At 35.4% G+C, this 72,089-nt stretch overlaps 2 protein-coding genes and 1 long non-coding RNA gene across 3 annotated transcripts; 1 reads left to right on the top strand and 2 right to left on the bottom strand.

Moving 5' to 3' along the window:
* Positions 1-20,040: 20,040 nt before the first annotated feature.
* Positions 20,041-21,304, bottom strand: LOC132642670 (protein SMALL AUXIN UP-REGULATED RNA 51-like). The gene has a single exon (XM_060359746.1). The coding sequence runs from the start codon at positions 20,956-20,958 to the stop codon at positions 20,476-20,478; it is 483 nt and encodes a 160-aa protein (XP_060215729.1). The 5' UTR covers positions 20,959-21,304; the 3' UTR covers positions 20,041-20,475.
* Positions 21,305-38,773: 17,469 nt separating this feature from the next.
* LOC132641316 (uncharacterized) lies at positions 38,774-40,947 on the bottom strand. Its single transcript, XM_060358261.1, has 2 exons — positions 40,673-40,947; positions 38,774-39,574 (listed from the first exon to the last, which is right to left on the bottom strand). Exons 1-2 carry the CDS (start codon positions 40,842-40,844, stop codon positions 39,117-39,119), a joined length of 630 nt encoding a protein of 209 aa, XP_060214244.1. The 5' UTR covers positions 40,845-40,947; the 3' UTR covers positions 38,774-39,116.
* Positions 40,948-43,030: 2,083 nt separating this feature from the next.
* LOC132642671 (uncharacterized) lies at positions 43,031-46,529 on the top strand. Its single transcript, XR_009583296.1, has 3 exons — positions 43,031-43,905; positions 44,610-45,459; positions 45,989-46,529. It is a non-coding gene; the product is annotated as an uncharacterized LOC132642671 (long non-coding RNA).
* Positions 46,530-72,089: the final 25,560 nt, after the last annotated feature.

The raw sequence follows: 72,089 nt of genomic DNA on the forward strand, positions 1-72,089 counted from the left end.
TTTCCTATCATTTATAGCTACCTTTTAAAAATTACCATTTGTAGCTATGTTTTCCCAAATTAAGGTATTTTTCGGATGTATTTGATGCTTATAAATACATAGTAACACAGTAAAAAATAAAACATATCCCTTGATTTAAGGCCATAGCGGTGGGATCAATTAATTAGCTATTAATTGGTATTTTTTTTACCATACCCTTCCACAAAATCAGATTTTAGATTACCTTTCCATAACCATTTTCTATTCCTCCATCCAATCTTCAACATTCAAACATAAAAAATCAAAAATTCCAAATTTGAAAACATTCAACAGCCAATATATTTGAAGTTTTCAATATTGATTTCGTTCTTGATTTACCCATGTATTATAGCATAACCAATGTATTTGAAGTTTCCAATCAAACCCCATGTATTTTATATTAAATCTCATGTATTTGTGTGAGTAACAATTTGTATCACCCGTGTATTTTAGCGATAATGTATTTGAAGTTTTCAATATTGATTTCGTTTTGATTTACACATGTATTTGATAGCATAACCAATGTATTTGAAGTTATCAATTAAACCCCATGTATTTTTATACTAAATCTCATGTATTTGTGCGAGTAACAATTTGCATCACACATGTATTAGATGGATTAATTTGAACAAAATACACAAATATATAGAAAACTTACAATGTATTTTCGTCACTCATGTATTTGAAACTAGATGAACTGATGGAATTAATTTGAACAAAATACACAAAAATATAGAAAAACTTACATAAACACACCACCGACCACAACAATTGGTAGATATATCATAGAACATACACAAAACATATATTTTTCATCTTCTCAAAATCCTAAAAAATCCTAGACCACCAAAAAACCCTAGCCACGGATCAAATGCAACTCGGTCCAATTTTATGGGCACTGGTCCACAACCCAAAAGTCTTGACATTTACAGCTACAACTTGCCCACAATGGGATATAAGCCCACAACCATAATAATTGATCATTCTAGTTGGAACATCATTCACATAAAAAAGAAAATGGAAAGGTTCATTGCCTTCTTATGTTTAATTTGTCCACAAAGCTTGAAATCATGGAAACCAAAAAAAAAATAAGAGAGGGGCGGCCGCCACCCGTGGTGGTGGTGGTGGTTGATAGAAGGAGAGAGAGAATTTTTTAGGGATTTGAGAAATGAAAAATCTGAAATGGGTAGTGAGTGAGAATGGAGAAAGTCAAAAATTTATGAAACAAGAGAGAGAATGGTAATGTATATTAAGTGATTAATATTGTTACCATTAAAAGGGGATATGAGATTGGAGGTGCTAAATTTTAGGTGTATTTGTGCACCAGTAACTGAAAGTTACTGTATAGCTATATTAGTTAAATTCAAAAAGTATTTAGTTATTATTAGTAATTAAAATAAAAGGATGTTAATATCACTAATTATGTACTTGTAACACCCCATATCTTGGAATTAAGTTTAGACTCATATCATTACAGTTTTAGTGGAAAAACGAAAGATTTGAACGTTTTGCGAAAATGGTTGATAGGCCTACTTCGGGCAGTGATAACTCCTTGATTAGTTGGGAACTTGGGAAAGTACCCTTAATGAAAGTTGTAGTATGTAGAAATACCTTTCTAACGATATAAGGACCAAGCCAATAAGAGATCGGAGCAAGGAGATATGATCGTCTCAATATGGCTAATAGTAAGACACTTAAAATTCGATAGAATCGGCTAAATTTTCGATACGTCTGTCTTCCAGTCAAATTTCGTGGACATCCGTTGGAAATTTGAGGAAACTTAAAACATGAAAGTTGTAGCCCGTTGAAATAGCTTTCCAACGATATGTTGTGAAGCCCAAACAGAGCTCTGTACAAGAAGTTATGTCCATTTTACCGAACACTGTGCAGAACCGACACCCGTCACTCTTTCAGGCGGGTGGGGGCGCGTGCGATGTCCCCGCATCGCGGGCCGATCGCGCAAGTCTGAGTATTGAGCTGCAGAACATTGCGCGATGGTCCTGCATCGCGGACCCATCTCGAATCGGGTCAGATTCGGGTCAAAAAGTCGGGTTGCGCGTTTTTAGTTATATCTAAGGTTTGGGGTTTATTTCCCCAGCACCCCATTCACGAAAAATTACCCTAAAGTCAATAAGAACAAGTCCCAAGCCTCAAGAACCATACAAGGTAAGTGTTATCATGATTCTAGGTTGAATTCAAGTCCCTAATCTCTTTCTAACTTGAGTAAACCCTTCTAATCAATAGATTTGTGAGTGGAACATTATTGTTGGGCGTGGAAACCCTAGAACTTGAATTCAAGAGGATTGAACGTCAAAAAGGTAATGTTTCTACACTCTAATCATTCATAATAGTGAATTGATGAGTTCTTGGGAGAATAGTAAATGGGTTTAGTAAAGAGAATTACACGAACTATAGTAGGGTTTTGAATTGTTGACTTGAGATTGTTATAATGATATGGGTGATGGAGAATGTTGTTAATTACATCTAATTAAGATTGTAGAATCACCTAGAAGTAATAGACTGGGAATTGGGTGAAGAAACACCATTAATGGAGATTGTGGAGCTTTATGCCCACTAAGTGTTTGATAAAATGCTTAGATGACCAAAGCATGAATATTATTGCTAATATAGAATCCCTTTGGCTTGTATTGATATAGATCAAAGTTGAAAGGGGTGACGAACATTGTATTACGCTCAAAGGCTGGAATTAAGGTATGTGAGGCTAACTATCTACGTTAGGGAATGTTCATGATTCTCCCTACGCCTCATTCTTCATACTTGTCAGTAATTTGACTCAGAATACAGTTTAGCCCTAGTTTTATGATATGTTGTAGAACTGTTATCTTCTAGGGTTGCAGTTACAGAATTCGTTCATGGTTATCAATTTGAATATCATGAACTGAGCACGTAATCTTTATAGACTTATGTATTGTTACCACATGAGTCTCAGTCTAGAAATTCAGTATGCTCAGAAACAATCAGTGTTTTCAATTCAGTCCAGCATGTCTATTTCAGTTCAGCATTATTCATTGTTGTTATGGTCTCAGTCCTTATTAATTAACCATAATTATACATATGTGATTTTGCCCGAGGGCACAGCACAGTCTTGTGTATACGTATACATGGCCGAGGCCATTGACTGACGCACTACTAGGCCGAGGCCATAGCATGCATTTATTATTGGGCCGAGGCCCCACATATACAAACACAGATGATTCAGATACAGAGCAGGGAGTATTCATATCTCTACTTCCTTGCTATTACAGTTACAGTTATCAGTTTCAGTTTCAGTATTTTATTGCTTCAGTTGCTTTACATACCAGTACAATTCAAATGTGCTGATGTCCCTTTTTATTGCTTGGGGGCCTGCATCTCGCGATGCAGGCAACGATATACAGGTTGACGACTCAGCTATTTAGGAGTGCACGTATCAGCTACTGGTGAGCCCAAATTCCTTCGGGGCGTTGTCAGCTATCCAGTTATTTCAGTTTATAGACAGCTTTATTATTCAGTACTCTTAGAGGCTTCATAGACACAGTTCAGACAGTCAGATATTTGTTATGTTAGCTTTGTAGACAGTTATACTCAGTCGTCCAGTTGTTTTGATGTAGCCATGTTGGCTTCTTTCAGATATGTTCAGATTGTCTAAGTATTTCCGCATTATGATATTTTAGTGAGACTTTTAGTTAATCAGCATGTGTTAGTTTTATTTTATAAATTAGTTATGTTTTGGTATCACATGTTGATTCAGTCAGCCAGTTGGTTCGCTCGGTCACATGCAGTCAGGCACCGGGTGCCGTGTTACGTCCAGGCCCAGGTTCGGGGCGTGACAGTACTAAAAGTAGCTATAACACGTAATTTTTCCTTTGTTATTTGCCCAAAATTAAAGTACATTGGTTAACTACACTTAGGAACTTGGGCTCCTCTTTTGTACTTGGGCCTGTTTTTGGCCCCGATGCCAAATAGTCTTACTTAAGTCCAACAATGGGAAAAAACAAGGTATAACTACATGACATGACAAACATATAATGGGTATTAACATTTAGTAGCTATAGTTTAACTTAATTACTTCTCATAGCAAACATTTGTGTATTAATAACATTTAGTAACTATATATATACACACACAAAATAGAATACTCATCACACTATTCACTCCCAACCCATTCCTCCCATCTCTCTCCCCCCTCTTCTCCCCACTGCTCCGCCGCCGGCCACCACCGACCGCCAGAGCTCCGGCGAAATGCCGTGCCCTTCACCACCGTCACTACTAGCCCCTTCCCCTTTTCCCTTTCTTTCTTCGGCGAAATTTTTTTCGGTCAGATCTGGATTCGCCGTAATTTTTTTCGAAATTTTTTCCGGTCAGATCTGGATTCGTCGGAATACCGACGGATCTGAGCATTGTTGGAAGCAAAAAAGAAAAAAAGACTAAGATCTATGCCGGAGAAGAAGAAAAAAACTCAGATCTACGTCGGAAAAAAAATGTCCAGATTTTCGCTGTATTCGCGGGAATTTTTTCCAGTCAGATCTGTGTTGGCCGGAATTTTTTCTGGTCAGATCTAGATTCGCCGGAATTTTTTCCGGTCAGATCTGGAAAAAGTCTAGATTTTCGCTTTATTTTGTTGTATATTTACCGTGTATACAATGTTTTTCGCTTGTATTTGTTTTATACATACCGGAAAATATGGCATATTTGTTAATTTTTTGGTGTATGAATGTTTTATACTGTATTTTTTGCCTGTATCTGTTGTATACATATCGGAAAATATGATGTTTTTGTGTAATTATTGGTGTATATGTATTCAGTTTTTACTCGTTGTATTCATGAATACAACAAGCCAATTTATGAATATAGATAGTTATTCATGAATACAGTGGAAAAAAATTGTTGTATTCATGAATACAGCTAAAAAAAAAATTGAATATACATGTGGGAGCTAGACTGATTTGCTCCAGAACGTAAATATTGAAACATTAGCTATACAGTTTGATTAAACCCCAAATGTTTGCTATTTTTGTAAAATGCCCAAAAAAACAATCTCAAGAGCTTCATTTTGGAAGTAAATGGACTGATCTTTAATTTTTGGCCTTCAAATGGGCTGGTTTTTAGTTTTTGCGCTTCAAAATCGAACTTATACCTATAGAGGCATAAGTTCTTTAAAGTCGTCGGCATAACTTGTGGATATTATGATGCGTTCGACTTTGAGGGACAAATATTAGAGACCAGTCCATTTGAAGAGGGACAAAAGTGCAAATGACCCCCCATTTTGGCAGCACGGTTAGGAACTTCTATATGAAAAAATGAGCTAAAAAATTTAGTTTTAGCCAATAAGACTGCTTTTATGATATACTTAATATTTTACTCCATTATATAGATATATTATTCTAAGGAAAAAAAAGGTATAGATAAGAAAATCGTTACTTAGAATCAGAGAGCACACACTATCAGTTTGGATGAAAATCTTGAAAATGGAAATGCAAAATTGATTGAGAATTTGGACCGTGATTTTCAAAGAATGTGTAGGATACGTTGTTTGGATACATTTGAAGGTGTTAAAAAAAATAATGTATTACCATTCATCAGATTAAGGCTAAGAAATTAGGCCCGGTCGATTCTCATTTAATTGAGTTTGTATTTATTAAATTACAAATAATAAGAAAAGTTAAATTGTAGAGAAAAAGTAGTACTCATTGGAAGGTTGGGTTTTCTGACAATTATGACTTGTGTGTTAGTAGGTGAAAATTTTATATTTTTTTCTATTAGAAAACAAAGTTACTTTAATGAAAATAATCATAATTATTTGATAAATTTAAATTTACCCCAATTTTAATCATCACATTCGACTTCGTGTTACTATTTTCTCCACTTGAGATTTAGTCTCTGAACTTTCTTATTCTTCTTTTTTTTTTTTATTTAAAAAAAAATCTTTTGGGTTAATTATCGTAACTTCTATTTTCAAGGTTTAATGCTCATTCTCGTAACTTCTATTTTCAAGATTTAGTGCTCAATGTTGATTTCTCAGAACAAAAAAGTAAACACAAGCAGAGGCGGATGATTTATATTATGGGAATTCAATTTTAAGATTTTAAGTATTAAACTCATTATATTTTTAAGGGAAAAGGGTCAAATTTACCCTCAAAGTATGGCTTATAGTTTAAATTTGCCCTCCGTCAAAGTTTGGGATCAAATTTGCCCTCTCCGTCAAAGTTTGGGATCAAATTTGCCCTCCAAATATGACTTATAGTTTAAATTTGCCTTCCGTCAAAGTTTGGGATCAAATTTGCCCTCTCTGTCGAAGTTTGGGATCAAATTTGCCCTTTCCGTTAGGATACTTGATAAATTTGACCTTATATAGATGGAAGTCTGACTTGAACTCCATAACACAAAAAAATTAACCACGACGGATCCAGAATTTTTAAGAGAAAGGTCCGAAGAGGCATTGAGCTTACTGGCTATCGCATGACCATCACATAAGCTACCTAGGAATCTGAAAAAGAGGCTATGCGCCACATCTCCACCACATAAGGACGTCTTGAAGCCAATCCCTCTATTCGATGGAATAAGGAACTTCTAAGCATCCAAACTCAGTTTCTTGAAGGAAGATCTTCTGTTCATTAAAGGCGGTCACATGTTTGTCCAGAGCATCAGCGATTGCATTACCTTGCCTATAACAATGCCTCACCAAGTTGTCGTGAAGCTGAACTTTCTGTTGCATAACTTCCACCTTAACTTGCAGTTCCCATGGGGCTTTATAGGTGCCTTGGATCAAGTGAACCAGAAACATGGACTTCATCTCCAAAATAAAATTGTTCTAATGATTGTAACAATACCAAATAATTATAAAATAAGCTGCCTGAGCTTTACTATAGTTTTAGTCAATCACTCATCACTAAAACTTGGTTCGCCCCTTGTTCTCTAGTAAACTAGAAAATTGCCAGCCTTCTCAAAATTAAAAAAGAAAAGTCATCCATCAGCTAGGGTCACATTTGTGGATGAATTATTGAATTTGTTGGATTTATTTAACGATGTCCAGAGGTACGTAATTGAGAACAACTGAAGAAAAGATATAGAAGTAGATGACCTTAGTCTTCTTTAGAAACTAGATGGCCTATGCCCGTGTTGCACACGGGCCCAACAGTTCGAATTATAGTGTATCTATGTATATGTAGTTGTGTTTAGATAGTGATAATATATATATATATATATATAACAGTCAAAATACGATTAATATAACATTGTAGTTTGTGCTCCGTATTTAAAACTTTATTATATTCATGTTTGCTACGAAAATTTATTAATACTTTTTAAAAGAGAAGAATCGTTTAAAAGAAAACTATTTTCCTTTCTTTGATATAAAATAATAACAATATTTAAGCATCAGTTGATACTTTCAATTTTAATTCGATTAATTTAAAGGTGTAAAATATTTATTATTTTTTATCAAATTTTGATTTGGATAATTTTAATTCAAATTATTAAATTAATTTTACATGTTTAAAACAAAACAAAGTAGAAATTGATTTTCTATTTAAACGAAGAAATGCTATTTTTTTAATTTTTGGTAAATATTCTCGGTTTAGCTCATTTTACTTGTCATGTTGTCTTTTGCATGGTTTTTTAAGGAAACGTGAATTAGAATTATAATTTGACTAATTTACCTTATTCATTATTTGATCATCATTTGATATTAATCTCTTTTCACATTTATTAGAGTAAGAATAAAAATAAAAAAGTAATTAAATTGTATCTTATTTTTTAAATATATAAATTTTAAGTATATTTATTTTAGTAAACATAACAAATAAATGACATGGCGGAATAGCAAATACAACAATTAAATATTTTGAAGAAAAGTAATAATATGGGGTCCATGTTTTTTGCTTGCAATAATTTCATTTGCTCCCACTAATGAGTTAATATGCATGTGGCAATGAATCCACTATTATTGACTTGATGGGGATACTTTGCGAATTACATGAATATTGTTTTATTTTTTAATATATGGGGTGCACGTTTTTTTTTTTGACGTTGCCTTTTTTTTTTTTTTTTTAATATGTGATCCACTTTTTTTTCATGAGTTTGGAGAGGGTGGGTCTACCTATTTTTTCATGAGTTTGGAGAGGGTGGGGTCCACCTATTTTTCATGAGTTTGGAGAGGGTGGAGTCCACCTTTTTTTTTTTTTAAGAGTGACTGACGACCAAGCATGGGTAAACCGATACTTCTATATAGTAGAAAAATAGAAATATAATAAAGTAATAAATATAATTTTTTTTATCAAATTTTGATTTGGATAATTCTAATTCAAATTAGTATATTAATTTTACATGTTTAAAATGAAACAAAGTAGAAATTTGATTTTCCATTTAAATGAAGAACTTTTATTTTTTAATTTTTAGTAAATATTTTTTGTTTAACTCATTTTACTTGTCATATTATTTTTTACACAGTTTTTAAGGAAACGTTAATTAGAATTAGAATTTCATTGATTTACGTTATTAATTATTTGATCTCCATTTAATATTATTTTTTCTTTTATGACATTAATCTCTTTTCACATTTATTAGAGTAAGGGAAAAATGAAAAAGTAACTAAATTCTATGTTATTTTAATATATAAGTATTTTAAGTATGTTGCTGTACAATAATTTCATTTGCTCCCACTAATGGCACTACTGCGTTGATACACATGTGGCAATGAATCCATCATTATTGATTTAATTGTTTGATTTTCTAAGCACTTTTTTTTTTAACATTGTTTGTTTTTTTAATATGGGATTCACTTTTTTTTTTAATGTTGCTTGATTTGTTAATATGGGGTCCACTTTTTTTTCCCCGTGAGTTTGGATGTGGTGGGTTCTAATTGTTTTTTTTTTTTTAATACTGGTTGGTGTTTAATATGGGTCCATGAAGAACTTCTATTTTTTAATTTTTAATAAATATTTTTTGTTTAACTCATTTTACTTGTCATATTGTTTTTTACACGATTTTTTAAGGAAACGTCAATTAGAGTTATAATTTCACTAATTTACCTTATTAATTATTTGATCTCCATTTAATAGTATTTTTTCTTTTATGACATTAATCTCTTTTCACATTTATTAGAGTAAGGAAAAAATAAAAAAGTAATTAAATTCTATCTTATTTTAATATATAAATATTTTAAGTATGTTGCTGTACAATAATTTCATTTGCTCCCACTAATGGGTTGATACGCATGTGGCAATGAATCCATCATTATTGATTTGATTGTTTGATTTTCTAAGCACTTTTTTTTTTTAACATTGTTTGTTTTTTTAATATGGGTCACTTTTTTTTTTTTTTAATATTGCTTGATTTTATTAATATGAGGTCCACTTTTTTTTCCAGTGTAATACATCATTATTGATTTAATTGTTTGATTTTCTAAGCACTTTTTTTTTTAACATTGTTTGTTTTTTTTAATATGGGGTTCACTTTTTTTTTTTAATATTGTTTGATTTTGTTAATATGGGGTCCACTTTTTTTTTCTAGTGAGTTTGGATGTGGTGGGTTCCACTTTTTTTTTTTTTAATACTGGTTGGTGTTTAATATGGAGCCCAATTTTTATTTTATTTTTAATATTATTTGTTGTTTTTTAATATATATGGGGCCCATAATTTTTAACTTGGAACGGACGACGAAAAAGAAGCCGGTTGGACGACGAAAAAGGAGCCCAGCCCATTTTTTTTAATATTAGTTGTTGTTTTTTAATATATATGGGGCTCATAATTTTTAACTTGGAACGGACGACGAAAAAGGAGCCGGTTGGACGACGAAAAAGGAGCCCAACCGGCTCTTCTAATATATACTAGATGCCCTATGCCCGTGCTGCACACGGGCCCAACATTTTAAATTATAATGAATCTATGTATATGTAGTTGTATTTGGATAGTAATATATAAACTATATAGAAGCATGGGTTTGCACCCATGCTTCGTCGCCCGTTTTCCACCACTAAAAAAAAACAAAAAGTAGTGTGGGCCCCAACTAAACATCAACCAATATTTAAAAAAAAGTGTGGGCCCCAACTAAACATCAACCAATATTAAAAAAAAAAAAAAGTGGAACCCACCATCTCCAAACTCACGGAAAAAAAAGTGGACCCCATATTAACAAAATCAAGCAATATAAAAAAATCCCATATTAAAAAAACAAACAATGTAAAAAAAAAAAGTGCATCCCATATTAAAAAATCAAACAATATTTATGTAATTTTCAAAGTATCTCATTAAATCAATAATGATGGATTCATTGCCACATGCGTATCAATCCATTAGTGGGAGCAAATGAAATTATTGTACAGCAACATATTTAAAATACTTATATATACACGAAGCATGGGTTTTGTGCTCTGTATCTAAAACTTTATTATATTCGTGTTTGCTACGAAAATTTATTAATACTTTTTAAAAGAGAAGACTTGTTTAAAAGAAAACTATTTTCTTCTCTTTGAGATAAAACAATAGCAAAATTTAAGCATCAGTTGATACTTTCAATTTTAATTCGATTAATTTAAAGGTGTAAAATACTTATTATTTTTTATCAAATTTTGATTTGGATAATTCTAATTCAAATTATTAAATTAATTTTACATGTTTAAAACGAAACAAAGTAGAAATTAATTTTCTATTTAAACGAAGAAATGCTATTTTTTAATTTTTGGTAAATATTCTCGGTTTAGTTCATTTTACTTGTCATGTTGTCTTTTGCATGTTTTTTTAAGGAAACGTGAATTAGAATTATAATTTGACTAATTTACTTTATTCATTATTTGACCTCTATTTGATATTAATCTCTTTTCACATTTATTAGAGTAAGAATAAAAATGAAAAAGTAATTAAATTCTATCTTATTTTAAAATATAAATATTTTAAGTATATTTATTTTAGTAATCATAACAAATAAATGACATGGCGGAATAGCAAATACAACAATTAAATATCTAGATTAGATGTCAGGCTAATATAAGAAAAGAAAGGAAATTGTATGTATTTGCCTACTAAACCTTTTGAAGAAAAACAATAACATGGGGTTCATATTTTTTGTTGTGCAATAATTTTATTTGCTCCCACTAATGGATTAATACGCATGTAGCAATGAATCCACTATTATTGACTTGATGAGGATACTTTGGGAATTACATGAATATTGTTTGATTTTTAATATATGGGGTGCATGTTTTTTTTTTATCTATATAGAAGCCTTTTTTTTTAAGAGTGACTGACGACGAAGCATGGGTAAACCGATGGTTGTATATAGTAGAAAAATAGAAATATAATAAAGTATTTCTATCTACTTTTTAAAATAGTTGGTAATATAAAGTATAAAATGTCATTTTTTTGCCTTTAAATAAAAAAGTGGGTGGGACCACAAATGATTTTTTTGCCCTTAAATAAAAAAGTGGGACCAAAGGACGAACGACGATCTTGCTTATAAACCGGCTCTTCTATATAGTAGTAAATTAATATATATATTGTTCAAAACACGATTAATATAACATTGTAGTTTGTGCTCCGTATCCAAAACTTTATTATATTAGTGTTTGCTACGAATACAAAGTTGGCAAAAATTTATTAATAGACTTATTTAAAAGGAAACCATTTTCCTCTCTTTGAGATAAAACAATAGCAATATTTAAGCATCAGTTGATACTTTGAATTTTAATTCGATTAATTTAAAAGTGTAAAATATTCTATTGTTAATGTATGTAGATTGGGCCTAAACAATACTATTTTTTTATCAAATTTTGATTTGAATAATTCTAATTCAAATTATTATATTAATTTTACATGTTTAAAATGAAACAAAGTAGAGATTTGATTTTCTATTTAAATGAAGAACTACTATTTTTTAATTTTTGATAAATATTTTTTGTTTAACTCATTTTACTTGTCATGTTTTCTTTTGTACGGTTTTTTAAGGAAACATTAATTAGAATTATAATTTCACTAATTTACCTTATTAATTATTTGATCTCCATTTAATATTATTTTTTCTTTTATGACATTAATCTCTTTTCACATTTATTAGAGTAAGGAAAAAATGAAAAAGTAATTAAATTCTATCTTATTTTAATATATAAGTATTTTAAGCATGTTGCTGTACAATAATTTCATTTGCTCCCACTAATGGATTGATACGCATGTGACAATGAATCCATCATTATTGATTTAATGAGATACTTTGGAAATTACATAAATATTGTTTGATTTTTTAATATGGGATGCACTTTTGTTTTGACATTGTTTGTTTTTTTAATATGAGATTCATTTTTTTTATATTGCTTGATTTTGTTAATATGGGGTCCATTTATTTTCGTGAGTTTGGAGATGGTGGGTTCCACTTTTTTTTTTTTAAATATTGGTTGGTATTTAGTTGGGGCCCACACTTTTTAAAAATATTTATTGATGTTTAGTTGGGGCCCACACTATTTTTTTTATTTTTTTTTAGTGGTGGAAAACGGACGACGAAACATGGGTGCAAACCCATGCTTCTATATAGTTTAAATACTAGACGGCCTATGCCCGTGCTGTGCACGATTAATATAACATTGTAGTTTGTGCTCCGTATCTAAAATTTTATTCTAATTCCAATTATTAAATTAATTTTACATATTTAAAACGAAACAAAGTAGAAATTGATTTTCTATTTAAACGAAGAAATACTATTTTTTAATTTTTGGTAAATATTCTCGGTTTAACTCCTTTTACTTGTCATGTTGTCCTTTGGATGATTTTTTTAAGAAAACGTTGATTAGAATTATAATTTAACTAATTTACTTTATTCATTATTTGATCTCCATTTTATATTTTTTTTACGACATTAATCTCTTTTCACACTTATTAGAGTAAGAATAAAAATAAAAAATTAATTAAGTTCTATCTTATTTTAAAATATAAATATTTTAAGTATATTTATTTTAGTGAACATAACAAATAAATGACATGGCGGAATAAAAAATACAACAGTTTAATATCTAGATTAGATCTCAGGCTAATATAAAAAAAAAACTGTATGGTTTGACTACTTAACTTTTTGAAGGAAAGTAATTTCATTTGCTCCCACTAATGGATTGATACGCACGTGGCAATGAATCCATCATTATTGACTTAATGAGATACTTTGGAAATTACATGAATATTGTTTGATTTTTTAATATGAAGTGCACTTTTTTTTTACATTATTAATTTGCACTATTTTTATGAATATATATATATATACTATGTTCAAAACACGATTAATATAACATTGTAGTTTGTACTCCGTATTTAAAACTTTAGTATATTAGTGTTTACAACGAATACAAAGTCTGTACTTTTTTTTTGATATTATTTCTTTTTTAATATGAGGTTCACTTTTTTTTTTTGATATTGCTTGATTTTGTTAATATGGGGTCCACTTTTTTTTTTTACAGTGAGTTTGGAGATGGTGGATTCCATTTTTTTTTTTTAATATTGCTGGATGTTGTTTAGTATGAGGTCCACCCTTTATGGGGTGCACTTTTTTTTTTGGACATTATTAGTTTGTACTATTTTTATGCATATAATATATATACATCTACTATGTTCAAAACACGATTAATATAACATTGTAGTTTGTGCTCTGTATATATATATATATATATATATATATATATATATATATATTTAATATGGGGTGCACTTTTATTTTTGACATTATTAATTTGCACTATTTTTATGCATATATATATATATATATATATATATATATATATATATATATATATATATATATATATATATTAGAATTATGGGGCCCACAATTTTTTTTGCACTTTTTTTTTTACATTGTTTGTTTTTTTAATATGGGATTCACTTTTTTTTTATATATATATATATTGCTTGATGTTGTCAATATGGGATACTATGTTCAAAACACGATTAATATAACATTGTAGTTTGTGCTCCGTATTTAAAACTTTATTATATTTCTACTATTAAGAATGTTGACACCTAATTTTGGCTCGACGTGCTTAAAATTAACGTTTTGGGGGGCCCTGATTCGTTAAAGAGCACGAAATACATTTTTACACATTTTTTTACATTTTTTCAACAATTTATTGATGATTATCCTTATTTTAGGAATTTTCTCAATTTATTGTCATTTTTCAAGAATCATTATTTTACACATGTACAGCGTAATACTACCATTTTTGTGCAATTAATAATTGTTTCTTAATTTTATAGCAATACATTTTCATATCATAGATATTAATGTTTATATTTTATACTTGCGTTATTATTTATACATGCATTAGTTAACTATATTTTAATACAGTCTGACAGTGCAGAGAAAATCGGATCAAGTCAAGATTTCGTCATTTTTTTTAAAAAGGGATTAAAATAAGCATTGAGGAGACAAAATGGTGCAATCTTCTATTCTTTGGACAAAACAGGAACCATTTTGCATTATAAGAAAAGGGTGAGGTTAATTTAATTATTGGACACACACACAACACTTGAACACTCAGATTTTTTTTCCCTCTCTTTTGAAAACCCTAAACATTTTTTTTCCCTCCCCACACTTCCAACAGCCGCAGCCGCCACATCACGCCGGAGCTCCGGCGACGCACCCAACTACACCACCATCTTCCTCCCATCGCACAACCTCCTTTCGTCACCCTCACCGCCCCTCGACGCCGGAGCTCCAAGCTCCGGCGAACGTCTCCACCACCAGCCACGCTCCACCAGCCCACTACGCCCTCCGTTCTCCTAACCACAACCCCACTGCACAACTTCATCTTCCTCCATCCACCACCACCGTCGTCACTCCGCCCCTCACCATTTAGCCAGCGCCTCCACCCATTTCACCACCCTAAACCTCAACTGAAAACACTCCTATTTTTACAACTAAAACCAATCAGCAAACAAACCCCAAAACAAAACAACAAAAATCATCTTCTTTCTTCATTTTTGTTTACCAAACACCACCGCCACCCTTCAATTCTCCTAAGTTTCATTTGCACTAGAATTTAGGAGAAGAAAATCAATCAACATAGAGGAGATAAGACTTCCACAAAAAGCAAAAAGGGCAAACCAAGAAAGAGATACAAATGCTGTCCTTACCGTCCCCTCACCGAAAATTAAGCAGAAAATTGTAAGTTAATAGTAAGCAAGACTTCATCTTTGGTTTATATTTTGATATATGGTTCTACAAATATAAGCAATTGGGTTCTCAATATTATTAATTCCCTTCAGTCTCAAACTAAATTGATTTCATATGAAGCAGTAATAGCACCCAAAATTTGAACTTTATACCATTGAACCCACTAACCGTTTAAGTATTTGGGTTCAAGATTGGGTTTTTGGTGGATATTTTCATATGTCTAAGTGGTGATTTGGAAATGGCAACTCGGGTTTATGTGAAAAAACAAGGAAATGGGTACGCGAGTTTGTTTAATTTTCATATTGGGAGAAGTTTTTCTCTATGGCCGATGAAGAAATTTCCGTCGATTTCCAAGACCTTTCATGTACAAAGACGGTTTTTTTTTTATTTTAAGTTTATTCATTACTTTTTTTAATTCATCCGATAATTATTTATTCTCTTACTAACATTTTTATTAAGTCTCATGCAGGCATCCGAAGTTACTTTTGAAGATGACACTCAAAAGAAGTTCAAATAGCTTTTTAAACTCTTTATTTATATATTTTTTACATTCTTAAATTATGCAAGTATAAAATATAGTGAAACTTTACTTTTTAGGGTGCAGGTTGGTGGTATTTATTTATGATATGCTTGTGTGATTTAAATTTTATGTGTTTTAGACAAATTAACATTAGACAGTTATTATTTTTCGTAGCTAATATTCTTATAGTTATCACGTTTCGCTAGAGTTTTAATTTAGTAGCTTAGCACACTTAAGTAAATAAATAGGGTGATTTGCCTCAATATTTAGGTTTTAAAATATACTCTCATAATTAATTGATTAGGTGTACATACTTGACTAGTTAAATTAGTTAACTCACCTTGCGTGTAGAATAATTTCATGTCCGTTCCTTATACCTTTTCACATACGCAAGCTCTTAAGTTGCTGATAACCTTTTTAAATAATTTTTTATATCACATATGTTTAAATCTTTTTTTTCATTCAGAAGCAAATCGTTCATTGTTAAGTAAATACCTTTATAATATATTCATTTAAAGCTAAAATTTTTAGTCACTGTAATTGCGCACTTTATTTACTTGTAAATTATCACGTAATGCGTATTTTTATACATATGTAAATACTTACACCTTTTACTACATAAACATTCATGTTAGTTATTCTTAGTCTAAATTCTATTAATTTTTGTAAATAATAATCAAACCTTTTACACATCCCTCGTATAGTTAAATTGGTCCAGCCGGGAACCATATTTGTGGATTCTGAAGGATGCCTAACACCTTCCCTTCGGAATAATTTGAACCCTTACCTAAAATCTCTCTTATTTTCGTAGACCATGTTAAGCTGCATATATTAATAATTTATAGGTACTCTAGTATACCTTAAATGCTAGGTGGCAACTCTGTACATAATTAATTCTTTCAGAGTTCCATAAGTTGTGCTTTGTTTAGCCTTTGGTAAAAATAGGGTGCAACAAAGAAGAGCCGGTTGGGCTAAATTTTTATTTTATATATATATCGCTTGATTTTGTCAATATGGGATATTATGTTCAAAACACGATTAATATAACATTATAGTTTGTGCTCCGTATTTAAAACTTTATTATGTTAGTGTTTGCTACGAATACGCAAGTGGCAATGAATCCATCATTATTGACTTAATGAGATACTTTGGAAATTACATGAATATTGTTTGATTTTTTAATATGGGGTGCATTTTTTTTTTTTTGGACATTATTAATTTGCACTATTTTTATGCATATATATATATATATATATATTAGAATTATGGGGCCCACAATTTTTTTTGCACTTTTTTTTTGACATGGTTTATTTTTTTAATATGGGATTCACTTTTTTTTTTTTTTTTTATATATATTGTTTGATTTGTCAATATGGAATACTATGTTCAAAACACGATTAATATAACATTGTAGTTTGTACTCCGTATTTAAAACTTTATTATATTTCTACTATTAAGAAGAGCCGGTTGGGCTCACTTTTTTTTTTTTTTTTATATATCGCTTGATTTTGTCAATATGGGATACTATGTTCAAAACACGATTAATATAACATTGTAGTTTGTGCTCCGTATATATATATATATATATATATATATATATATATATATATATATATATAATATGGGGTGCACTTTTGTTTTTGACATTATTAATTTGCACTATTTTTATGCATATATATATATATACTATGTTCAAATCACGATTAATATAACATTATAGTTTATATTAGTGTTTGCTATGAATACAAAGTCTGCACTTTTTTTTTGACATTGTTTGTTGGAATGGATATATATATATATATATATATATATATATATATATATATATTATAGAATTATGGGGCCCACAATTTCCACAATTTTTTTATTATAAATTGGAAACGGACGACGAAAAGTGAGTTGCAACTCACTCTTCTATATAGTACTAATATATATATATATAATAAGTTAGAATATACTTTTTCATCAACTTATTCTTTTTTATCCTTTTATGATGTTGTTTAATTTGGTTGCCGTGTTACTAGCAAATGCCAAGTCTAATAGTAATCCTCTACCTTAATATTTATTGAAGACATAATTAAGAAATTAAAAGTTTACTTTCTAACCATTTAAATTTTTAGATGAGATGATCACACACTTTAACATGATATAATCAAAATAACCAGATGTCCTGGGTTCAAGTCTCACCACCACTCATTATTGAAGAGAATTTTCATGTGTTTGACTCATGAAAAAGAATCAGATCCGCATGCGAGGGGCGTGTTGAAAACAAAATTTAAAAAATAAAAGTGACGGTCTAAGAACGAAGTCTCAGTGCCCAGTGGAAAGACAGAAATTTCAATAACTAAATATCAACTTGACAATAAAAAGCATTTTTTTTGCGCGGATTGCCCTTCTTTTGGGTGGTCTTTAATTTTTTCTCCTCAAATTGGTGGTCTTTAATTTTTGCCCTTCACCTAATACCCCGAGGTTCTGGGTTCGAACACCAGCTCAATTAAAAAAAGAAGGAATTTCGCAAGGCAGAAGTTTGAATTCGCAAGATAGAATTTTGCCTTCAAAACTTTGCCTTAAGACAAAATTTTAAGGCCTGAAACATGCGAAACTCTGCCTTACAATATTATTTTTTTAATTTGTGACTGAACGGGAGTTCGAATTCAAAACCAAGAAATTTTAACGAAGGGCAAAAATTAAAAACCACCAATTTAATAGGCAAAAATTAAAGACCATCCGAAACAAGGCATTCCTGCAAATCGCCCAATAAAAAGCACCCCGATACACAAATGTCAAAGCTAGCTAGCTCCAACATGCATAATATTTTCACAAGATATTTTGAAAAGTTTCAATTAGCCAATGGCAATGTCCAAACCCAAAAGGAATTTATAAGTGGAAACTTCGGGGCGTGGCCGCAAGTTTAACTGCCAAAAATTTCTTCCCTAACTGTATGCTCATCTTTTAAAAATTTGTTTATTTTCTAGAAAAAAATGCAGTTTTCTTGGTCCAAACTCCAAAGTGAGCAAGATTTGTCATTCGAGCTCTTTTCTTGAAAACGAGTATTTAACTAGTTACCTATGTTTATAATCAAATTCAGGAACATATTTTTTCACGTAAGGTTATCATGTTATGTTTCTGCGCTTAACAATTACTGTATTACTTAATTCATTTGCTGAAATGTTTGGCTTTGACAGCCATTTCTTTTGTTCATCCCACACATCTCAATCTAGTTTCAGTTCCCGGTTTTTCATCTCAATTTAATGACTTGGAAGAGAGGGATCAGTTGATTAAGGGTGTTAGTAACTGGTTTCTAAATTGTTTTTTAAAACTTGTTGAATTTTTTTAATATAATACAGGACTTGAACTAAAGCTACTAGATTCGATCGAATCCGTACATCTACTTTTAGTCCGCTCTCCTGCTTAAACATTATTACTAATTTCTAGTACTCAATAGTTTCATCAAAACAATCTTCAATTTACTAATATTATTACTAATGTATCTTTAATATATATTATTGTTAAAAAATATTTTTCGCTTACCAAACACAGAAACCATTTTGCACGAATTTCTTTTGTCGTGGAAAATGACTTCCATCAAATCCAGCGCATCCGACGTCTTGATTACGTATTTTGTCACAAGATATGTATCAACCCCATTGCAATAGAATAACTAACAAAATCCCCCATACTTGCCAATTTTATATGGGAAATAGGAAATGATTATCATTATATGAACAATACACAAAAATAAATAAACAAATAACTAAGATGCCTGATTAGTTAGGGTGACGTGGTGTCTATCTACTCTGCTTGCAAATTGCAACCATACAAGAACGAAAATATACTAACAAATCACAATTACTCTGTAATTAGACATTGCTAATCACCAGGTCATTCCCTTAACCTCAGTTTTGTTGTATTGGAGATAATTATGTCCTAAATGGTGTAACAGAGCTCTTATTTTTGGATGAATAATTTTTAGAACGGAATGCAAGAAAGTAGGACTTCATTACGCTGTTTAAAATACACAAATGTTCTCTGCCATGCTTTCGCAAAAGCGTATGTTTAACGACCAAAATCCAAACATTTTTAATTGCAAAAGATTAGTACTAGCTAGTAAGAGATGACAAATATGTAGAGGAAATCAACATTTTATTTGATTGACTGTTAAGAAGGAAAAAGTTTCATAGACTGTATTGAAAGAATAACAAAGATTTCGAGTCTTGAGTATGAAAAAAATCATTTTAGGGAGCATTTTTCTCTTATATGGGCCTTATGTGGCATCAAACAGAATTAGTTGAGGCCCCCCCAAATACGGGTAATGAAGAAGGAAAAAAAAAAAAAAGAACCAACAAATCGAAGGAAAGTACTAAAACTGGCAACATTATATTATGATTCAAACACCGCAGACTTAAAATACACCAATCAAAATACAAAAACCACACAACTACTGTTTCTGCATGGCAGCATATACAGTCCAGCATGCCCATCTGCCTAGAACAACTGCAAATTTTACAGAAGACGACGGTAATAAAAGAAGTTCTAGCAGGAACCAAAAGCTCTTTGCAAAAACTTAAAAACAAAGGAACTAAATAGTCGTCATAAAACCCACTACTCATCATATCTTTTTCACCTTGCTGGTTGATTAATTGAATTAATTTCTCATACGATTACTCAAGTAATAGTTATTATCTCAGAAAGTCACCTTTTTTGTCGAAGAAAATTGAAATCAAGAAGAACTGTGACTTTGTGATATAGTAATTGCTAATTGAGTGACCATTGAGAAATCAACCCTCAATTAATTAGAAGGAAAACTTATTGAAAGCAGATGTTGTAGGACTAAGAAGGCGATAATAGGAGTCATGAGTCTTCGCAGCAAAGCTGCAACCGCTACGATGATCAAGCTCATCAGAGTCGTCCATCTCCATCAAAAGCTTTTCAAATATGTCAACATCACAAGGGAGAAACAAAGGACCTTCACTACTGTAACCAAACTCTGACTCAGCTTCTTCAAGCAACATCCTAAACAGTGGATGATTCAAATATTTTGTTCTGATTACAAATCTCTGTCTCTGATGTCCTACATAGACAGAAAAACAACCTTCGGGAACAACTCGATTTTTTTTCCCTGTCCCTGTACTAAGGCCTTCTGTCCATGACTTACTTTTGATGCTTGGTGAATGTTGATTATTTTTCCGACCAAAACTTCCAAAAGATGTGCATCGCTTCCATGTTTTGGTGATTAATCCTTTCTTTGATTTCCCACATAACTTGTCAAACTCCATCTTTTTTCTTAATACTGTACTACAGAAATTATTATATACTAATAGGAGAGAAAATTAAGCATGTAGAAGCTAGCTCTAGGGTTTAGTAATCTAACCTCTGTCATAAACCAAGTAAAACATGACTTTCATTCTTGGCCTCATGGTATTGCTCATGTTTACACAAATGAGATATGTTCATACAAGAAGGTTATATAATAATTTACTGCAAATTTGGAACATCCGAGAAAAGAAAGGAAAAGGTACTACTACTACTCATGACTGTTTAAGAAACACTCATTAAGGTATTAGGAGTGGAGAACGAGAATTTCTAGCAAAGATATGATATAAGCCTCTTGGCTCACAAGCTTTATATATACGAATTAAGGCCAACCAACTTTGAAATATAAAAAGTGAGATTACGTGGTGTGCTATTTAATTTCCTTCCTTTTTGTAGTTTCTTAAATTACCAATTGAAGCACCTAAAATTATGATCTAGTGATTAGTGAAGTGGGATGAAAATCAAAAGAGATTATTGTTTTAATAAAAAAAGATGGCTAAGTAATTTTTTTTCTATTTGTTTAATCCTTAAAATACAAAATTCGTGTTCAGTGCTAATAAAAAGTAGCACGTATTTGGTGAAATAGTTAAAAGTGAGCACAAATTAATCATAACACCAACACGATGGAAAAAATAAAGCAAATTAAAACTCATTGTCAACGCTTGGATGTGTTACCTACGTCCTATCTTGGTTTTTTTTTTTTTTTTTGTAAGGTGGGTATACGATGACACAAAGAGACTAGTTTCGTAGAACGTTAAATCATGAGCAAGTTGACAAAGAGACACATTTGACTATTTGAGTGAGACTTTGGATCGTGTCTTGCTATATATGGCTGGGTTTAAAAAAAATCCTAACGAGAGTTCACGGCACTTTCTTATCATTTTTCGTCAGTTATCGTCACCACCAATAAACACTAGTGAGCCAGGTGTAAAATCGATAACAATTCGGGATAGAATTTGCGGAAATGATTAAAAAAATATATACACATAAATTCTTAAACAGTTAGAAATAGAATAAAAATGCTATCAGTTTGATTTTTGATCCAAAATTTCCCCCGAACTATTAGAAATACAATAACTCGGGCGTTAGCAAACTGGTCTAATTATGCCTCTATTCAGCTGACAGACCTTTAGGTCTCTCATGTATCTCCTTTAAAACTTATTTCATGGGAGAAGGTCCAAACTCCAAATATACCTTTGTACTATATGATTTAGAGCAAACTTTTAAAAAGTGACCTATTTATACCATGTTATTACACAAATTGCTCAGATATCCCTTTTAAACTAATCAAATAGTTGAGTTGCACGCAAATTGGCTATTAGAGTTGTGAATTAAGTCATATATCAAATAACTTATGCGAATATGTGAATTAATTTGGTTGCTACTTCATCAATTTTCATTTGTACTAATCGAAAATGTCGATTTGCTACGACTCGACTATTTCATGAGTACCTGCTATCTTCCACCAGTACAAGTATCAAATAACTCTGTCCTCCCAAAACTAGACAGATAGATGGAAAGAAAATTACCTCTTTTTTTTTTCTTTGTTGAGATTTGAATCTGGCTTTCTTTGTATTTTTGTTCCATTTTATTAGGAGTAACAAGTAGGTCATATGCTCTAATTGTCTATGGAGAAGAAAAGTCAAATATAGAAAAAGGTACATCTTTCCTACGAAGGAGAAAACACAATAAATAAGAAATAAGTGGGAAAAACTTTTTTTACAGGCGAAGTCCGTTTTAGCAAAGAAATAAATTTTAAAAGGGTATACATGACACCTGCAGGTCCATTAACAGCCTAGGAGCATAATTGGACCAGTTTGCTAATGCCCCAAGGCTTTTTTTCTTGTTTCTAATAGTTTTGGGTATTTTGGACCAAAACCAATTGGAGAAATTTTTAATTCTATTTCCAATAGTACAGAAATATTTTCGCCCTATTCCGTAGAATTTGGGATTATCCAATCAAATGTTTGGTTGGAATTTTTGTTCCTGGTATAAATAATTTCGAAATAATTTATACGATAATTATGGTGCTAGTTATATCAATTCAATGTGGGATTATAATCTTGATATAAAACAATCCAAGTGACTTTTTCCAAAGCTCTCCTCTCAAAATTCTTTAAGAAGATCAATGCTAATATTGAAAATAAATGTCTATCCAAGTTTCAAATTTCTTTATTGTAAACTAAGCACATCTTTTATATTATACTCCTTATATTTCATTTTTAATCCAATAAATAAAAAAAATTCAAAAATAAATATATCAATAGATTTTTTTTTTTTGACAAGAGATCTCGCAGTCGCTACCCTTCGGGTGCGCACAAGATAAACCTTGCTCCTGTATAATAGCCACAAATCTTGTTACAAACCAAAAGGCCCATAAAAGGATGCTTAAGAGGGTTTCCTTAACTTGTCCGTAAAGAAGTAGAAGACAAGTTGGAAATAGAAATGAAGTAAGACCTTATTTGTTTTCATTAAGATTAAGACGTTTGAATCTTAATGCACATCTGAATGATTAAGATGTTGTCTCTAGATCTGAACACTTAATGATTAAGATTGTTTGTTTGTCAACATCTGAATGTGCATAATGTATTTATTTAAACATAATAAATATACAATTCAAACGAAAAAGTAATTAACGTTAGAAAATAAATTCATAAAATAAAATTATTATTTGATAAAAAATGAAAATTTATGTTCGCTAGTAATGGTGGAGATGCTTTATAATGGTGGTGGCGATAGTTGTGATGGTGGCGGTTAGTAGTGGTAGAGTTGGTTGATGTTAGTAATTGACGGCGTTGGTGGTGGTGGCTAAAGAATGTGTGGTGGTTGACGATGGTATTGGTGGTAATTGGCAGTGGTACTAGTTATGATGGTAGAGGTGGTTGGTAGTAAGGATTGGCCGCAGTAGCTGGTACTAGTGGCGGCGACGGTGATGAAGACGGTGGGGGGTGGTGACGACGACATCGGTGACTGTTAATATTATTATAATAAGGGAAATGGTAGGTCTGGTAGCGACCAACAATGGTGATTGTCAGCAGTGGTGGTTATCATAGACGGTTCAGGGTGGTGGTTGGTGATTGGCGCCAGTGGTAGCAGTTGACAATGATGGTGATTGTGATGACAAAGGTGATGTCACGACCCAAACCGATGAGTCGTGACACGAGTGTCTGATCTCGAGTGAACAAACACCTCTACCGCTGAGCCTGGGCAGCTACCAATTTAGTCAATAACTGTACAACATCCCGCACATCCTGGCCCAGTGCAGTTGGCTGAGGAACATGGGCAGGTGCTTGAGGCGGGGTATGTGAAGTCTGAGATGGGCTCTCACTCTGAATTTCATCCTGAGTCCTAGTAGCCCGCTGGGTACGGCTAGTGGCCTCACCAGACACTCTCTTACCTTTCTGGGCAACTGTATCTTTCTTGCTAGGCATCGTTGAAATCAGAACAAATCATTAGAAGGCGAATTCTTAACATATGGCTCTATCGCATGATCTAAGAGAGAAGGAATGATAAATTTCCTAAATGCCCTGCAGCCTCTTGTTTATAAGTGTGGTGCATAACACACCCATAATTAAGACTCTACTAGACACGGTCTGTAGACAACCCTAGGACGGAACTGCTCTGATACCACTTCTGTCACGACCCAAACCGATAAGTGGTGACATGAGTGTCTGATCTCTGGTGACCAAACACCCCCGTACTTATATCTGAACATCAAGGGCCCATAAGTGACTTAGACTGATCTCAAACTGCCTCATAAAGGGGTGACATAATGAACTCTGTACATTTACATACATACATACAAACTGAAGGAGCAGTGCAAGCCGACTAGGCCACTACCTATACAGTACACAAAAGAATAGGAGCCGACAAGGGTACATTATCTGACATACACATACATCTGTCTACAGACCTCTAGTGGAGTAGAAAACTGTAGAAAGAACGGGACAGGGCCCCTTCATACCTACTGAGTAAAGGTCCTACTGAGCGGGACCACATGTCTGTCTACCTGTACCTGCGGGCATGAACGCAGTCCCCCAAGTAATAGGGGAGTCAGTACGGACGATGTACTGAATATGTAAGGCATAAGAGTAACATAAGTATAATCATAAGAATCATGAAGGGAATCTGAAACTCAAAGCTAAACTGACTGTCTGCGTAGATTTGTATAACCAAGTATCTGTATAACTGACAATGCCTCTGTGGACGCACAATCGGCGTGCCCTCAATGATAATTATGCTCATGTATATAAATATAGGCTATAGTGCCGAGGAACATTCAGCCCGATCCATATGTCATATAAAAATGCCGAGAAACGTACGGCCCGTTCCATATATCATATAATAATGCCGAGAAACGTACGACCCGATCCATATATTATCATTAAGGTGCACCAGCTGATGAGGTGGTAATGCGTGTATAACGCCTATCCCTTTCCCCATACTCCATATACATATAATACACGCATATATAACGCCTTCTGGTCATGGGTCAATATGCATGTGTATATGAATGCAATGCATAACCGAAGTGTGTACATAGAACTCTCGGAGTGACACAAGGTCATATTACCCCCGATGGACAACCTTTGAGCTAACATTGTCAATATAAGTAGTCTCAGGACCCATGAACAGAAGGAACAATCGTACGGGGTATAGGAACATCAAAGACTGAAGTACTCTTAGTGCGTCTAAGAGTAGAGTAATATAGAAGCTCGTTCAATCACTTGTTGGCTCATAACATAGAATCATGCCAAAATAAGAAGGAATAGCCTTAACATACCTTAAAGTCTCCTTAATCGTTTAACGTTCTCCTTCCACGTTCACAAGATCTACATTAAAAAGGATCATACTAAGGTTAAGTCTTAAAGGCACTCTTAAGTTCAAACTAGAATAATTCATGAGCTAGAGAAAATTAGGCAGCATTTCCTATGTTTTATGGACTTCCATCATATCATAAAATAGCTCCCAATCAACAATGACATTATCATCAATTTCGTAATTAAAAGACTTCATTACATGCTCAAAACTCTTTTTCATAACCAACACACAACAACAATTTCAATACAACTCTATATACACTCGTATACCACACTTCCTCATCATCATTACTACCATTCTTAGCAAGATTATACCTCAAGTACTTCAACAATTATGACTCAAGCCAATTTACTACTCATAGCATCATCAAACCCACATTTAAACTTCTTCTTTTGCTTTTTTCCCCTCAATCAAGTTATTCACAATTAGACATTCTTAATAATATGGAAACATGTATGAAAACTCATCTTAATCACATAGGAGTAAGCTTGGAATCAAATCATTCACTTGAGTGAAACCCCAACTTCAATACCAAAGAAAATATTGAGTTCTGCAAACCCTAGTGAGCTTTCCAACACTTGGATTATTTGATTCTTGCTATTTGATCTCTAATCTCCTTTGGGTTTATGGAGAATAAGTTTGAGAGAAGGTTCTAAGGCTTTTAAGACTTGGGGAAATGTTGGAAATAAATTAAATGAACATGGGTCATCTATATATGGAAAGAGAAAAAATCTGGAAAAAAAGACCCGACCCGATTATACGGACACTTATATGGTCCGTATAACTTTATACGGTCCGTATAAGTAGTCGTATAATCCCACCAGAGATTGAACCTTCTCTGGAATGTTATACAGACTATTATTTGGACCGTATAAGTGGTCGTATAACCCAACATTTACGAAACTTTCTGGCATTGTTTCGTTTAGCCTCCAATCCTTATGGAACCTTATTGACACTTATGTAATACTTCATTAACCTTCTAAGGGGACTCATAACTCTCTCTCAAGGTGATTCTAGGCAATTTATAGCTCAAATGATACGAAATTTCCCAAAACATGGCTCAACCTTAACTTTCTCCGACAAACTTACTTCTTTAGCCTCAAATGCCTTTGGAATCTTAATTAGAATTATCAAACATCCTTCTTCACCTTACAAGGGCTTCGTGCCCATTTAAGTTACATTGGCATGTTCATAATGCGAGCAACACTAAATTCCAAGGTGTAACATTCTTCCCCCCTTAGAAACATTCGTTCTCGAATGTTAGACTCTTGGGAATTCTACAAAAAACTTCGCCAGAGTTTCCCTTGTAATATGGCACTACTATCCTGTCGTAGCAACCCAAAATATATTGTCTCACAGGGCTACAACAACAACATCAATAATCATGGCCATACACGACCAAGTAAGCATCAAAGAAAGCATTACATACCTGGAGAAAATGGTGTCTCTGCCTAAGTCTCCTCTGGAGGTGGAAATAAATGTGGATACTTAAGCTTCATGTCTTCTTCCGCTTCCCACGTCATTTTCTCCCTGTTATTATTTCTCCACAAGACTTTAACTGAAGCTAAATCTTTGGTTCTGAGTCTCCGTACTTGCCTATATAAAATGGCAATAGGAGCTTCTTTGTAGGATAGTTGCTCGGTGACTTGAACATCCTCTATAGGTATAATTATGGAAGGATCCCCAATGCACTTGCGAAGCATCGACACATGAAAGACCGTATGCACAGACTCCAACGCAGAAGGTAGCTTTAACTCATATGCCACCTTACCCACTGTACGAATAATTCTGTATGGCCCGATGTACCGAGGGATCAACTTACCTTTCTTGCCAAATCTCATCACTCCCTTCATAGGTGAAATTTTCAGGAAAACCCAATTGCCTACCAATAAACTTCCTTGAGATCATGATACATCTTTGTTGAGCCTGGATGGATAGAATAGCGAGAATAATGGGGGGCTTCCCCCATGACTTGCTGACGAAGGCCTGCAACATTAGGGACGCATAATCTACCTCGATACCTGAGCACTCCATCTCCTGTAATCACGAAAGGTGTCTTTTCTTTCTGAGGCGTTGTATCCCGATAATGGATTAGTACAAGATCCTCGTACTGATGCTCCTTTATCTTTGCCACCAAAGATGACATCGCTGTATCCTGAACTGTAACTCCTGTCTCACCCGAGTCTATCAACCGAACCCCAAGTCTAGCTAATCGGCGAACTTTATGGACCATCTTTCTTTGCTCCGGCTGCACATCGGTTAGACTACCCATGGATTTGCGACTAAGAGCATCTGCTACTATATTTGCCTTCCCAGGATGGTACAAAATGTCAACATCATAATCCTTTAGTAAGTCTAGCCATCGCCTCTGACGTAAATTCAAGTCCTTCTGCTTAAAGATATATTGGAGGATCTTGTGATCAGCATAGATATCAATATGGGCACCGTATAAATAATGTCTCCACAACTTCAAATATTGGATCACCGCAGCAACTCAAGATCATGAGTTAGATAATTATTCTCGTGCTTCTTCAACTGCCTAGACGCATAAACAATAACCTTATCGTGCTGCATCAATACACATCCCAAACCAATACCCGAAGCATCACAGTATATCACATAGCCATCTGTTCCTTCTGGAAGAGTCAAGACGGGGGCTGAGGTCAACTTATCCTTCAATATCTGAAAACTCCGTTCACATGCATCTGCCCACTGGAACCTAGCTGATTTTTGAGTCAGCTTGGTCTATGGGACTGAAAAGGAAGAAAATCCTTCTACGAACCTTCTATAATAACCAGCCAGACCCAAGAAACTATGTATCTCCGTTGGTGTCGTGGGCCTTGGCCAATTCTTTACAACCTCAATCTTTTGAGTATCCACTCTAACGCCTTCATCTGAAATAATGTGGCCAAGAAAAGCCACAGAGTTCAACCAAAACTCACACTTGGAGAACTTAGCATACAACTCTCTGTCTCGAAGGATTCTAAGCACTGCTCGTAAATATTCTGCATGATCCACCTCTGACGGCGAATAAACTAGAATATTATCTATAAACACAATCACGAACATATCTAGGAAAGGCTTGAATACGCGATTCATCAAGTCCAAGAACACAGCTGGAGAATTAGTTAACCCGAACGACATAACACGGAACTCATAGTGCCCATATCTAGTCCGGAATGCCGTCTTTGAAATGTCTTCCTCCTTCACACTAACCTGATGATACCCCGATCTCAAGTCTATTTTCGATAAATATTTGGCACCTCGTAGCTGATAAAAAAGGTCATCAATTCTCGAAAGCGGATACTTATTCTTCACAGTCACTTTATTCAATTGCCTATAGTCAATACACATTCGTAAGGAGCCATTCTTCTTTCTTACAAATAATACCGGTGCTCCCCATGGCGATGTACTGGGCTTGGTAAAACTCTTCTCAACTAAATCCCTCAACTGCTCCTTTAATTCTTTCAACTCCACAGGTGCCATCCTATAATGAGGAATAGATATTGGCTGAGTATCTGGCAATAGATCAATGATAAAATCAGTCTCTCGCTCCGGCGGAATGCCTGGAAGCTCATCTGGAAACACCTCTGGGAACTTATTAACCACAGGGACAGACTGAAGGGTCGGTAACTCTGCTTGTACATCCTGAACCTGAACCAAGTGATAAATGTACCCCTTTCTAATCATCTTCCTTGCCTTAAGGTAGGAAATAAACATACCCCTCGGCGAAGCAGCCTTGCCCTTCCACTCAAGGACTGGCGCACCCGAAAACTGAAATCGAACTACCTTCGTTCTGTAATCAATATTAGTGTAACATGAAGCCAACCAATCCATACCCATGATCATATCGAAATCAATCATGTCTAACTCAATTAAATCTGCTGAAGTACGGTGATTACAAACTATCACTACACAGCCTCGGTATATCCGCCTAGCTATAACTGGATCACTGACTGGTGTCGACACCTCAAACAGTTTAATCGATTCAGGTTCTATCCCAAATTTACCAGCGACAAATGGAGTAACATATAATAAAGTGGAACCTGGGTCAATCAGTGCATACACATCATAAGAGGAGACTGATAATATACATGTGATGACATCAAGAGACGACTCACGATCCTGCCTATCGGCTAGTGCATCTACGCGATGCTGAGGACCGCTCGAGCTGGATGCTCCAGTCCTCCCTCTACCTCGTCCTGTTGGTGTCTAGAAAGCTTTCCCTAAAGGGCGTATTGCAGAAGAAGAACCAGCCATAGACTCTGTAGGCTGAACCATACCCCCACTCCTTCTCGTCGGACACTGCCGCATCCTATGACCTGGCTAGCCATAAGCATAACAAATATTTGATCCCACCTGACACTGACCTACGTGTAACTTGCCACACTGGGCACACCGCGGCAAAGGGGGTCTCATCTGGCCTGACTCCGATCTATGATGAAGAACCGAAGCCCTAGAACTCTGACCCACTCCGGAATAAAAAGACCAATCAAATCTCAGACTTGAAAATCGCGAAGGTGTACTCCCTGCCGAATGGAATGGATATCAGGGATACTGATGTCTCCTCCCCTGGACTCAACCCCGGTATCCAAAAATCTGGCCCTCTTGCCATAGCCCTAGTCACGGTTACGCTCTGTCCTCCGCTGACGCTTGCGGTCCTCCAAATTCTATGCATATGCCTGTATACGGGAGATATCCATGCACGGCTGTAATACGGCAGTCGTACAAGCATCTATCAAATGCGGCCCTAAACCCGCCACAAAACGATAAACTCTGTCCTCCATCTCAACCACTATGGTTGGGGCATATCTAGCCATAGAATCAAAATATACACAATACTCCTGGACACTCATACTGCCCTGCTCGATACGCAGAAACCTATTTGCTCGGGCTCGCCTGACCTCTGGAGGTAAATAATGGCGAATAAAAGCATCTAAAAACTCTCACCAAACAACTGGATGGGGATCCTCTCCCCTAGATAGCTCCCAAGTCAGATACCATTGTACTGTAATATCACAAAGTCTATACGAAGCCAACTCCACGGACTCGACCTCATTCGCGTGCATAATCCTCAAGGTCCTCTGCATACTATCAATGAAGTTCTGGGGTCCATATTTTGCTTTATCACCGAAAACTTTGGAGGGTCATTCCAGTATCCAGATGGCTCCTTATGAAGCTTTGGATGGGAGAAGATGTAGATCTCATATAAGATGGTTTGATGTTGGAGAAAATCAGTTAATTGGCCTAGATTTGATACTGCAGGCAGTTGACAAGGTGAAAGTAATTCAGGAAAGATTGTTAGCGGCTCAAAGTCGACAGAAATCCTATGCAGATAATCGACGACGCAAGTTGGAATTCAAAGTAGGCAATTGGGTTTTCCTGAAAATTTCACCTATGAAGGGAGTGATAAGATTTGGCAAGAAAGATAAGTGAGCCCTCGGTACATCGGGCCATACAGAATTATTCATACAATGGGTAATGTGGCATATGAGTTAGAGCTACCTTCTGCGTTGGATTCTGTGCATTCGGTCTTTCATGTGTCGATGCTTCATAAGTGCATTGGGGATCCTTCCATAATTATACCTGTAGAGGATGTTCAAGTCACCGAGCAACTATCCTACAAAGAAGCTCTTATTGCCATTTTAGATAAGCAAGTACGGAGACTTTAAACCAAAGATGTAGCTTCACTTAAAGTCTTATGGAGAAATAATAACAGGGAGGAAATGACGTGGGAAGCGGAAGAAAACATGAAGCTTAAGTACCCACATTTATTTCCACCTCCAGAGGAGACTTAGGCAGAGACACCATTTTCTCCAAGTATGTAATGCTTTTTTTGATGCTTTCTTGATCATGTGTGGCCGTGGTTATTGATGTTATTGTTGTAGCCCTGTGAGGCGATATATTTTTGGTTGCTGTGAAAGGATGGTAGTGCCATATTACAAAGGAGACTCTGGCAAAATTTTTGTAGAATTCCCAAGAGTCTAACACTCGAGGACGAATGTTTCTAAGGGAGGAAAAATGTTACACCCTGGAATTTCGTGTTGCTCGCATTATAAACATGCCAATGTAAATTAAAGTGGGAATGAAGCCCTTGTAAGGTGAAGAAGGATATTTGATAATTCTAATTAAGATTCCAAAGGCATTTGAGGCGAAAAAAGTAAGTTCGTCGGAGAAAGTTAAGGTTGAGCCATGTTTTGGGAAATTTCGTATCATTTGAGCTATGCATTGCCTAGCATCACCTTGGGAGAGAGTTATGAGGTCCCTTAGATGGTTAATGAAGTATTATATAAGTGTCAATAAGGTTCCATAAGGATTGGAGGTTAAACGAATCAACGCGAGAAAGTTTCGTAAATGTTGGGTTATAAGACCACTTATACGGTCCGTATAACATTCCAGAGAAGGGTCAATCTCTGGTGGGATTATACAACCACTTATACGGACCGTATAAGTGTCCGTATAATCGGGTCGAGTCTTTTTTTCCAGATTTTTTCTCTTTCTATATATAAATAACCCATGTTCATTTAATTCATTTCCAACATTTTCCCAAGTCTTAAAAGCCCTAGAACCTTCTGTCAAACTTATGCTCCACAAACCCAAGGGAGATTAGAGATCAAATAGCAAGAATCAAAGAATCCAAGTGTTGGAAGGCTCACTAGGGTTTGTAGAACTCAATATTTTCTTCGGTATTGAAGTTGGGGTTTCACTCAAGTGAATGATTTGATTCCAAGCTTACTCCTATGTTATTAAGGTGAGTTTTCATACATGTTTCCATGTTATTAAGAATGTCTAATTGTGAATAACTTGATTGAGGGAAAGAAAGCAAAAGAAGAAGTTCAAATGTGGGTTTGATGATGCTATGAGTAGTAAATTGGCTTGAGTCGTAATTGTTGAAGTACTTGAGGTATAATCTTGCTAAGAATGGTAGTAATGATGATGAGGAAGTGTGGTATACAAGTGTATATAGAGTTGTATTGAAATTATTGTTGTGTGTTGGTTATTGATGTGCCGTGAATTTCAGCACATTTTATGCCTTTGTCACTAGAAGTGTTGGTTGTTTTTAAGTGTTTTTACATCGTTTCTTATTTTATTTTGGTGTTTTGTAGGGTTGGTTGACTAAGGAACGGAAATGATAAGAAATGCTGAAAAACAGACAACTTGGAGCAAAAAGGACGGTCCGTAACCTGAGTTACGGACCGTAATGTGATCCATACCAGAGAGGAAGATCCAGATACGTGCCGCTATAAAGGACGGTCTGTAACTCATGTTACGGGACGTAACGTGTACCGTAAGCTGAGGAAAATTTTCAGTAAGAAGCCTAAGTAGTGTCACAGGTTACGCCCAGAAAGACGGTCCGTAACTTAGGTTACGGGGCGTAACGTTATGGCATAATGCATTGGCCACTGAAGACTGAGGCCATGATCCGCTGGAAGATACGGACCGTAACCTGTGTTACGATCCGTCGCAAGAAGCCGTGACATCAAGCTGACAAAGGACGAAACCGAAGGATAGACCGTAACCTGTGTTACGGTCCGTAACGATGCCGCGTAAGGGTGTTTTTGTCCAGAAACTTGGCGCAATTTTTAGCCCTATAAATACTTAAAGTTAAGGTTTTAATTCAAAAATTCTGATTTTCTTTGGGAGCATTAACTTCAAGTCTTAAATATTTAAAGTGGTTGGAGCATTTAAAGCACCAACTTCACTTTCATTCCGTATTATATTAGCATCGTAAGGATATTATGTTAACTTTTAAGCTTTCTTTGTTAACCAAAATGATGAGTAGCTAATTTTAATTCTAAGGTTGTAGATCCCATAATGGGTATTATGTGAATGTGTTTCTACTATTGATATACACATAATGGTTATTGATATTTATTCTATCTTTGTGCATTAGCGTTGGGTAATGATTGCAAGCATTAGCCTAAGCCATTATACTCACTTTTCTTGGGAAAGAGAGTCAGTATAGGTAAGATTGAATAACAATGACTCGGGGCGTTAACCCTCGTTTAATAGACTAACTTAGGGATAAGAACAAGTCTAAATTGGCATTATTCGTCGCTCTTCGATTTCAACTCTTTTAAATTTGGAAAAATCATAAAGAGGAAATACGGCCTAACTGTTGGGAAACATTAGGAAGTCCTTAAGAGATCAAGTGCAGACTCTTAGAACAACTATTAGAAGTATATCACATTGAAACCTGAAGCATAATATCTAATCAAAATGGGAAACACAACCTTAGTCTCTCTCTCGCATTAAGTACAATTCAAGTCAAAGTATTCAATTACATTACTCAACAAATATTTCAAACTATTCAGAATAGGATTAAAGCCTTTAAAGACTAGTATCACATACAATTAGTATCCTTTTCTCTCCATATTCCCTGTGGGATCCGACCCCAACCTTGTTTGGGTTACTATATTTGACAACGTCCGCTTTACGCCATTAATAGGTGTAATTTGAGCGTATCAGTTATGAAAAGGAGTTTTGAGCATGTAATGAAGTCTCTTAATTACGAAATTGATGATAATGTCATTGTTGATTGGAAGCTGTTTTATGATATGATGGAAGTCCATAAAATAGAGGAAATGCCGCCCAATTTTCTCCAGCTCATGAATTATTCTAGTTTGAACTTAAGAGTGCCTTTAAGACTTAACCTTAGTATGATCCTTTTTAATATAGATCTTGTGAACGTGGAAGGAGAACGTTAAACGATTAAGGAGACTTTAAGGTATGTTAAGGCTATTCCTTCTTCTTTTGGCATGATCCTATGTTATGAGCCAACAAACGATTGAACGAGCTTCTATATTACTCTACTCTTAGACGCACTAGGAGTACTTCAGTCTTTGATGTTCCTATACCCCGTACGATTGTTCGTTCTGTTCATGGGTCTTGAGATTACTTATGTTGATAATGTTAGCTCAAAGGTTGGCCATTGGGGGTAATATGACCTTGTGTCACTCCGAGAGTTCTATGTACACACTTCGGTTATGCATTGCATTCATATACACATGCATATTGACCCATGACTAGAAGGCGTTATATATGCGTGTATTATATGTATATGGGGTATGGGGAAAGGGATAAGAGTTATATACGCATTACCACCTGATCAGCTGGTGCACCTTGATGATTATATATGGATCGGGCCGTACGTTCCTCGACATTATTACATGATAAATGGATCGGAGCGTACCTTCCTCGCCATTTTTATATAACATATGGATCGGGATGAACGTTCCTCAGTACTATGACCTATATTTATATACATGAGCATAATTATCATTTAGGGCACGCTGATTGTGCGCCCACAGAGGCATTGTCAGTTATACAGATACTTGATTATACAAATCTACGCAGACAGTCAGTTTAGCTTTGAGTTTCAGATTCCCTTCATAATTCTTATGATTATACTTATGTTACTCTTATGCCTTACATATTCAGTACATCGTCTTTATTGACTCCCTTGGGGGACTGCGTTCATGCCCGCAGGTACAGGTAAATAGACAGGTGGTCCTGCTCAGTAAGACCTTTACTCAGCAGTAGTTAGTGCGCTCCATTTGATCCGGAGCGGCAGTCTATTTTGGTATGCCATTCTTTTGTAGATGTATATGCATATGGGTATGACGGGGCCCTGTCCCGTCCTTTCTACAGTTTTCTATTCCACTAGAGGTCTGTAGACAGATGTATGTGTACGTCAGATGATGTACCCTTGTCGGCTCCTATTTTTTTGTGTACTGTATAGGTAGCGGCCTAGTCGTCTTGCACTGCTCCTTCAGCTTGTATGTATGTAAATGTACAGAGTTCATTATGTCACCCCTTTATGAGGCTGTTTGAGATCAGTCTAAGTCACTTATGGGCCCTTGATGTTCAGATATGAGTACAGGGGTATTTGGTCACTAGAGATCAGACACTCGTGTCACGACTCATCGGTTTGGGTCGTAACAGGTGAGGTGGGATTGGGAGAGTGGGGGTAGGGATGGAGTTGGTGGTTGTGGACAGAGTGGTGGTAAAACTTATTCATACAAAACTACCTCTTAATGATATTAAGGTGTGTTCGGTATGGAGGAAAATGTTTTCCTGAAAAATGTGTTCTTGGAAAATAAGTGAATTTCTTAAATGAAAAAAAAAATTAAAACTTTTTTTTAATGGGTGGATGGTTTGTGCGTGGGTTGGGTAGTGGTGGGGTGGTTGGTGGAATGACATTTGTGGGACTTATTTCCCTACTTTCATTAGGGAAGTCATTTTTTTCATTTTTAAGAAACTTGTTTTCCTAAAGAAAATATTTTTTTCAAAAGCTTTTATCGAACATGAGAAAATTGAAAAACATTTTTCAGAAAATGTTTTCCTCCATACCGAACACACCCTAAGACTTTGTTTAAGATCTTAATGATTAAGACTTATTCAGACCAAATAAGTGTTTAAATTTTAATGTAAATAAATACACTTAATGACGTAAGATCTGAACCATTCAGATTCAAACCTCCATCACGTGATCACGTGCAAAGGCCTAAATGGTAGCCAAACTCTCTAGCTAGCTAGCATTATAACTCCTTCAAAATTATGCAGAAAATAGGAAGTATATCAACCTTACTTCTTAATTTTTCGACCATATCAACTAAAAAAGTAACCGTACTTCACCTAAATGAAAGCAAACTTACTCCTTAACACTCCCATCCTCTTCTTGGAGAAGCAAACATTTAGACTAGTAAAATATTCGGCTATTTAAAGTCTCAATTTGGCTGGACCAGTGACTACTTGACATTACTTGAGTTATCATGTATGGCCGTTTGCTTTAATATGAAATTTCATACCTGTTAATTGTCGCGAAAGAAAGGGTCCACGTGCAAACTACTACATACCTAAGCTGAAAATACAAGAGCGTGAGGTCATTGAAAGATTTACTCTTGTATATTCATTTTTCAGAACTTCTAGAGTCTAGTGATGCTACAACCAAAAATATTAAGTATTAAAGAATTGACATCCATAGCTTGGAAAATGTTTTACATTTTGTAGTTGCATTGGTCGATAAGGTGTGATCTCAGGAAATTGCAAGTTCCTTTCATGGACCACCAATGCAATTTTTATTTCGACGTCATGTCTTATTATAGGTTTCTGTGGATGAGAGCAATTTAGGATGAGGTCAGACCGTGTGGATATAGACAATCTATCCTAATACTCATAAACCATTTTTAACATTTCAAGGATGTTTACGTGCAACATTAGAATATAACGTGGTCCCAAACTCATAATAATGGAGCTATTATAATGAGAATGCATTCATGTCATGAAAATATTAAACAAAGAGAACGCATTATGTAGAATAAATTGCCAAGATATTAATGGAAGGTCAACTAACTGCTCTGCTTTCTTTCCTTTTTCCGCTGTTAAGAAGAACTAGCAGAATAAATTATTGTGCAAGAATATTGGCTTTTAGCAGTACGTCTTAACTCAACAATTAAACGGGTATCCTGCTAAAGAAGGTATGAGTGTATATTGGTTCTATAAAGTCATTAGTCACATACTGAATAGAAATGACTATTGATACCTGTTGAGTCACGGGGAATATTCGTACATGGACCCGAAAGACAAGATTGCAATGCATCAAACTTAATTAAAATTTGTCCCTCAGGACATGTCTATGCTTAGTACACAAAAAGTATACTCAAAGCAATAGAAGAAGAAAACGAAAAACAGAGAAGATTGTAATTTTGTAACAACTAGTGCAACTGCAAAATTCTCCCCTTTTTTTCTGTAGGATTGCAAAAAGCAGATCTTGTTTGCTGGTAATTAATTAAGCCAAAAAATACCACAGTCCACATAGCCAGTTTGCTAATTAGTTTTCTTGCATTTTTTTTAATCCATGTTTAACTCTTGTTCTTCTGCTTCTTATATTGTTGACTATATTGCCAGATGCATTCTGTTGCATTCAATTCTTTTGACGCAATGGCTGATTAGTTTGGAATGATTCCAAACTTCTTTCCATTACGAGGACTTTCCAGTCATAAAACTTCTTTCTCTTGTCTCATTATGGAAAATAGAGAGGAGACAGAGGCCAAATTTGAGAAAAGAGAATTGCGATATTAAGACAAGGTCAGCAGATTGGAAATCAGGAGTACCACCATTTTTATGACTAACAAACTGCTGCCGTGTGCTCTGTTATTCCTAATGTCGACCAAGGTGCTAAGTTTCCAATTGTGGTATTGCACACACTATCAGCTGTTGAACATTTCTTTCGTGCTCTTTCCTTTTATTTTTCTGCTTAAGTTCTTTTCATTTTTGCTGCTGAACCAAGTGAGGCTTCTAGAGAGCAGGGTCAGTTGTAAGAACGAACATTAAGGTAAAGATGATGTTGACAAGTAACAAAGTTATTGCTAGCTCAGAACAACTGATACACTAACATACATAGGATAGTAGGGAAATCTGGACTAAACATAGGCAGCATTTTAATTCCCTTCTCTTCTTTTATGGCTCTCGAAAATAAGTTAGTTCGTTTACAGGGTAAAGTCTCTCATACAGTCATACGTCAACAGTGAAAAAAATGTAATGATATGTAGAGCTAGGTCTAAATTTAAGGATAAATCGAGTTTAGTCTTTACTGCGCATTCCTACATGTGTTAACCTTGCTAGAGTAGAACTTTACAAGTAGTTGCTTTTGTCGTTCGTTTTAAGATTGGAACAATTTCCTCCAAAAAATAGAAAACGCAACATAAAGAAAATGACAGTTTTCTGAGCACTATTCGTGCTGCAGGAACAAAAGAACTTACAACAACAACAACAACAATAACCCAGTGAAATCCTACAACGTGGGGTCTAGGGAGGGTAGAGTGTACGCAGACCTTACTCCTACCAAGGTAGGACGGCTATTTCCGAAAGACCCTCGGCTCAATAAAAGGCATAAAAAGAGGTCAGATAAGGCTAAGAGATTCAAAGCGATATGGAAATGCAAATAACCAAAGGGGAGCAAAAGAACTTACATGATCATCATTATTGTACAATCAATTTCAATCTTTTATCAAGCAGATAAAAGCTTAAATACATGCTACAGGTTTTCTTGAGGCCCCCCGAATCTTGGTTCTGTACTTCTGTTAGTCAATTACACATATACTATATTTTTTTACAATATATGAAAGGTAAAAGATCATTCTGGCAGCTTGTTTTCACTTTATTGGCATCTTCAGTTTGTCAGTTATGTAATAAAACTGCTCTTGAATCTTACAGAAGTAGAGAGGTAAATGTTGAATGGTATGACAAATTTATGCTTTTATTAATTATATATTCAACAGGAAATATAACTGGCCCTTTATGGATGTTGGCTATTAGTGTTAGCAGGAGGCCACAAAAAATGGTAAGGAGGAAAGTAAGGAAGGAAAAACTTGGAGGAATTGAAAGAGCTTGAGTGGTCCTCTTCAATTTTGGGTAAATTATTTCCACATAACGTAGCATTTTTCTCAGGGGGTCTATAACTTAATGCATCTAGGCTGTAAATGCACTGATTATTCTGTTTTGATTTTATGGTTATCTCATTAGATGTGCTCTTTAAACCTGGAACATTACAGGCCTGAGATGTGCTTCCAATCAAACTGACTTGGCAGAATGATTGAATTGTTGGTTCTTCTATGCAATCAACACCATCCACTGATGGTATATCCAATTTGTACACTCCATATCTGTTTGTGGTTCTGTTGACTGAGAAGGATATTTGCTCTGCTGTTCTTGGTGAGCTCGCTTTGAATCTGCATTGTACATGGACATCAACACCTGTGCACATAGAGGCGGCAAATTCAATTCACTTTAGTAACTATGATCCATCTGTTGACTTGACTGAACAACAACATAATAGGCAGTGTAATTCCACAAGTGGGTTTGGAGAGGGTAGAGTGTACACAGACCTTGCCCTACCTCGTGGAGATAGAGAGGCTATTTCCAATAGACCCTCGGCTCAAGAAAAACATTTCAAAGCAGTTTGAAAAAGAAAATGTGGCAATGGAGAAATGGTAACTAATAAGAAAACAGTACATAGCATTCTGAAAAGAAGGAATAATAACAACAGCAAAATAATGCGATAACTGAAGCACAAGAAATACAAGTGGTAACAGAAATCGAAGAACAAGAAACTAAAAAACTACGAGAATACCGCTAATACTAACGTAAGAAAGTGAAAACACATAGGCGAAACCATTTGTCGACTTGACCCGATGAGTTAAATCCAAAATGAATCACCGGTTTATTAGGCCTAACCGGTCAATAAGTATAACCTTGCGGGTCAAATTGCAACCAAAACCAAAACATACAAAATTTTAGGGATTAAGAATTATATGAGTAATATGGAAGAACGTTTTTTTTAAAAAATATGAGGAGATGTTGGGTCATTTCGGGTGAATAAGGTTATAACCGGTTACTCCATCCGTTTACTTTTACTTGTCATGTTTTGCTTCTCTAATGTCAAATTATTAGGACTTTGACCAACATTACTTGTCATGTTTTGCTTCTCTAGTGTCAAATTATAAGGACTTTGACCAACATTTAAGATGCATTTTTTTCATCATATTAATAGGGATTGCAACTTATAAGTAGTATTTTTCATATAATATTTGAATATCTAAATTATAATTTTAAAATATTGAATTAGTCTAATACAATTTAGCTTCGAAGATTAATCAAATTAACTCTCGAGAAACGAGACGTGATAAGTAAAAGTGAACGAAGGGAGTATTTGACTCATTTAGACCCAAACAAACTTTGAACGGTTAAATGATGATTCTTTAATATATGTTATCCACCCAAATCGCAAACAAACAAAGAAAAAGCTGTGTCATAATTTTACTGTTAATGCAGAATTGAACCAAGTATATGTACCTGACAAGAAGTAGCTGTGTTTGGAGAAAGTGTTATCACAGCAAACATCGCAGAATACAGAACCTTGTACAATGATACGGGAAGAGGGTCCCTCTACTGGTCGAGCTGATACTGATAATACTTGAACAAATAGATGCAAGATTAGAACTGCAAAGACAGTGGTAGAAAACATGGTACTGGTAAGCTTCGGGTGGAAGCAAATATTCTTATCTACTAGTTCTTGGTTGTACTAGTATAGGTTCTAAAGAGAACATATATTCATATAAAAGTGATACGACAAGAATTGGTTTATACTTAACATGCTTGGCTAGTTTGGTATGCTGGACAAGCATAAATAGTTCTGGGATAAAAATTTAGTATTACTGTCTTATCTCTTGTTTGGTTACTAATCCCGAATAATTGAGTACCAGGATTGAGAATGATATCGAGATAAGTTATCCTGCCAAATAGCGGAATAACAATATGAATATTAGTTATCTATGGATAAAAAAATAAAAATGACAAAAATATCACTGAGATACCTCAAACCCCTTTTTCTACTAAATAAGATGGAGGGTACTTTTACAAACAAACTATTTCTTTTTTGAAATTATGCAATGCATGTTATTTTTAATAAAACAAACGAAACAGTCAATAAGAAATAATACCAGGATAACTAATCTCAACATAACTAATTTTAGCACAACTAATCCTAAGTGTGTGTATGCATATAATTGGCCCGTGAGCAGTTTGGTGTTAGGAACAACTGTGAAATAGAAAGTGGAATAATATAATTTTGGACATACATTCACTACAAACAAAGACATGTGAAGAGTATTTCTGGCAGATTGTGAAAAAGGGTGGATGTGGGGATGTTGGCCATCTTTTATATTCACCACTCGCTTTCATTAGAGGGGTCCTTCACTCGTGATATGGATCATATGGTCGAGGAATTGAAAGTTCAAAAAGATTGTAAGGTTCAACTTTAAATTAGTTTCTTTTTGCTCATATCGTTGGGAAGCCTATCTGTTTTCACATACACAAATACTATCACTCAATTCTACACTGCTTTTCAATTTGGTTGCAAACATATTTAAACGATTATTAAAAGAAAATTTAGAAGATGCAAATCATTTAATGTTTATTCAACAACATATGAGAACATATTTTAACTCTTTCTTTGTAAAAAGAAATACTTCATTTGTCCAATTTATGTGACACACTTTTTTTTTTTAGTTTGTCCAAAAAAAATGTCATTTTTCGATATTTAGAAATAATTTAATTTTATGAGATGATTTACAACAACACAAATATCTAAGGCTTGTTTTGGATCACAAATTGCAAAATCTTCATTTTTTTCTTAAATCCGGTGCCTAACTAAACGGTGTCACATAAACGGTGCAAAAGATTTCAGCGCCTGTCCATTCTTCCTTAACTCCAGTTTAAAGCGCCAATGCGTGAACCAAAATAGAGTTGGGCAGCATGAAGCCAAAATAGAAACCTACCAAAACATGGGTCAGCCCACAATTCAAAATATGAGATTTGTCGATTAAAGAGCAAAGCCAAAACGAATTCAAGATTGATGATGAAAAATGACTGTGTATATTGTGATTGAATATGTCACAATTGTAAACGTGACATTGGGCTCGATTCCGTAGTGGGCGGGGTCCCTTTTAAATCCTTTTTGATCATCAGTCCAGTAATTAACTTGGCCCATTATGTTTAGGCCTTATTTCATGCATTTGTTAAATTCCCTAAATGGCATTGTGTCATCTGCCCTATATAGTATAATAGTTATCCAGCTGTAGCTGTAATTTCCTTTATATTACGTTGTAGTGGAAGCATCTGAGATATCTATGAAATATTAAAACCAATTTCTTTCTCATTTTGTTCTATAATCTATATATTATTAAAAAGAGGATAATTTGCAATAGAATTGTGACAAGTGGTAGCACAAGAAAATGCCATGTGTTAATTTTAGGACAAAATTAGGTAATTAGTTAATGATTAGTTAATCTTTTGAATTGAATTCAAATCTACTGATTTACAATTTAAAAAAAAATATAAAATTAGATTAAAATGGACGTGCTCCAAAATATTAGAGCCAAGCATACCCACAATCATTCTATGTGGGCTGAGCACGTTCTACGTTGCTAATGTTCTTTTTCTTTTTTTTTGGTCAAATACATGTTGCTGTGGTGTGTTTACTTTCTTATTTGGTTACTTGGAAAAAAAAATTATAGCATGTTTTTCCTTTCTTTTCAAGTCACGTCAGATATTTTCCTCAATTTTGTATATTTTTTAATGTAATTTTAAAAAAATGAATTTAAGTATTAACTAAATTCTCAATCGTGTCCTAAATTTAAGCTCCATTTACTTCTTTTTTTATTGAATCTATATATATTATTAAAAAGAGGATAGTTTTAGTACAAAAAATAGTTAATTAGTTATTGTTTTGAATTTAAAAATAATTAAATATTAATATTTAATTTCAAAACCTGAATCTATGTGATTGTGTGTGTCGTGTGAGAGGTAGTGGAAAGCGGGTGTGTGCATATGTAAATGTGTGTGTCGTGTGAGGGACTGAAAACGTGGGTGGGTGGCTATTTGCATATGTAACTGCTTTTAAAAGTTGAATAGAATCATTACTTGCAAATCTTATCTGCAAGTCAACATTACTTGAATTAGAGTTGGTTACAACTTCTCATCCAAAACTGAACAGTCAAGTATAATTTTACTACCTTCATCTTTAGGCATAATTCTATCTAGAAACGGTGGTAGTTTTCTTTTTTCTAAAACTCCCATGAATCTTTCTCCACACTATATTCACATGAAATGTATAGTCCAGTCACATGTTCTAAAATTCACATCTTTTTTTTAAAAGTACAGCAAGATTCCTATTTTTCCAATTAGGTTCACTATACTCGACAACACTACTCAACAACCTTAAAACTGATCAAACTTCTTTTATGTTTCACTTTTACATGATTAGAAAAAACAAATAAACCACACGTTCTCATGTTGGTGTCTCGGAGAGATTTCAGGAGATTGCATTGAATGCACAATCCTGAATTTCTTTATGGAGCTTGGTTTGAGTTTGATACTGTAATAGATTTTGTTTCAGTCCTGTAATATTGTGTTTCTATTTGTTTACGGATAGTTGGTTAATTGTGAACGTGAACACGGATTCAAGCGTAGTTGACTGATTTTGGTGATGTTCGGAACAATGACAACTGGGCAATTTTGATGAAAAGGTAACATGCTGATTTTAGAATAGTATTTGTATGTACGCCGATATAGTTATAGGCTGTGGGGTCTAAATTTTGAAATTATGGAAGCTATTGTTACATTTTGTTTCAGGCTTTCAGTATAGTGATGCATACCTCATAGTTGAAATGAATTTTAGTTGAAAATCATAAATGATGCAAATTTAAGAATTCTGAAATTGTATTATTCGTTTGGGTTTGTGCTTAACTCCTATTGGGTTGCTTCATTTGCATCTTCATGTCGCCTCTAATTAGTGAGTGCAAAGGAGCTTGGTTCCCTGAAAAGCCTAAATGGTTAAAAGGTATGTAAGAACACATCTATTAAAGTACTAACTATTAGGAGCAGTAGTTTCATATGTTGCATGTAGAAGCATTGATGAACTTGAAGCAGAGTTGACTTACCAAGGGAGACCTGTTGCTATTGATACATGAGACTGCTAATCTTACCCTTTCTGAAAACGTTTACTATTGTAAGCAATATTAGAGCTATATTTTGATAGGATTTTAAAGGAACACCTTGCAGGAAGGTAATAATATACATTTTTCTTTGAACAATGTCAAACGTAAGCATAAATTGTTATCTCTAATTGATGTAGTTGATGTTTGTTACGTGATACTAATAACAAATATTAGTTTTACCCGCTCCTATAATTTGTTTTCAAGGCCCATATACCAACATTTCTTCTATACAGGAGAAGAAACTGGTATAATGACAGCTCATCAGATTGATTCATTTACAAAGGCCACAACGATGGAGGGCCAAGAGACCACCTTAATTATAGATTATGTTCTCCGTCTCTGTGTTCTATTACTTTTTGGTGTCAACTTCCTCGCTTGCAGAAAAAAGAAGCACATCAATATTGGTATATATCTCTGATTCTTGGTGTTTGAGGTTGATTATTATTATGCACAGTAAGCTCGATATATAGGAAACTTTAAAAAAAAATTAGTTGACTGACTAGAGAGCAAGTGAGTAGAAGAAAAGAGCAAAAGAGGTGTCCGGAAGAAGGAGAAAAATAAGAAGAGGACAAGTTACTTGAAGAAGAAGAGAGTCATCGTGAATGAAAAAGAAAAAATGAGAAGAGAAATGGTCTTTAAATGAATTGTAAGTGTACGTTTTTTTAACATATCTATCTCCTGACATAAATAAGTTTGTCAAGTTCAAACAGGATAACCTATAATTGTGTATAGTTACACAAATGTAGCATACAATATTACCAAGGAACAGTATATAGTTTATTAGCGTATAAGTTTAAATAGACACTGAATATATATTTAATGAGTTTTCATACCTAATAATACAGTTGCTAGCTTAATAGAGTTCATTTACACTTGAATGCCTTTCGGTTACGACATGGCCTAAGAATTTTCTGCTTCTATCTTTGGAGCAGAAAAAGAATTCGATCTATCACATCTTTATACTTGTGAAGTTTTTGCGGTAACTGGAGCAAAAATAGGCTCCAAATTGAGGATATGGTCAATCTATGGTGGCCATGGCCAAGTCACAAGGACTAAACAACCACATTTGGCATGTTTTCTCAGGTAATAGCGAATCTATTCTTTGGGCGGTTTCAATAGTTTAGATCACATATTCTGTTCTTTCCATTGGTTTGTTCAGATTTCATTCGTTTACTTTCTTTTGCACTTTCAATAGATGAATGAACAAGCCGTATTTGTCCAGAGATAGGTTACTGGATCCATATAACCTACAACATCCTTATTTAATATTACAAACGGGGCCTGGTTTTTACCTTATCAAATGAAAAGAAGTTTGGGCCTGTTTTCAAGAGTACTGAGTCACTTCTAAGAAAACTAATATGTCTGCTATTATATGTTAAGATATTCAGCTATTAGCTAGCTATTACTTCTTTATTGTAGCTGGTGTTCTGAGTTGTTCTGCTACACATGTGACAATCATCATTTCTGTCAATTTTTTTGCATTATACTCGGCCTTAACAATGTATTGTACTGTAATCCCGAACGTATTCATTCTATATAAATGTGGTATTTAAGTGTTTTGTGTTGGCGCTTCATGAACATGTAATGACTATTTCAATGAAATTTTCTGCAGGAAATTCATATTACATGAAAAGAAGGGAATAAATGGCAGCTGATAGACTAAACTCCCTTTACACGGAGTTACAAAATTAGTGCTTCGGCTCTATTATACACACAATGGAACTGACAATTGCTGTGAATGAGGATCTAAGTAAGCTGCCTCACTATGGTTGGTTTACAAAATCAGAACTCATGTAACTATGACAAACTTACAGAGATCAAACTGCATAGTTTCCTGTTTAGTTTATATTTCTTTCTAAGTTTCCATCAAGCATTCACCTATTAGCAAAAGTGAATCAAACTTGCACAATTTCTCAGTTCTAAACTTTGTTATTCATTTATGTGTAAATTGTTCCTTAGAGTCTATAGTTGCTTTACTGCGTTCAAGTCCATCAAGGTACTTCAAACAAACTAGCTGCCATATCAAAGAAACATTCTCCATGGATATCGTACAAATGAATTGAGTTAAATTTACAGGAAGAGATTTAAGCAAACATGTTCATGTACCCTTTAATTATTTAAGTTCTTGAGTTGTTTCTGTATCCCATACAATAATAAAATCATTGTTGGATCTGATTTAGGCCTCATTTTCATGGTTTCCTGTGGACTTTAGTACCTCTTTCCTGATTAATGACTTCATAGTGATAAGTGTTGTTGACAAACTGGTCATCTATCTATCTCCATTTGATCAATGACTTTTTCCAGAAAAAGTTGGTTTGGTTATTCTGCTCCAATATATATATATATATATATATATATATATATATATATATATATATTGTTGCACCCCATTTTTACCAAAGGCTAAACAAAGCACAACTTATGAAGCTCTGAAATAGTTAATTATGTAAAGAGTCGCCACCTAGCATTTAAGGTATACTAGGGTACCTATAAATTATTAATATATGCAGCTTAACATGGTCTACGAAAATAAGTGAGATTCTAGGTAAGAGTTCAAATTATTCCGAAGGGAAGGTGTTAGGCATCCTTCAGAATCCACAAATGTGGTTCCCGGCTGGACCAATTTAACTATACGAGGGATGTGTAAAAAGGCTTTATTATTTACAAAAATTAATAGAATTTAGACTAAAGAATAATATGAATATTCACATAAATAATCATGCAATACGTATTTTATACATATGTGTTATAATAATTATTAAAAAAAAAAAGTTATGTGCAACTTAGAAGCTTGGGTATGTGAAAAGGGTATAAGGAATGGACATGAAATTATTTTTCACTCAAGGTGAGTTAACTAATTTAACTAGCTAAGTATATACGCCTAATCAATTAATTATGAGAGTACATTCTAAAGCCTAAATATTGAGGCAAATAACCCTATTTATTTACTTAAGTGTGCTAAGCTATTGAATTAAACTCTAGCAAAACATGATAACTATAAGAATATTAGCTACAAAAATAATAACTGCCTAATATTAATTTGTCTAAAACACATAAAATTTAAATCACCTAAGCAGATCATAAATAAATACCATCAACCTGCACCCTAAAAAAGTAAAGTTTCACTATATTTTATGCTTGTATAATTTAATAATGTAAAAAAAATATATATAAACAGAGAATTTAAGAAGCTATTTAAACTTTTTTTTTGAGTGTCATCTTCAAAAAGTAACTCCGGATACCTGCATGAGACTTAATAAAAATGTTAGTAAGAAAATAAATAACTATCGGATGAATTAAAGAAATAATGAATAAACTTAAAATAAAAAACCCGTCTTTATACATGGAAGGCCTTGAAAATCGACGAAAATTTCTTCATCGGCCATTTAAATGCTAAAGTAATAAGGTGAGTTTGGTACCAATTTTAATTGCAGTCACGAGGACCATACATACAGTGATCAATACACCGGACAAGTAGCATAGTAGATTATTAGTGAGATTTTTACGTAGAAACTATTCAAAAATAGGACTATTTGTTTAATGAGACTATGGACAGTGGGACCAAAGAGGATAAAAATTATTCCTTAATTACAGGCAATCTTCACCAGGAAATCATCCTTCATTTTAGCCTGAATGAAGGGCACTACAATATAACTATCTTCACAAAAAAAACAAAACAAAAATTTAAACCCCACCTGAGTTTTTTTTTTTGCAAAATTTTTAAAGTCAGATCCAGATAAGCTTAAGATGAATGCTACAAACAGAAATGATTAAATAAAACACAAGAGGAAGAAAAAGAAAATGGCTCAAATTTTGTATTTGCAAGAAAGAAACTAATGCAGCTCTAGTGAAAAAAAAAGGAATAAACAGTGAGGGGGGGAGCGAAGTGGGTAAAGAAGAGGAAAATGGTGGCGTCGTGGTTGTAGGGTTGTTTCGCGGGTGGCGTTGTTGGTTGTTCTTGGTTTGCCGGTAGTGGCGCTGTGGTGGTGGTGTGGTTGTGGCTGCTCCGGTTCACCAGAGCATAAAGCTCCTCGCCGGAGCAGCAAAAATGAAGACCAAGGGGGCTGTGCGGTGGTGGGGAGGTGTTCACCGGAGCTCCGGCGTGGAGGGGAGTGGCTGCTGGCTGGTTACAGCGACGGAGAAAGGGGGAGAGAGGAAAATAATGGTGTTGTGGGCTAGTGTTTCATGGCGGTTCGTCGACTGCTCCGACGCTGTGGGGGTGGCGTTAATGGAGAGAGGGGAGGATGAAGTGGTGGGGCAGCGATGGTCGTTCTTGGTTCGCCAGTGGTGGCGTTGGTCAGTGACGGCGAAGAGCAAAGGGAAAAAGAGGGAAGGGCGGCGTGGTAGTGTGGCGGCTGTTGGAGGAATAAGGTGAAAGAGAAAATGTTTAGGGTTCTTGTTAGGAGAGAAGAAGAGCAAAAATCTAAAAATTAGGGTGTGTTGTGCAAATATGTGTTGGATCCCATCATTAAATTAACCCCCTTTTCTTATAATATAAACAAACACCCCTTTTTATGCCCAAAAATAATAAAGCCATACCCCTTTGTCCCCAACCCATCATCTCAATTAACTCTTTTTTTTTTTAAAAAAAAAGAAGTGATGAGATTTTGACTTGACCAAATTTTACTCTGCGTTTAAAAATTAATTACTCCGATTTTCTCTGCACTGTCAGACTGTACTAAAATATAGTTAATTAATACATGTATAAATAATAACGCAAGTATAAAAATATAAACATTAATGTCTATGATATGAAAAATGTATTGCTATAAAATTAAGAAACAATTATTAATTGCACAAAAAATTGTAGTATTATGCTGTACATGTGCAAAATAATGATTCTTGAAAAAATGACAATAAATTGAGAAAATTCCTAAAATAAGGATAATCATCAATAAATTGTTGAAAAAATGTAAAAATGTGTAAAAAATGTATTTCGTGCTCTTTAACGAATCAGGACCCCCCAAAACGTTAATTTTAAGCACGTCGAGCCAAAATTAGGTGTCAACAACTTGTCCCTCTTCGACCGGAGACGATGAAAGAGTTTTCGGACGAAGACGTTGACATTTAGCCTATTTTGGCTCGACAAAGAATTGCTAAAAGGATATGTACGGAGAAAGAGGCCAGACGTTGGTAGAGCTTTGACAATACTCTCAGTCCGTCGGCAAGGTTGTGATAAAAAGAAAAATGATAAAAGGGAAAGATTGTATACCTGCTGGGGAAAGAATGATTCTCGTCCCGATGTGACCGAACTCTACATAGAGCTTCCTACATATCTCGTCAATCATGAGAATCAGGTCAATGTAGTTCAAAAGGTGATAACTAATGGATGTTGTGGTAAATTTTGATCGTCCAATCAAAATTTTGCCCCAGTGTTATTAGAATGGTCCTAGCAAGTGTAGGATGAAGAACGGTCGTGTTATGTAACACCCCTTTTTTTTTTTAAGCCGGCATGATGCAATGCGTTTGAAGGGTATCTGAAAGTGATAATGCAATGCATGTGCAGTGTTTGCGAGCATTCGCAAAGCAATGATGTAATGTATGTGCAGTGCGTCTGCGAGCATACGCAGGGCATTTAAAACAAACAAATGCAGGTACGTGCAATGCATCTGCGGGCATACGCAGGGGCATTTGAAAACAATAAAACAATGCAGGTGCAGTACAATGCGACTGCGAGCATATGCAGGGGCATTTGAAAACAATAAAGAAATGCAGGTGCGGTGCAATGCGGCTGCGAGCATACGCAGGGGCATTAAGAAAACAATAATAAAACAAGGCAGATGCGGTGCGATATCTTATGCAGAAATTTTCAAAGGGCGGTGCGCGGCCCGTGCAACATATAAAAGGCGGTGCTCAGCCTTATGCAGAAATTACAAAAGGGCGGTGCGCAGCCCATGCAAAAATTACAAAAGGGCGGTGCACAGCCCATGCAACATATGAAAGGCGGTGCTCAGCCTTATGCAGAAAATTGAAAGGGCGGTGCGCAGCCCAGGCATCAAATGTAAGGCGGTCTCAGCTTTATACAGAGATTACAAAGGGCGGTGCATGGCCCATGTAATATATGAAAGACGGTGCTCAGCCCTATGCAGAAACTTAAAAGGGCGGTGCATAGCCCATGCAACATGAAAGGCGGTGCTCAGCCTTATGCAGAAATCACAAAGGGCGGTGCATGGCCCATGTAATATATGAAAGGCGGTGCAAATTACAAAGGGCGGTGCATGGCCCATGTAACATATGAAAGGGATGAAAAGGACGGTGCGCAGCCTCATGCAGAAATTACAAAGGGCGGTGCATGGCCCATGTAACATATGAAAGCGATGCGAAGGGCGGTGCGCAGCCCGTGCATCGTATGAAAGGCGGTGCTCAGCCTTATGCAGAAATTACAAAGGGCGGTGCATGGCCCATGTAACATATGAAAGCGATGCGAAGGGCGGTGCGCAGCCCGTGCATCATATGAAAGGCGGTGCTCAGCCTTATGCAGAAATTACAAAGGGCGGTGCATGGCCCATGTAACATATGAAAGCGATGCGAAGGGCGGTGCGCAGCCCGTGCATCGTATGAAAGGCGGTGCTCAGCCTTATGCAGAAATTACAAAGGGCGGTGCATGGACCATGTAATATATGAAAGCGATGCAAAGGGCGGTGCGCAGCCCATGCATCATATGAAAGGCGGTGCACAGCCTTATGCAGAAATTTAAAAGGGCGGTGCATGGCCCAGGCAGTAATAAAAGGCGGTGAGCAATGCAGGTGCAATGCAATGCGGCTGCGAGCATACGCAAAGGCATTTGAAAATAATAAAGCAATGCTGGTGGGAAGGGTAACGCCTTTGCTTCGGCGCGAATGAAGTGCAGAAGGTAAGGTCCTTGGGCCATGAAATGGTGCCTTTAGGCGATGAGAATGATGCCTTTAGACTATGACGCCCTCGGTGTCCTGTTGTGGGGCTGGACGAGCCAATGCAGTGTCCTACAGTGGGGCTGGACGAGCCAATGCAGTGTCCTACTGTGGGGCTGGACGAGCCAATGCAGTGTCCTACTGTGGGGCTGGTCGAGCCCGTGCCTTTTCTCTCGAAATGCGCCATTGGTGGAATTTTTGAGGGCCCCCTCAAAAATTTTGTCCTAGTTTAGAAAACAAACAAAAATTTGCATACTTCCCGCGAAATGCGATGTGCACTTGCAGTTTTTTTTTTTTTTTAAGCTACTCAAAAATGTTCTCCCAATTTCATGCTTCAGCGGAGAAAATACGAGGATCTTTCATGGTAAGACCAGATGTCGATACCTCATAGAGTTAGTAACAACACAACAACATTGAACTATATTTACTGTGTAACAATAAAAAATAAAAAATTAAGAAAAATAACAAAATCACGAAAGCAAAATCCAGCAATTTGTTTTTTTTTAAATAATCACAATGATTGATATAACATGCCTCGACTTCAGTTGGTACCAACAATTAGTATTGTGCATAAGAATTCACCATTGTTTATCGTCCAACAAACCAAGATCGACTTATTGATAATTCTTACAGCTTCAAGTGGTACCTCAGACATACCTAAGGATCGACAAGATCGGTTCATTTTGTTTCAAACAAAGACTCTGAACTATACCTACCCTCATGTTTCAAGTGCCCTCACCAGAAAGAAAGTCCCTTTTCACACGTATTCAGTATTTTTGAACTTTGGGACGTCTAGAGAAGTACACTCAAACTGAGAAAGATGTTCAATGCTTGCAATTGTGATACCATAAGCTTGGCCGTCATGTAAGTATCCACTAATGAGAGAAACCTTAGCATAGAATCACGTAGGGCTTGTTATGGGGTTGTAATGTAGGCTTGGGAAAAAGGTAGGATATTATTTGGGTAAGGAGTGACTAATCCTTCCCTAAGCGTTGCACTATGTCTGTGCTCAGTATTTGTGTGCTCTGACACTTTGTTTTATTGTCCCTTTCTTTTGTACTTGTGCGACCTCTTTTGCAAGTTAAAGCCCTTTTTTCATTTTTTTTTTTTGAGTTTAGGGTTGCATGCCCGAGACTCTGTAGGGATTAAGAGAATTGACCTAGGTTGTATGCCCGAGGTCTTGATACTAATTCTGGGTTGTATGCCTGAGTGTGAAAATGAAAAGAAATAACGGGTTGTATGTCCGAGATCCCGAATGACTGAGTTTTTTTTTTTTTTTTTTTTTTTTTTTTTTTTGTGTGAGCTCTTTCTTGCTTTGGAGGTCGTTCTTAGCCTTTGTTTTTCTGGGACGGTCGAATTCCCCCCCCCCCCCCCCCCCCCCCCCCCCTTTTTTTTTTTTTTTTTTTAAGCTTCAGCTCAAATCTCTATCCGCAGTTGCACGTTTTTTTAGTACGCTCAGGGAGGTTGGGCCAAGAGAGAGATAGTGCATGTAAGCACTCAGAAATGATATAGGCTTATGATGTGGTGGTAAAAGAAAAGGCTTTAGGCTCAAAGGGGGAATGCTAGGGATAATGTCATTGGTAGGCTAGAAAGGCTCAAACGGGTCAAAGAAGGCCTACGATCCTTTTCTATGCTGAGTGTTACTCATAATTTCGCCTCAATAGACATTCAAGCCAAGTTCTAGATCACAATGCAATGCAATTGAACGCTATCTATAGCTCACCACACAATGCACATGAAACAATGAGGTTGGTTTTGTTCTTGTCTTACAAGCATGCAAGAGAATTTTTCGAGTGTCACTTAAAGTGTGAATGAGAGGTACCAAAAGAATCTATAGTTTACCACGAAGTCAGTCCTCTCCATCATATTGATTGTTACTTGTTTCTTTCCTATGCACATTCTAACTGTGTTGGTACCAACCGAGTTAAAGATATGAATCTAAATTTTTTTTTTTTGTATTTTTTGAATAAGGGTACCGAACCCAAAAAGGGTTGCCTACGTATCTCATCTTTGATGAGAATCAGGTGCGCGTAGTTCGTTTAAATAGGATAGAAAGAAATAAAATATTTTTGTGATTTTTCAAAATAAAGGATTTTTTTTTTGTGATTTTTTTTTAATAATGAATAATGAATACCGAACCCAAAAGGGCTGCCTACGTATCTCATCAAAGAAGAGAATCAGGTGTGCGTAGTTCTTGCAGATAGGATAGAAAGAAATAAAATATTTTTGTGATTTTTCAAAATAAAGGATTTTTTTTTTGTGATTTTTTGAATAATGAATAATGAATACCGAACCCAAAAGGGCTGCCTACGTATCTCATCAAAGAAGAGAATCAGGTGTGCGTAGTTCTTGCAGATAGGGTATAAAATGCATGATTGAAGAAAAAACATTTTACAAAATGCAGGGTTCGACGCAAGTCAACTAAAAAATAGTTAGATAAAGTGCTAAGGTAGTGCAAAGAAAATAACAACAATATTTATTTAAAAACAAAACATGTATCAAATAAAGAGTATGTGAAAAAATGAAAAAAATGTTCGAAATAAAAGATAAAATTCAACCTAGCTAAAAATAACTGCAAAATGAGATGTACAGTAACCTAGGAATTCTAAGAGTTGGTTTTCCTATGACACAAGACTCCCGAGCGGACTACTCGAGTGAGAAGGTTACGCGGTCCCCGTTACTCGGGCACCCCGCGCATACGCCAACTCTCCTAAAATTTGGATTCTACGAAAAAATTTGCGGGTGCGCAAAACACACCTCGCGTGTACGTGTGATAGTGTGAGTTTTCCAGAAATGGAGGAAATATGAACGGCATGCCATTTTATATAAACCGATAACACATATGAATATTAATATAGAACCACCAAAAGATAGCAATCAAAGAGAAACAGTAAAAGCAAGATGCATAATTTACAATAAAGTAAAAAAAATGAGTATGGTAAATAAAACTTGCTAGTAAAAAAGGCAATAATACAATGTATGAAATTAAAAGCAGATGTGTACGTAAACAAATAAGGGAACAAGGGGAAGGATATACATGATGAATAAATACAGGCAAGTAAAAATATACAAAAACTCAAATAAAGATAACATACCTTGAAAATTGAATCCATATGGTTAGAACCTAAGTGTCCCCAGCAGAGTCGCCATGTTGTTGCACCCCATTTTAACCGAAGGCTAAACAAAGCACAACTTATGGGACTCTAAAATAATTAATTATGTACAGAGTCGCCACCTAGCATTTAAGGTATACTAGGGTACCTATAAATTATTAATATATGCAGCTTAACATGATCTACGAAAATAAGTGAGATTCTAGGTAAGGGTTCAAATTATTCCGAAGGGAAGGTGTTAGGCATTCTTCAGAATCCACAAATGTGGTTCCCGGCTGGACCAATTTAACTATACGAGGGATGTGTAAAAAGGCTTTATTATTTACAAAAATTAATAGAATTTAGACTAAAGAATAATATGAATATTCACATAAATAATCATGCAATACGTATTTTATACATATGTGTTATAATAATTATTAAAAAAAAAAGTTATGTGCAACTTAGAAGCTTGGGTATGTGAAAAGGGTATAAGGAATGGACATGAAATTAGTTTTCACTCAAGGTGAGTTAACTAATTTAACTAGCTAAGTATATACGCCTAATCAATTAATTATGAGAGTACATTCTAAAGCCTAAATATTGAGGCAAATAACCCTATTTATTTACTTAAGTGTGCTAAGCTATTGAATTAAAACTCTAGCAAAACATGATAACTATAAGAATATTAGCTACAAAAATAATAACTGCCTAATATTAATTTGTCTAAAACACATAAAATTTAAATCACCTAAGCAGATCATAAATAAATACCATCAACCTGCACCCTAAAAAAGTAAAGTTTCACTATATTTTATGTTTGTATAATTTAATAATGTAAAAAATATATATATAAACAGAGAATTTAAGAAGCTATTTAAACTTTTTTTTTGAGTGTCATCTTCAAAAAGTAACTCCGGATACCTGCATGAGACTTAATAAAAATGTTAGTAAGAAAATAAATAACTATCGGATGAATTAAAGAAATAATGAATAAACTTAAAATAAAAAATCCGTCTTTATACATGGAAGGCCTTGGAAATCGACGGAAATTTCTTCATCGGCCATTTAAATGCTAAAGTAATAAGGTGAGTTTGGTACCAATTTTAATTGCAGTCACGAGGACCATACATACAGTGATGAATACACCGGACAAGTAGCATAGTAGATTATTAGTGAGATTTTTACGTAGAAACTATTCAAAAATAGGACTATTTGTTTAATGAGACTATGGACAGTGGGACCAAAGAGGATAAAAATTATTCCTTAATTACAGGCAATCTTCACCAGGAAATCATCCTTCATTTTAGCCTGAATGAAGGGCACTACAATATAACTATCTTCACAAAAAAAACAAAACAAAAATTTAAACCCCACCTGAGTTTTTTTTTTTTGCAAAATCTTTAAAGTCAGATCCAGATAAGCTTAAGATGAATGCTACAAACAGAAATGATTAAATAAAACACAAGAGGAAGAAAAAGAAAATGGCTCAAATTTTGTATTTGCAAGAAAGAAACTAATACAGCTCTAGTGAAAAAAAAAGGAATAAACAGTGAGGGGGGAGCGAAGTGGGTAAAGAAGAGGAAAATGGTGGCGTCGTGGTTGTAGGGTTGTTTCGCGGGTGGCGTTGTTGGTTGTTCTTGGTTTGCCGATAGTGGCGCTGTGGTGGTGGTGTGGTTGTGGCTGCTCCGGTTCACCGGAGCATAAAGCTCCTCGCCGGAGCAGCAAAAATGAAGACCAAGGGGGCTGTGCGGTGGTGGGGAGGTGTTCACCGGAGCTCCGGCGTGGAGGGGAGTGGCTGCTGGCTGGTTGCAGCGACGGAGAAAGGGGGAGAGAGGAAAATAATGGTGTTGTGGGCTAGTGTTTCATGGCGGTTCGTCGACTGCTCCGACGTTGTGGGGGTGGCGTTAATGGAGAGAGGGGAGGATGAAGTGGTGGGGCAGCGATGGTCGTTCTTGGTTCGCCAGTGGTGGCGCTGGTCAGTGACGGCGAAGAGCAAAGGGAAAAAGGGGGAAGGGCGGCGTGGTAGTGTGGCGGCTGTTGGAGGAATAAGGTGAAAGAGAAAATGTTTAGGGTTCTTGTTAGGAGAGAAAAAGAGCAAAAATCTTAAAATTAGGGTGTGTTGTGCAAATATGTGTTGGATCCCATCATTAAATTAACCTCCCTTTTCTTATAATATAATCAAACACCCCTTTTTATGCCCAAAAATAATAAAGCCATACCCCTTTGTCCCCAACCCATCATCTCAATTAACTCTTTTTTTTTTTTTAAAAAAAGAAGTGATGAGATCTTGACTTGACCAAATTTTACTCTGCGTTTAAAAATTAATTACTCCGATTTCTCTGCACTGTCAGACTGTACTAAAATATAGTTAATTAATACATGTATAAATAATAACGCAAGTATAAAATATAAACATTAATGTCTATGATATGAAAAATGTATTGCTATAAAATTAAGAAACAATTATTAATTGCACAAAAAATTGTAGTATTATGCTGTACATGTGCAAAATAATGATTCTTGAAAAAATGACAATAAATTGAGAAAATTCCTAAAATAAGGATAATCATCAATAAATTGTTGAAAAAATGTAAAAATGTGTAAAAAATGTATTTCGTGCTCTTTAACGAATCAGGACCCCCCAAAACGTTAATTTTAAGCACGTCGAGCCAAAATTAGGTGTCAACATATATATATATATTCAAGCTCAAAGCGCAAATAAAGAACAACATATCATTTTTTTTGCCTTTGATTGAATCATACACTGAATGACGAACATGTGCATAAATATTGTTATCAGTAAAAAATGCTTCGACTTATTACCAACTACTAAAATTAATATTAGTTAAAACATTATTACATTAATGGCAAGAGTTTATGGTATGAACTAATTCTTTGTACCCCTTTGTCTTACCTATTTTTCAATTTACATTTCTGATGATTAAGTTTCGTTGATATTTTCCGTGAATCTTGCGGGTACTATATTAAACCATTTTGGATGTCGATTTGATAAAAAATGAACCTAGCCAAGCCAACATCACTAATTTTGCAGGCATAATTGTTGTTTAAAATAATTAAAGAATGTCTCATGGCTTAAGGTCACTATGGACAAGAGGTTCTGGCTTTGTATGATGAAGGAATAGATGCCCTGTAGCGATTTCAACTACGATTTTAAACCGAATTTCCCATGGGTTGGAGGGGTGTTACCTTTCTAGAACAACCGATATTCCAGGCTACCATTATTCATGGACTCATAAACTAAACATTCATACTCAAGACATGCACCTAAGAGTCGAACCATATTTAGGTGCCTCATAAAACCAAGGACCTGAACCTGAACCTGTAAATGACAAAGTCTATTCAATGAGAAGGAAATCCTAAGAGTTCCTATCCAAAAAGTTAAATTTAATTTGCATGTGTAACACCATTTGGCTACTCAAGTCACCTATTTGCAAAAATGGGATGATTGAGAGGATAGAGGCCGTGCAAACACCATGGCTATGGCAGTGTGAAATATGGCTGACTTGAATGTTAATCAGTAGTCTAATATTCTTTTTCAAGAAAAAGAAAAAGGCCCTGATGTATTCCTCTAACACTAAAATAAGACTTCCAAAATTGCTTTCTAAAAATTGTTACCGGAGCATATACATATATAAAAAAAAAATAGATTAAGCATATACATAAATATGCACCAAAATGCTTCAAGATACATAACTTTGTTAGTCTATATCTGGCCTTTGTCATGCTTCCCTCAAATGCATCCAAGATAAATAACCCTAAGAGTTAACTGACCCATGCTCAGAAATCAATTTTGTAGTAATCTGTATCTTTACATTAAAGCCAAGATTGTTACAATTATTTCTCTTCGCTATTTTTTTGTTTTGTTTTTTTAAGCGATCCGTGCATCGCGCGGGTACGTATACTAGTTTTCTTTTAATTCCATAACCAGTAGCTTGAGTGCAACATTTGGTATCAGAACAATTGATCTGGTGACCATGGTAAACCACCTGTTTTGCCGTTATCGTCAAGTGAGGGAGCTGGATCTACAGATCTGGAGTTGCAGCTGCAAATCTTCATGAAAGTTTCAACAAAACGTATGGAACAAATGGAGGAACTGCAACATAGAAGTGCAGAAAGTAACCAAAGAATGGAAAGCATAGTAATGGAGATGCGCAGAAGAGACGACTCCAACGTCTTACCTGGGTGCTTTACAAACAGGAGTACACTCGGAGATGAGTCAATCATCAGTGAATGGAGCTCAACGTCCACCACCAACACCGCCAATGAGTCTAACCTATTCAACCCCTATTGCTGCTACGCAAACAACGTCAGGTGTAACTCGAAAATTTAGCCTTAACCACCCCTAACCCTAATTTTCGTCAAGGTAACACCCTCCCCCAGTACGAAATATACTATTTTTCACCCATCAACCCTTATTTTTCTCATTCTCTTTCTGCTGCCATTAACTCTACTATCCCTATTTCTCTTGGTGCTTCAAGACCTTTACAAGTATCCCATCGTCAGGTGGTTATTCATCGGCCCTAAGACTTAATACTTTAGGAAACCTCTTCACTTTTGGCAATTTTTTCCCTATGTCCATCACCGAATCTCATACATCCTCTACAACCCAAATACCCACTTACAATTTTTCAGCTCCATCTTTTAGTTACCCTCCCAACTTTACTATCCCAGCGGACCAAATGACCACTGCGACCAGAGGCGGATCTACGTATATCCCAGGGTGTTCATCCGAACCCCCTCAGTCGAAAAATTACACTGTTTATATAAGGCCAAATTTTTATTTTATGTGTATATATTTAATATTGAACCCCCTCAATACAAACGAAAGGCGCAGCTCAGTGGCGCAGGGGGTTCACAGTTGCACGATACACGTGGGTTCGAACCCCAGCAGCCCCGCTTGCAATATTTTTCTGAACATTTTATTTCAGCTGTTTCATTAAACAAAACGACGTAGTTTAGTAACGTTATATTTACTTAAAATAAATGGACAAAATGACGTAGTTTTGTAGGGGACAAGTCTAATTGGATTCAAATCCCTAAATAAGTCAAATATTAAACAAACCAAAGGTTTTCTTTCTCTTCTCTTCCGTCACTGTCGCCTTTTTTTTTTTTTGCTCAGTTTTGTTTGTTGATTTAGCCATTGCTGGTTGTCGACATCGTCCTCTCCTTAACGTCGGTCGTCTCTCTGGTCTCCGTTCATGGCTTCTTCGGTAAGTTCTTAGTTCCCTCCTTTCTCCATTTTTTTAATCTTTTCTAAAATTCTATATATTTGCTTTATTGCGAGAATAAAATACTGGGTATGTTGTTGTTGTTGTTGTTGTTGTTGTTGTTGTTGTTATATTGTATATTTGCTATAAAGTTTAGCTCGATTGCTTCAAATTTTCCCGGAGTGACTGAGAATTGGTCAGTTGCAAAATTTTCTCTCTTGCTTTTTAGATTATACCCATGAAGTATTTTTTGTATTTGGAGATATGATAGTTGAAAATGTCATTCTACTAATCAGTTAATCATTTTGGGAAATATTATAATGACTCAGTTTAGTTTCATGTATAATTAATTAGTGTACTGTGTAGAGATTAGATTTCTTGCTGTGTTTAAATTACTTATTTTAGGAAGAACAATTTATTCTAGGAAGAAGGAACTAAATGAGTAAAATTGTCTACAGAACTGTTTATTTCTTTTAAGTTCTAACAAAATTCTTATTTTTTACGATTCAGTCTCAACGTTCAGTGAAGAACTATTTTACGAACGTACCAAGATCAAGTGTAGCTTCTTCTAGTCAATCTAACCAGGAAGCAAATGCCAACCATTCAGAAGTACCATTACCTTCTTCTCAAGTATTTGATTTGAGTACTTTAAATTATGATCCGGGTGAAAGAACCCCAATCTTGGACTATCATCCAAATCATCGTGATGTTATTAGAAGAGCATACCTTATTAATGGTCCTTGTCAACCTCGGTTGCTTCAACATGAGTATCCTCAAACGAATATTTCTGGATCAATGCGCCGTTTTAATTCTGAATGGTTTGATGATGTATATCATGATTGGTTGGAGTATAGTGTTAGTAAAGATGCAGTCTATTGTTTGTATTGTTATTTATTTAAAGGCTACAACACCAATCAAGGTGGGGGTGAAATATTTTCAACTGTTGGGTTTAAGAGTTGGCAGAAAAAGAAGAATCTTGAAAAACATATTGGTCTACCGAACAACCCACATAACCAGTCAAAAAAGAAATGTCAAGATTTATTGCGGGTACAACAGTCTATTCATTTTGCACTTGAGATGCAATTTAGTCAATTTAAGCATGCGTATTTGGTCCGCTTAAGTGCTTCCGTTGATGTAGTAATACTTCTTATTGTTGACACCCAATTTTGTCCCGCCTCTCTGCCAAAATACCTATTTTTAAGCTTCTAATATTTTGAAAAAAAAATAAAAAAAATACATTCTGGTTACTATAATTATTAGCCTCTTATCAATACCGACATTTTATTATTCTATTATAATAATAATAATAATTATTATTATTATTATCATTATTATTATTATTATTATTATTATTATTATTATTATTTATTAATATTATTATAATTCACAATTCTTATCAATTCGGCATTTTACCAGCTTACGCATTTATCTTTGCATAAATAAATAATAGTATTTATTTAGTGCGGATTTTCAAAGAAAAGTAACATATATTATTACACGGCTATTATAACATATGATTTTATTACCCGAGTCTAGTAATCACATATTTTTTGGTATTAAGTAATATTTTGTCACCCTCGGTATGTTCATTAATTAAAATGGGTCTCTTATTCAAATTTAGAAGTCAAACTGTTTCTTGCACTCAGTCCGTGTTTTGACTTACCGGGCTCCAAATCAAAGTCCGATTAACCCCTAATATTTTTTTGGACTAGTCCATATCTCTTATCTCAATTTTTAGAATAACCTGTGTTTTAATTTATTAGCCTATTCTTCTAATACCCGGTCTAAAAATTGACCCAATCCATAAATGGACCGGGTCTGACCCGTTTCGCACCAAATAAGGGAAACCCTTTTAGGGTTTCCCCTCATTTTCGCCGCTCGTCACCTTCTCCTCTCCATCTCCGCCCCTTCTCCACCATCCTCTCCTCCTCGTCGCCACCCCTTATCACCGCCGCACCCCCTCCCTTTCTCTCCCTTTCCCTTTCTCCCTCTTCCACCTCATCGCCTCCTCCCCTATTTCCCCCCATTTCCGCCACATATTCCCTCCATTATCGTCCTCTCTGACACCTCTATCACACCCCCACTCACCACGTTACCCCTGACACCCCACGTTACCTCCATTATTCCTACACCCACTGCTCACCTGCCATCTCCCACGCTCACCTCCACTCTTCACTGCCGTTCCACTTCATTGTGTCGCCTCCACCATACCTCTGACACTCCCAGACCTTCTTGTTCCCCACGCTCCTCTTCAGCACATCAAACCCTAGTCTAAACCCTATAAATACCAGTTTAGTCGTTCAGAAAGGGGGGGATTTTTGGGGGTTCACGAAGTTACCTGAAGAAGTGGAGGATTTTTTTCGGATCGTTGAGAACCCCCCAAGAATGAGATCTTTGATTCGTAAAATTTCCCCAAAACACAATTTGTTTTTAGTCTCAGCAATCCCCTAGAAATTAGGGTTCAAATTCGAAAAATCGCAGAAATCCCCATAGATAATATTAATTCTTTTTCGCTGTATTGTTCGATATCAAGTCAAAAATCCACATCATTTTGTTCTGTTTTGTCCTTAGCATCTGTCTAGATTCGAAGTGTATAAAAATCGGGATTTTAGTATTTCGAAGTATATTTGAAGTGTTCGAGGTTAGATCGAGCCCTTCGCCTCGCTTCGCTGCACCCGAAGAAGGTAATCTTCCATCCCTTCTCTCTGTTTTACGTTCGTTGTTGGCCCTGTGGTATTTTGGTTTATTATCTCGTGATTCAAACCTGTTAGTTTAGTTTTCGTTTTGGTAGTTAAAATGCTTGAATGTTCATGTTTTGATGTGATTTAATTTCCAGGCTGTTAGCTAGTTGAATCTGTCTATTCATGCTTTAACTCAGCATCAGATAATTCTAGTCTTATTATCATGATTGTATTTGTATGTTTCATGTGAGTATACTGAATGCTCAGGCCTTTGTATAAATGAAATACACATACCTTTTAGTTCTCTCATCCTTCCCTCTGAAAATAATGTAGCTGTGAGATTGAATATTTTGTCGAAAGTCCATAGTAATGGATCGAATATTTCTCATTCAGAAATAAGAAGCATCATTGTTTTTTTGATAACTTATCTGTATATGGCTGGAACTGTCCCCCTAGTAGTATGTATTTATTCTTTTAGTTGCCTCTGTTCTTGGTAATGTCTTATGTGCTATCATAGCTTAAAAATACTCCTAGACAAGCATGAGTTTGATTATTGGTTCAACTGTGATCAGGCATATTTCTTTAAGCCCAGGGTGTTACAAATTTATGTCAAATATGTGTTGTGTTCATAAATATATGCTTTCCCTGTTATGAGGTGGTTGAGTGCCCATTTCGCAATAACTCTAGGTGGTTTCGAATCTGCTAAATGGGAAAGTGGTTTAAGTTTTGTCTTTCATTTGCTTAATACATGGTTTTAAGTCGAGTTAATAACTGTTAAGCATATGTCGAATGAGTTTTTATCTAATCATGAGCATATTTATAAGGTGATTAGTTTGAACACTAACTGATCATATGTTGGTTTAAATGTTTGCTAGCTCATTTGGATATTCAGTATGGTTCAATGTAATCATGGTCAGTTGTAGTTTTTTTTGTTAGTTGTATCTGATCATGCATTATCTCGCTATTAGTTCAGTTGTTGGAATGGTTAATATCAATCTGCCATTTAATATGTTTAGCTTGTTTGTCTTAGCTTAATTATCAGATTAGTCTTGTTGTGTTTCCTAGTTTAATCTGAGTTTTTTTTCTTTTTGCTTCATAATTGAGCTATGTGTACAGATCAGTGCATTTGTTTGTACACTTCGGTTTAGCCTAGATCTATCTATGCCCAATTTATCTAGTTTGCGAGTCTGTTCAGATTTCCTCTTTATTTAGTGTGATTGGTAGCTTGGTTGAGCATGTGTAGTCACTTGTCCATAATCTGTTCTGTTGCTAGGAAATATTTGCTGGCATTACTTTGAATTCATGAGACTATCCCAGTGGTCCAAATAGCATTTGCAGTCATGTAAAAGTGTTAGGATTTGAATGTTAACGATAATACATGGCTATGTACCTTTATTTGGTTAGATACTTTTTTTTATTATTAACTCACATCTGAGCATGATCCCTATAGAACTTTAGGAATAATTATTGTATCAAGGGAAAAGGTTTGGCCCATCAAATTGAAAAGAAAAGAGCTCTAGAACTTACCTAAAAAGTTGAACATATACAGGACGCATGTTAGGCTATCAAAAAGGAGAAAGTATACATAGGATATATCTAAGTATACACAGCATATACATAATTTGTTTTTGAATGAATATTCTGTGCGTTTGATCTTATTCATTCGATTATTTGTCTAATCCTTTTCCCTTTCATTTTTGCATGAACACCGCATACGAATCCGAGGGATTCGTCTCCTTCCGCATTCGATGTTGGGCCAAAGCCCAACGAAACAACATTTTTCTTTCGTTCCAGCCCTGTCCGTAGTCCATTCTAAACGATAAGAGCAGTTCTGGGCCGAAGCCCAGTAGCCCATAAATTACAGCAGGCCAATCCACAGCAATACCAAAAAAGACTGCTGGGCCGAAGCCCAACAGCCGAGAGATCCAACAGCCCCCAAAATGGGTTGGGTCCATTTAATTTGCACTTTCTTATTTCATTATCATTTGATGTGTATTATGTGACTAACTTTTTATTGTTGTTCTACTTTTAGTTAGATGAATTCGGTAAGATTAGTGGCTTAGTTTAGTATAATGGGTAGTCAGTTAAAGAGGACTAACAATTAATTCTACGAGTTATTCTTTTCTTTTCATGTTAAAACTATTTACAAACTCTAATACTTATTTGGAATAATTGATTTGCAAAATGGCATGACTATATATTTTAAATAAAGGGAATCACATTTTATCATAAATGTTTCAAAACGTCACTAATACGCAATTATAAGTATATTTTTAAGTAACTCTTCAAGTTTTGAATCAATCACGCATATTCTTAATTAAGCATAGTTGATAAAGATACTAAAAAATAGATAAAGGAAATCTATTAACTATTTTGTATTTTTATTCATAAACTGAAAATCAATTAATACCTCATTACTTAGTTCAAATATTTATTAAAACATTGCATAAATTCGCATCTTCTTCTACTTATATGTAAGTTATCATGTTTTGTAAACTCCATTCTTATTATGCTACTTCCTTTAAAACTATGAGCAATTATTATAAATTTTATTCTAAGGTTTCCCTTTATACAAAGCATTGACCTTATTTTTAATAGCTTTATTATTAGAAGTCTTTTATAAGTCTTATTATAAACAACATTTTAAATATTCTTCTACATAAATTATTATATTTTCTACAAGTCTTATTTTTCTTTTAAAAAAAATAACATCACTATTCTCATGCAAAGTTTTAACAACATTTATGAGTCTCAACATTTCCTTTGTGAAATTATTATATTTCTCTACAAATTAGTTCAAGCGGTATTATTATATTTTTTTCTGGAACCTTAGTAATATAAGCAAACCATTTTTTCTTAAAATTCAAACACTATATTCAATCTAATTAATTAACCTAAGTTGGTCGGATAACCGTAAGTTAACGGATTCTAGAGGATGCCTAACCCCTTCCCTTTAGGATAATATAGAGCCCTTACTTAGAATCACATTGGTTAAGCAGACTATTAATTGAGGTTTAGTTTTAATTCTGCCTTAGTTAACCTCTAGGTGTCCTAATTCACCATTAAATTAATTAGGTGGCGACTCCTTAAAACAAATAAACAGGAATCACCAATACGTCATACCCTTAAATCGACCCGGGTTAAAATGGGGTGTGACAGCTTGGCGACTCTGCTGGGGACTTTTAGGCTCTTAACCATAACAACTTAGGTTAATAAATCATTTGTTGGATGCTTTGTTTATTTTGCTTTATTTTGTCTATATTGTTGCTTTATATGCTTTTAAGTATTTTTATTCCTTATATGTATTTTCTGTGTAATATGTTATTACTGCTTTCCTTAAACTGGCATTCCGTTCATATTTCCTCCACTTTTGGAAAATTCACACTATCACACGTACACGCGAGGTGTGCTTAGCGCACCCGCAAATTTCTTCATAGAATCCAAATTTTAAGGGAGTTGGCGCATGCGCGGGGGTGCCCGAATAACGGGGACCGCGTAGCCTTCTCACTCGAGCAGTCCGCTCGGGAACCTTGTGTCTAGCAAACTCATTCTTAGTCTACTTAGGGTAGAGCGAAGCCAAAACCTTGTAAGAACATGCATCATTTTAAACCTAGGAGGCTTAATACCCTTGGTGTATTAAGTTCATTAGTCAACCTTACCAAATGTCCAAAAGAGTCCATGACTCTAAGTGACACTACTCACTATCTATGTGCATTATTTGAAGGATAAATATGTGGAATATGTAGACCTAGTACTCTATAGATAAGTATTTCAAGAAAAACTGACCTTTTGTTGCAGGTTGACGTGGAGCATCTAAAATTAATGCCGGAGGTTGAAGACAATTAAAAGAAATTAGTGCAGATAAAGCGTTAGATATCCTAGATCAACTTTAAATTGTATTATTAAACTGGCATGTAATAAATTTTATTTTCTTGTAAATTAGTTGTAAGAAGAGTTATGGAATGATACATAAAAGACATGTTTGTCCTTCAATGTTCGTTAGGCCTACCTCTGGCATAAAGAGGTCCCTTGCATTATAAAACGCGATGTATTATGTGCAATAATGTGTTTATACGCAATAATATTATCCTTACCGTATACTGACTCATTTTCCTTTTCTTTTTCTTGTTTTTATCTTTTTTTCTTTTTAAACTTATTTTCAAAACACAAAAGGTTGACTTGTGCTAAAAGGGAACTGGCGGAGCATCCATATTTCACACGGTCTAAAGCCAAGAAATCAGATTCTGACTCATCACTAATCACCTGGTTAACTAAAAGGACTCGTTCTAAAATGGAGCAAAGTTTGATCAATGCAACCACTTCATCTGAGCCATCTCTTAGTTTACCAATCACGAGTGATCCCACATCCTCTAATGAACCAGAAACACATTTGGAGACCATTGCTCGTCTGGAGCGACGAGTTGCCGAACTAAGTCATATGGTACTTCATAACCGGTCATTTTCTCAAACACCGCCACATATGACTCCGTCCCAGGGAGTTCGTCAAACTTTGCCTGTGCCACATCCATTCCCAAATTTGGACGAATTTAACCAAGCAAATTATTTCACCACTTCTCAGCCAGTTCGTTCCGAACACCTCACTCAAAATGCTCCCTTTTTATTTACAACCACCTCTTCAAAAGCCCAATTCATACCGCCAGCACATGACACACATCAAGTTCCGCCGTTGTATACTTATACCACAGCTCCACCCATGACACAGATTCAAGGACAATGTCGCACAAATGTTGATCATTATGTCGAAGTTGAAAATGAGGCACGGTCAGTTAATGATGAAATGATAAATAGAAAGCTCAAAAGTTTGGAAGATGCCATGAGAAGTTTGCGTGGACTTGGTAGTAACCAAAGCGTGAGATATGAAGAATTATGTGCATTTCCTGAGGTAGAATTGCCACCAGGTTACAAGATTCCAAAATTTGAGAAGTTTGATGGGTCGGGGAACCCTTTCTTCCATTTGAAGGTCTATTGTGAAAAGTTGATTGGTGTGGGGAAGAATGAAGGGATAAGAGTCAAACTATTCAATCAGAGTTTGAGTGGAAAAGCCTTGGAGTGGTATTCTAAGCAAGATACCACCAAATGGCGTACTTGGGATGATTTGGCAAATGCTTTTGTGGATCACTACAAGTTTCATGTTGAGATCGCTCCTGACAGAATCTCAATTACAAAGTTGAAGAAGAAGTTCACCGAATCATTTCGAGAATATGCTATACGGTGGAGGGAAGAAGCATCTAGGGTACACCCACCCATGGAGGAGACAGAAATGGTTACTTTCTTCATTCAAGCACTAGAACCGGAATACTATGAACGTTTGGTGACAATGAGTGGAAAAACTTTTGCAGAAGTGATCAAAGCTGGGGACATGATCGAAGATGGCATTAAGACAGGGAGAATAACGAGTCTAGCAGCTTTGCAGTCTACTAGTAGGGCTATACAAACAGGTACTCTCGGAAACGGAAAAAAAAAGAAAAGGAAGCAGCCTCGGTAATGGCTTTGGGAAACACCTCATACCGCCATCAACAACCACCACGATACCAGCCTAACGCTCCTCACTCACAATATTTCCAATATTCTCCATATCCATACGACCAAACTTTGTCATCTTACCAACCTCAATCACCACAAATATCCTACCCTGTTTACCACACACAACCAGCACACCGAGCTCCACGACCACCAACATATCCAGCTCCACCATCACAAACTCATCATCCAAACAATGCATCCGCACCTCGCCCAAATAAACCGTTCCGCAATTTCACACCATTGGGAGAACCACTGAGCGTTGTTTTCGAAAGACTGCAAGCTTCAGGCTTAGTATATCCCGTGGAAGGTAGAATTCCAGATCCATTACCCAGAAGCTTTGATCCCACTAAAACATGTGCATATCATTCGGGGGTAAAAGGCCATTCCACTGATCGTTGTTACGCATTGAAGCATAAGGTTGAGGATCTTATTGAAGCAAAACAGATCACGGTCAAACCACCAACACCAAATGTGGTTAACAATCCACTCCCGACCCATGATGGGGCCACGATAAATATGATTGGAATAGATGAAAATGTTGACGACCCAGCCGAATTTATAGTGCCTGTGGATCGTGTGGAGGATCATGATTTTGTAGCCGTTGCTTCTCCGGCTGTAGTGATAAGGGGTTGTGTGCCTGTCGAGATATTAGGAGCTTCATCAACGCCTGTGGAAGTAGTTCAAGCACCAAATCAGTTACCAGTGCTCGATACAAAAGCCGTACCATGGAATTATCAACAAACTGTGATGGAATGTCGAGGAAAGGACACGATCACTGACAAGGTTAAGACATCAGGAATGACAAGGTCTGGAAGATGCTATTCTCCAGAAGAGCTAGTTAGATTGGGGCAAGTTAAGGAAGCCAATGTACCTCCCAAAAGGGTCGTGACTGAAACCGAAGCAGAAGAATTTTTGAGGAAGATCAAGGCTAGTGAGTACTCAGTTGTGGATCAGTTGAAAAAGACCAATGCTCAAATTCCTATTCTCTCTTTGCTTTTGAGTTCAGATATGCACAGGAATGCATTGTTGAAGATCTTGAATGAAGCGTATGTTCCAAGCGAAACAACTAGTGAGGCGTTAGCTGGGATGATTGAGCGCGTGCTTGACAGTCATCGAATCAGCTTCGATAATGAAGAATTGCCGCCGGAAGGATGCATGCATAACAAAGCACTCCATATAACTGTCAAGTGTCGTAACATGTTTGTGGCTAAGGTATTAGTTGATGGGGGTTCTGGACTCAACATCTGTCCATTAACAAGTCTGAAGAAGATCGGATATAATGTTAGCGAGCTCAAGACCAGTGATATGAATATTCGAGCATTTGATGGGGCTCCAAGGCGTCCTATTGGGGAAATAGAGTTGAAAGTGTTGATTGGCCCTGTTGAATTCATTATGGACTTTCAAGTACTTGATATTTCCACGTCATACAATATGCTGTTAGGTAGGCCGTGGATTCATCTGGCTGGGGCTGTACCATCTACTTTGCACCAAACTGTCAAATTCGAGTGGGATCAACAACAAATATGTATACATGGAGAAGGAGACACGTCTTTCTATATAGAGCAATCCACCCCATTCGTCGAGGCAGAAGGAGGGTTCGACGGAGCAGCTTACCACGCTTGGGAGGTTGTGAATGTCACTAAGGAGAGTGAAGTATGTCAAACTCAAGAGTTCAAAAGATCATGTGCCGCAATTATGGTTGCAAAAGAAATGGTGAGAAATGGGTACCAACCTGGATTTGGGCTAGGGAAAACACTAAATGGGCGAGTTGAGCCAGTCGTTCTCCCTACGCAACAGTTTACATTCGGTTTGGGATATGAGCCAACTGAGGAAGAAGTGAAGAAAGCACGAAAGAATAAAAGGAAGGAGATTGCATTGCCAAAACCTATTCCTACCATTGATCAAACTTTCTCAAAACCTTCAGATCTGATTGTTGAAGTTGCCTATGATGATATCGTGGAGGGAGTCAAGAACCTGTTCGTGGAAGATGAAGATGATCATGCTGCGATAATCAAAGACTTTGCTGAAATATTGACTTTATAGGCTGCTGAGCCAGGACCTGAGTTGCAAAATTGAACTTCTATCTTAGCCCCGGTTCGTCGGAAGTTTCAGTATTTTCAGTTTAAATTTCCTTTTGTAGTAGGCCGGAGGCATCAACTAGAACATTTAGTTCCTTTTGTCATGTTGCCTCTATGTTTTGTTACGGCCTTTTTAAATTAAGATTCTGTCATTTTGTTTGTAACGAACTACGTTTGGCCTGACTTCCTGTTGGATACGTAGGCAGCCCATATCGGGTTCGGCCACTCTTTTCAAATCATTCCAGTATCTTTGTTTGTGGTTGGAACTACGTTTGGCCTGACTTCCTGTTGGATACGTAGGCAGCCCACATCGGGTTCGGCCACTTTTTCAAAATATTTCAGTGTTTTTGTTGTATGAGTGGAACTACGTATGGCCTGATTTCCTTTTGGATACGTAGGCAACCCACATAGGGTTCGGCCCCTTTATTAAAAACAAAACAAACTCAAAAATCTTTGTGTTCATCACGAACTACGTCTGGCCTGATTCCTTTGGGATACGTAGGCAACCCGAGGCGGGTTCGGCCCTTCTATCTTAAAATTTTTATCTTCATTTTGTCCAAACATTTTGGTTCCTATAAAATACATAAGGATTTTTATACAAGACTTGGTCTTCCCACCGCTTAAATTCATGTGTCTTAGTATCTTGAAACGGGGACAAATTTTTGAAATCGGTCAAATCACTTTCAAAAATTTTCATTACAATTTTCTCACTTTTCGATCGTTTAGAACCAAGCGTTTCCAGGACTTGAAACTGGGACAAATTTCGAAGTCGGTCAAATCACTTTCGAAAACTTTCATTATAAGTTCTTATTTTTCAATTGTCCAGAATCAAGCATCTCTAAGACTGAAACTGGGACAAATGTTTAGAAGTAGCATAAAAGTGGTCTTAAACAAAAGTCCATCCATATTTCTAAAATGTGAGTAAATTCAAAAATCGAGTCTTCTTAATCATGTTACATATTAGAGCCACTAAGTATTTCCTTTCAAAGTCATCTAAATCTCATTACTTTTATTTTCAAAATACATTTTTTTTATAACTGAAACTCCCCGGCAAAGCAAGATATGTGGTGAGACATCGAAGAACGTGGACGCGACCGAGACAAAAGTCAATTCAAGGGCCAAGTTCCCCGACATGCACAAGTCAACCAATTTTCTTTTAAACTCACAATTTTTCTTTGTTGAGACAGGTCCAATTAACATGAACACGGTGCATGTATTAAATTATGGGCGTGATCAAAAAGTTAACTTTCTTCAAAATGCAAATACTCTTCAGCGTGGATGCAAAGGTAGCTTATGCCGAACGGTGGGCGTCGTTCCACTCATCACGAAATTTCAATTGCAACAGTGGACACAAGTTCATCTTCTCAACCAAGGGCTGTAAGTATAATTCTTTTAGACCCAGCTATTGATTCTTATCACTAACAGTTGTTTTAGCTCGTGACATTCATCGATGGATCGAATACATATAATCACGGACACTGACCTTGATCACCTGTTATTGGTTAGAATTCCTCAGTTTCGTCATCACTTCATACATGTTCAAATCATTATCAAATTCTTTTAGAATGAATTATGTTAATAAGATAATAAGATCGAAATATTGCATCGTATATCAAATTGTGGGGGTTAATTATATATTTAACTTCCGTCACAACGGGACATGGATTAAGATGTGGATATCTTTTTACAATACTATTTCTAAAGTGGACGTGGATTTACATTTACATTGTAGATGCGAGCATGGAAGTGAAAATAGAATTATATTACGGAAAATATACCTACAATTGTAGAAAGTGGATACAGATTTATGTTTCGAAAGTAAAAGTGAATTTATTTTTGCGCCGTATAATGCAGACGTGAAAGTAGATGTAAATTTACTGTTGTACCGTATAATACGGACGTCAAAGTCGACGTGGATTTATATTTTGTACCGTGAAATGCGGACGTAGATTTATATTTTGAACTGTGAAAGTGGACTCGGATTTATTTTTCTGCACCCTGAAAGTGGATGTGGATTTACATTTTTGCACCATGGGAAGTGGACATGATATAGGCACCCACCTCCGAATGCGGGAATCTTATATTCTATTTCAGGCACCCACCTTAGAATGCGGGTATGTCAATTTCAATTCAGGCACCCACCTTAGAATGCGGGTATTTCAATGTTCAAATTAGGCGCCCACCTTAGAATGCGGGT

Source organism: Lycium barbarum, chromosome 5 (genome assembly GCF_019175385.1).
Source record: "Lycium barbarum isolate Lr01 chromosome 5, ASM1917538v2, whole genome shotgun sequence".
Taxonomy (NCBI): Eukaryota; Viridiplantae; Streptophyta; class Magnoliopsida; order Solanales; family Solanaceae; genus Lycium; species Lycium barbarum.

What these genes read in the sequence shown, in the direction of transcription:
- LOC132641316 (XM_060358261.1), bottom strand. Translation starts at nt 40,844, where the DNA reads ATGTTTTCTACCACTGTCTTTGCAGTTCTAATCTTGCATCTATTTGTT. An exon ending in ACACAGCTACTTCTTGTCAG is followed by an intron (nt 39,575 to 40,672) that starts GTACATATACTT and finishes CTATGTGCACAG; the next exon opens with GTGTTGATGTCCATGTACAA.
- LOC132642670 (XM_060359746.1), bottom strand. Translation starts at nt 20,958, where the DNA reads ATGGAGTTTGACAAGTTATGTGGGAAATCAAAGAAAGGATTAATCACC.